This window comes from Triticum aestivum, chromosome 2D (genome assembly GCF_018294505.1).
Source record: "Triticum aestivum cultivar Chinese Spring chromosome 2D, IWGSC CS RefSeq v2.1, whole genome shotgun sequence".
NCBI lineage: Eukaryota > Viridiplantae > Streptophyta > Magnoliopsida > Poales > Poaceae > Triticum > Triticum aestivum.
The window spans coordinates 52,442,334-52,514,422 of NC_057799.1; the positions used below are offsets into that span (position 1 = coordinate 52,442,334).

Genomic DNA, 72,089 nt, shown 5'->3' on the forward strand with positions numbered 1-72,089 from the left:
CTCTATGTATCCACACATGTATCTGAGTTTCCTATCAATACAATTCTAGCATGGATAATAAACGATTATCGTGAACAAGGAAATATAATTATAAACCAATTCATTATTGCCCCTAGGGCATATTTCCAACATGATCTTCCACCAAATAAACCAACTAGCATCAACTACAAGGAGTAATCAACACTACTAGCAACCTACAGGTACCAATCGCAGACTTAGAGACAAGAATTGGATACAAGAGATGAACTAGGGTTTGAGAGGAGATGGTGCTGGTGAAGATGTTGATGGAGATTGCCCTCTCCCGATGAGAGGAGCGTTGGTGATGATGATGGCGATGATTTCCTCCTCCCGGAGGGAAGTGTCCCCGGCAGAACAGCTCTGTCGGAGCCCTAGATTGGTTCCGCCAAGGTTCCGCCTCGTGGCGGCGGAGTCTCGTCCCGAAAGCTTGCTTATGATTTTTCTTCGGACGAAATACTTCATATAGCAGAAGATGGGCACCGGAGGGCCAGCAGGGGGCCCGCGAGGCAGGGGCACGCCCAGGGGGGTAGGGCGCGCCCCCCACCCTCGTGGACAGGTGGAGGCCCCCCTGACGTATTTCTTCCGCTCAGTATTTTTTATTATTTCCAAAAATAACTTTCGTGGAGTTTCAGGACTTTTGGAGTTGTGCAGAATAGGTCTCTAATATTTGCTCCTTTTCCAGCCCAGAATTCCAGCTGCCGGCATTCTCCCTCCTTATGTAAACCTTGTAAAATAAGAGAGAATAGGCATAAGTATTGTGACATAATGTGTAATAACATCCCATAATGCAATAAATATCGATATAAAAGCATGATGCAAAATGGACGTATCAGGAATCATCCCCCCAAAGAAGTATCAAGATTTCAGTGGGAGGCAGCATGTTGAGGGAGAGAAACCAAGTAAGGGGCAGCAGCTGCGGCGAGGGTATTATGTACGCAAACCAAGGAGGGATGAAGGTACTTTCCGAAGGGATGAAGGTACTTACCAACAGTATATGCCAAAAGAGAAAAAGTGTTCCTCCAGACAGGTATGGGTGGCAAAAGGGGAAGGGACCAGGAGGGAAGGAGCAGATATGTTCTCTGGTGATAAACGACAGAAAGTGTCGTCAGTCTTTGAGCATATCGGTGATCATGGAGCTACATCGGCGGACCCCGGGAACTAGGGCCGCCGGGACCAATGAATTTCTTGGCCTGGAACTGTCGGGGACTGGGGTTGGACCCGACGGTGGGCGAGCTTAGAGACCTGATACGGTCTTACAACCCAGCGGTGGTATTTTTTGAGCGAGACAAAAAAGAAGGCGAGAGCGATGGAAAAAGTGAAATGGAGTTTCGGGTTTTGGAATGGCATAGCAGTAGACTGTGTGGGAAGAAGTGGCGGCTTAGCTTTATGGTGGAGAGACAACATCCAGGTTAAAATCAGACCGTGGTGCCAATACTACATTGATACAGAGATTTCAAATGAGGGTAAAACCTTTAGGTTCACTGGAATCTATGGGGAACCTCGTACAAAGCACCGGAATAAAACATGGGAAGCTTTACGTTATCTTAGAAGACAAGACAATTTACCTTGGCTTTGCACGGGAGATTTTAATGAAATCCTTTTCCAAACAGAGCAGCGAAGTGGAAACTTAAGAAGCTTCAACCAAATGGAGGGGTTCAGAGAATGCCTGGCTGACTGCGGCTTGGTGGATTTGGGGTTCACCGGGTACCCTTTTACGTGGGATAATAGGCAAGACGCTGAAGGAAATATACAAGTTCGACTTGATCGAGCCACATGTGATGATGAATTTCTTCAAGCTTTCCCGGAGACTACGGTGGAACATGTTATAACAGAGGAGTCGGACCATGCTGCACTATTGATTAGAGCGACAATGTCACTCGACACTTCTAGGAGAAGGGAGCCGAGGGGTTTTCGCTTTGAGGAAGCATGGACCCGTCATGAGGATTATGATGAGATGATTTCACGTGCATGGGAGGAAACCAATCAGCAGCTGGGGGAGACAGCGGACATGAGCATTAAGTTGGACGCGATGACCAAAGCCATGCAGAAGTGGAGCAGGGAGGTGTTTGGCTCATTCAGTTAGGTTCTGTAACTCTCTCACACTCTGTATTGATGGCCTCGATGGGCTTATATAGTGTTACAACAGCAGTACAGAGGGGGGAGAAGGAGAGTACAACGGCAGTCCTCCATGTGAGGACGTGCGAAGCGCACGAGGCGCATGACCTGCGCCAGGTTGTTGGAGACGTGCGGGAGTGGAGCTGCTGACCGTTAGCCACCAGAGGGGCGACCTGTAGATGGCGTCGAACACCCCCCCGCAGTCACAACGTGGGGTTCGCCGACGTTGAGACTGGTACGAAAGTCATCGAAGAGACGCGTCGGGAGCCCTTTGGTGAAGATGTCCGTGAACTGCGAGCTCGTGGGGACATGGAGGACGCGGATTTCGCCCAGAGCAACACGTTCGCGGACGAAGTGCAGGTCGATCTCGATATGTTTCGTCCGTTGATGCTGCACCGGGTTGCTCGACATGTAGACGACGCTGATGTTGTCGCGGTAGACCACCGTAGCTCGCGGGGGAGGGTGATGAAGCTCGACGAGGAGTTGGCGTAGCCAAACGGACTCGGCGACCGCATTGGCGACCGCAATACTCGGCTTCGGCGCTGGAGCGGGAGACGGTGTTCTGCCGCTTCGACGACTAGGTGAGGAGGTTGCCACCGAGGAAGACGCAATACCCCGAAGTGGACTTGCGTGTGTCGGGGCAGCCGGCCCAATCCGCGTCGGAGTACGCGACAAGATCAGTGGCGGTGTCGCGGTGGATCCGGAGCCCGAGATGCGTCGTGCCGCGGAGGTACCGGAGTATCCGGTTGACAAGCTGAAAGTGGCAATCCCGTGGAGCATGCATGAACAAGCAACACTGCTGCACCGCGTAGGAGAGATCGGGGCGTGTCAAGGTGAGGTACTGCAATGCCCCGACCAAGCTACGGTACAGCGATGGGTCGTGGAAGAGCGGGCCATTGTCGGTGGAGCGCTTGGCGAGGGTGTCGACGGGCGTAGAGGTCGGTTTGCAGTTCAACATGCCAGCCCGATCGAGAATCTCCAAGGCGTACTGCTCCTGAGAGAGGAAGAGACCGCGGGTGGTAGCGGTGACGTTGACCCCGAGGAAGTGATGAAGAGCGCCGAGGTCGGTCATCGCGAACTCGCGGTGGAGAGCCTGAATGATGGAGTGGAGCATGTCGGTGGAGCTGGCCGTGAGGATGATGTCGTCCACGTACAACAGGAGGTAGGCGAGGCGATCACCGCGGCGAAGAATGAACAGGGACAAATCCGCCCGCGACGCGACGAAGCCGAGAGTGCGCAGGTAGCTGGTGAAGCGAGAGAACCACGCGCACGGCGCCTGCTTGAGACCGTAAAGAGAACGGTTCAGCCGGCACACATGCGTGGGCGAGGCGGCGTCGACGAAGCCGGACGGTTGGGTGTTGTAGACCGTCTCGGCGAGGTGGCCGTGGAGGAAGGCGTTCTTGACGTCGAGTTGATGGATCGGCCAGCCCCTCCCGGCAGCCAAACTGAGGACAGTCCGGATGGTCGCCGGCTTGACGACTGGGCTAAACGTCTCGCCGTAGTCCACGCCGGCCTGCTGGGTGAAGCCGCGAAGCACCCAACGTGCCTTGTACCGAGCGAGAGAGCCGTCTGGATGGAATTTATGCCGAAAAATCCACTTCCCTGTGACAATATTAGCACCTGCAGGACGCGACACCAAACTCCAAGTGTTATTCTGCATCAGTGCGTTATATTCGTCGAGCATAGCGTTGTACCAGTTTTCATCTTGGAGAGCAACGTGGTAGGAGGAAGGGATGGGACTAATGGGAGAGGAGGGTGAGGTAGAGGTGGTGAGAGCTTTGGGCTGGGCAAACCCCGTTTTTGCCCGTGTACGCATGCGGTGGAAATTAGCGGGTGGCACTACTGGCACGGCGCGCGGCGGGAGCGTGGGTGCGACGGGCGTGCGTGCAGTGGGGGAGGCGGTAGTACGTGCATGGGAGGGGCTGTGGTGGCGTGCATGGGAGCCGGGCGAAGCAGGCGCATGCACTGGTGGTGCATGGGAGGGTGGGCCCGGGGTTGGTGCGGGAGGCGGCATGGGAGGGGGCGAAGCGGTCGCGGTGGGGCTCGCAGGGGCGGATCCCGATGGGGAGGGGCAGGCGGATCGGGAGGGGCAGGTGGATCGGGTGGAGTCCGGGGAAGGGGATCCTGAGGTGCGAGCGGGCGAGAGCTGATTGGGTGGAGCAACAGCACGCGTTTCGGGGAAGATCTGCGGCCCAAGATCGTGTGCGGCCGGGCGACGTGCGGGCTGTGGTGTGGCTGGAGTAGGAGAGTAGGGAAAAACGTTTTGATCAAACGTGACATGTCTGGAAATTATAACTTTGCGTGATTCTAAATCCAGGCACCGATACCCTTGTGTTCCAAGGGATACCCGAGGAGAACACAACGTGAGGAGCGAGGGGCAAGTTTGTGAGGGCTAGTGGCAATTGTGTTCGGAAAGCAAAGACACCCGAAGACGTGCATGTGGTCGTACGTAGGGTGATTACCGAGGAGACGAAAGTAAGGGGTGTTGGAGGCGATTGCAGTGGAGGGCCGGTGGTTGAGGATGTAGGTTGCGGTGTGAAGGGCCTCAACCCAGAAAGCGGGAGGTAGTGTGGCGTGTATGAGGAGGACTCGAAGGATGTCATTGGTTGTACGGAGGAGGCGTTCGGCTTTTCCATTTTGCGGTGATGTATGCGGGCAGGAGAGGCGAAGAGAGGCACCGTAGCGGGAGAGGAGGTCGCGGAGGGATGTGGCAAGAAATTCGCCGCCGTTATCGCATTGCATACACTGGATAGGGACATGAAATTGTGTGAGGACGTACGCGTGGAAGCGATGAATGATATCTACGGTATCGGACATGTGGCGTAAAGGAAAAGTCCAAGAGTAGTGGGAGTAATCATCTAGGATCACAAGGTAATATTGGAACCCCGAGAAGCTACAAACAGGAGAAGTCCATAAATCACAGTGTATGAGCTGAAACGGTGCTGTAGTAAATGAGTTGGAATGGGAAAAAGGCAGCCGTGGCTGCTTGCCTAATTGGCATGCCGTACATAAGGTAGTATGGGACACGCCTTTATTACATGTTGGAAGAAAAAAACGAGCCGCGTACAGCTGATGGTATTGTTCCCACGTCGGGCCGGCAGACGACGGCGCGTGCACCGCCGGGTAGGCCTGCTGGGGTGGCGGTGGACGAGGGCCCAAGACGCCCGCGGCGTTCGGCACGGCCCAGGGCGCGCGAGGCTGGGGCGGGCCATGAAGAAGAGCGCCGTATGGGGCGAAGTAACCGTGGAGCGGCGCGTTGGCGACGGGAGCGGGTGCAGGCACGCCGCGCCCGGACGGGGCACCGCCAGGGGAAGAAGAGCCGCGTCCACGCCCGCGGCCGCCGGTGTCGCGATCGGTGGCGGGAGGACTGGCGCCTTTGCCCCGGTCGGTGGAGGTGCTCGAGGATCCCGAGGACCCCGAGCTGGAGCCGATGGTGAGGGCGGTGGCGGTGGCCTCTGGGCGGCCGTCGAGGCGAGCGCGTTCGTTGGCGGAGATTTCCTCCATCAGCAGCCGGGAGCGCGCCTGCACGAACGTCGGGAAGGGCGTCTACATGGGAAGCAGAGTCACCATGATCCGGAACTTGCTGTTGAGGCCGCGGATGAGCTGAAGGGTCAGCGTGCGGTCGGTGATGCGCTCGCCGACGGCACCGAGGTCCGTGGCGAGGGACTTGAGACGCCGACAGTACTCGGCGATGAAGAGATCCCCTGGACGAGGTTGCGGAATTCCGCGCCGAGGATCACCGCGCGGCCGGCTTGATTGTCGCGGAAGAGAAGGTGTAGCTGCTGCCAGATGTCGAAGGCGGTGCTGTCCGGCGAGGCGACCACGTCTAGGAGCTCATCGGCGACGACGCCGTGGAACCAGAGGACGATGGACAGGTCATCGTTGCGCCACACGGCGCTTTGGAGGAGCGGCTCGGCGGGGACGTCGAGGTGGTGCTGCACTTGATATTTGCAACAAACGACGTAAAAGATCTAGCGCCATTTGGAGTAGTTACCCGATTCGAGCTCGAGCCGGTGCTGGAAGAAGTGGTTGATGGAGGGCGGCAGGCCGGTCGCAGCGGTGGAGGAGCCGACGTCGGGCACGTCGGGACGGAGAGCCAGGGCGCTGCCGGAGCCGCCGGGCGCGAGCGGTTGGACGGGGACGCTCCCCGTAGTGCGGAGAGCAGCCGCGGTGGTCGCCGCGGGTGGCGCGGCCGCCGGAGTCGGGGGAGGAGGGGCGGCCTCGGGTACGGCCTGTTTGCCGCGGAGGACGTCGGCGGCGAGGCGCGCCGCGCGGGGCGCGGCCGGTGGAGCAGGGGTCGCCAAGGGCGCAGGAGGAGGAGCTACGGCCAGAGGGAAGGGGGCGAAGGGGTTGTTCGCCGGCGAGTCGAGGTCGCCACCGGAGCGCGTGCGGCGAAGGAACCGATGCATGGCGGAAGCGAAGGGATAGGATCGGTTCCGTCTGATATCAAGTTAGGTTCTGTAACTCTCTCACACTATGTATTGATGGCATCGATGGGCTTATATAGTGTTACACCAGCAGTACAGAGGGGGGATAAGGAGAGTACAACGGCAGTCCTGCATGTGAGGACGTGTGAAGTGCACGAGGCGCATGACCTGCGCCAGGTTGTTGGAGACGTGCGGGAGTGGAGCTGCTGACCGTTAGCCACCAGAGGGGCGACCTATAGATGGCGTCTAACACATTCCGTAGACAGATTTCATAGCTTAAGGTGCAACTGAAGGAGGTTAAAGATATTGAAAGCCAGCTTCATGACCTGTATGAAAAGGAGGAAATATATTACCGGCAACGCTCCAGAATCAATTGGCTACAGTGGGGAGATCAAAATACAAAGTATTTCCAAAACAGAGCTTCTCATAGAAAGAGAAAGAATATGGTCAACGCACTATTGAGGGATGATGGGACCAGATGTGTGACGGATGAAGGGATGCGTGAGGTGGCTGCAAGCTACTACGCTAACCTCTTCAGCATTGAGGGATCCGAGGCAGCGGAGCTACTGCTGCAACACATCGACTCACTCGTCTCGGAGGAGATGAATGCAAAACTGACGGCAGTAATTTCAGATACAGAAATAGAGACCGCTCTGTTTCAGATGGGACCAACAAAAGCACCTGGGCCGGACGGTTCCCGGCAATGTTCTATCAACGACACTGGTCGTTGGTGAAGGACGACGTTTGCGTAGCAGTGAAGAACTTTCTATGTGGTGTTGCGGTGCCTGACAGCTTTAATGATACGGTTATTATGATGATCCCTAAGGTAAACGCACCAGAGTTAATGTCACAATTCCGACCGATTAGCCTGTGTAATGTGTTGTATAAGATAGCTACGAAGGTGCTCGCAAACAGATTAAAAGTTATCCTCCCCATGTGATCTCGGAGGAGCAAAGTGCATTTGTACCGGGAAGACTCATTACGGATAATATTTTGGTGGCGTATGAGTGTGTGCATGCTATCAGGAAGAGGAATAGGAAGAAGCCACTATGCGTGATCAAGTTGGATATGATGAAGGCGTACGATAGGGTGGAGTGGTCGTTTTTGGAGAGAATGATGGAAAAGTTTGGTTTTGCTGCTGCGTGGGTACAAATGATTATGAGATGTGTGACTTCAGCGAGGTTTTCAATGAAACTTAATGGGGGGATCTCACGCACTTTTCTGCCCTCGAGGGGGCTCCGACAAGGCGATCCACTGTCACTGTATTTGTTTTTGTTCTGTGTGGAGGGATTCTCAGCGGTACTAAAAAATGCACAGCGGATAGGTGATATTAAGGGGGCATCGTTTGGGAGCACTGGCCCCACGGTAACTCACCTGCTTTTTGCTGATGACAGCATTGTGTTTCTTGAGGGATCTGAAAGTAATCTGGAGGTTCTCAAAACCATCTTGCATGATTATGAGGTAGCCTCTGGACAGAAGGTTAATATGCAAAAGTCATCCATCTTCTTTGGCAAGGGAAGCACAGAAGAGAACAGGGAGCATCTCAAGGAGATCATTGGGATCCAATCAGAGGCTTTGAGCGAAAAATACTTGGGTTTACCAACTGTGGTGGGAAGTTCCAAAGAAGGGACTTTTAAATATGTCCGGGAAAGTGCTAAGGGAAAGGTTACTGGATGCAAAGGGCAGGGTATGTCTAAGAAGGCTCACGAGGTGCTGGTCAAGTCGGTCCTCCAATCTATCCCTACCTTCATCATGAGTTGCTTCCAACTTCCCAAGAAATTGTGCGGGAATCTGACATCTATCTCTTCAAACTTTTGGTGGGGTGAAGCAAATGGTGAAAAAAAGGTGCACTAGATAGCATGGAAGAAAATGTGCATGAGTAAACAGGATGGCGGAATGGGGTTCTGGGACATGGAGGCATTCAATCAAGCGTTGCTTGCAAAGCAAGCTCGGAGGATTTTGCAAGTCCCTTCTTCCCTCTGTGCTCGGGTTCTCAAGTCCAGGTACTTTACGGATGGATCAATACTTAATTCAGCATGCCTGAGTGGTGGGTCGTATACATTTCGAAGCATCTGTTTGGTAGGGACCTGTTGCTAGAAGGACTGATTTGGAGAGTGGGCGACGGTACGAGTATCCGGATCCATCATGACGACTGGATACCGCGCAAAGGAAGCCTGAGGCCACTGGGCCAGGTATACGTAAATGGAATGATGCGTGTGTGCGACCTGCTCAACGATACGGGTGACGCATGGGACAGGGACAAGCTTGAGGTCATGTTCACGCCGGATGATATACAGGACGTTCTCCAAATTTGTGTGGGTGGACAGGGATCGGAGGACTTCACTGCATGGAATTTTACCAAGAGTGGACAATTCCCAGTCAGATCGGCCTATCATTTATGCATGGAGAAGAAACGGGCAAGAGCAGGACAGCCGGGCTCTTCATCGTCAGTGGCGACTCATCAGGGTTGGCTTGCGCTGTGGGGAACCAATGCCCCTGGTAAAGAGTTGATTCACACTTGGAGATTGATCAAGAATGGTTTGGCAGTTGGTGTAGAGCTTCTCCGGCGACATATCAAGGAAGGAGTTTTTTGCCCAGCATGTGGCAGAGAAGAGACGCTGCATCATCGGTTTTGGTCTTGCTACCACTCGGCTTTGTTTTGGAAGGAGATGGGCTCGGTATTGGGGGCAAGGGTGGCGATCCCACCTATACCGATGAGCACCCAGAGCTCACTCGCGTCGTGGATGCCATAATGGTTGTCAGAGGCGGAGGAGGATGAAAAGGTTATGCTGATTCGGGGCCTCTATGCATTGTGGCTAGCCAGGAACGATGCACGCGACGGAAAAAAGATTGAGAACCCAGAGCAGAGAGCGAGGAGAGTGGCCACTCTAATGGAGGAATGGAAGTCTGTTCATGGCGTACAGGTTACAGCAGGGAGTAGTAACCAAAGAGAAAGATGGAAGCCTCCTCAGCAAGGGTGGATGAAGGCCAATGTCGACGGAGCTAAGGTTCGAACAGGACTCGGCGGCGGCGTGGGGGTGATATTTAGAGATGAAGTTGGTGCTTTCAGAGGGGCACCAGCGGATTTCTTTCCAAACATCTCTGAGCCGTTAGTTGCCGAGCTCCTAGCGTGTAGGTCAGGGTGGACGACACGAGCAGTCTTTCGGACCGGCTCGTGGCCCGCTCGGTCCTGGCCAGCTCGGGCCTAGCCCGCTCAAAAAATCAGTCGGTCCGAGCTCAAGAATCAGGCCCGACAAAGCTTCGGTCCGGTCCGGGCTTTAACCGAGCCGACCGAGCGGACCGAGAAAACGTAGTCACCGCCGCCGCAGTTCCTCATCGTCGCGGCCACTGGCAGCCCCCGGGTGAACCATTGTGTCCCCGAGCTTCCCCTATTCTTCCTTCCTTTCCTCCCCATGCGCCATAGCCTCTTGCTGCCACTCGCCATCACTGTCGTGCTTGCACCGCCGCCGATCTGGAGTTCTCGACCATGGCCATGGCTGTCGTTTGAGCTCAGCACGCACACTGGCCACCAGCTAGCCCAGGTAGGCGAACGCCTCACCGGCGCCACCAGGATGAACTGGACGGCCTCTTGCATGTGTGGGCGTTTCACCAGTGATGCACTACAGCTCCGAGGCCACTGTTTCAATTCGTGCACCAACGAATTCGGCGCACAAGCCCACGATTTCACCGTCGGCGAGCCAACGCTGCCGCCTTCAATTGCTACCGTTGTGGTCTTCGAGGACCCAGAGGGTGATGAGCGTGTCCACATACGTCGGCGGCTCGCTGTCAGTTTCGTCAAAATTCAGTTTCGTCAGTACGGTCAGTAGTTCAGTTAGCTAGTCTGTCAGTAGATTCAGTTAGATGGTTAGCTAGTTTCGCTCGCGGGACCTAAACAGCAGCTAGATGGTTAGCTAGATTCAGTTAGATGGTTAGCTAGATTCAGTAAATCGTCTCCCTCTCTCTCTCTCTCTTGTGCGATCCGCAGCTTTCTGCAACTACATAAACAGCAGCTAAATAGGACCTAAACGCAGCAAAAAACAGCCTGCCAGGCAACATTACTGGTCGGTCCATTCGGTCCTCTCGGGCTTGACCGAGCTGACCCCCAAATGGTCCGGTCCCAGAAAAGTAGCTCGTTGGACAGCTCGGTTCGGTCCGGACCGGACCGCTGGCGGCCGGTCCAAATGACGGCTCGGACCGGGACCGGACCGTGTCCACCCTGATCGTGTAGGAGAGCAGTCCTACTCGCAGTTCAGAGGGATATACACAGGCTGCACCTTGAAACGGACTGCCAGGCACTTGTCGGGATGCTGAATGATCGGGAGCGGAACTTATCATATGTAGGACAAGTGGTGGAGGAGGTGAAGTGTCTCATCAGTATGCTGCATGAGTTCAAGATTACCTGGGTCCGAAGGACAACAAATGGGGCTGTCCGTATGCTGGCGCGGGTAGGGGTGAGTAGTAGAGCTTCGGTGTTTTGGGATTCAGTCCCCCCTGATTGTATCCTTAGCATTGTATCTGACGAGATTGCTATTTTAGTTTAATAAAGTGGAGGTCTGAATTTCAAAAAAAAAGGTGCGCTCGCAGGAGGCGATGACCACCCGCAGGTGAAGGTGAAGCCACTACCTCATAGGCACGTATGATGCGCACACTAGCCTGGTTGCCCGTCGTATGTGAAGCTGGAGCTGGGACGCAAGACGCTTTGGAGGTTGCTGCATGTAGGGGAGGCGGTAGCGAGAACGGTGCAGCGCGCGCGGGTGCGCGCGTGGAGAGGGAGAGGCGCCTGCTACCGTGCGAGTTCATTGGATGAATCTCAATCTTGTGTGCGTCCACGCCCGCCCGGTAGGTGAAACCACGTGCGGCGGCGAGAATTAGCCTTAAGCTCACCGGCGTGGAAACAGATCTAATCCCTAAGAGTGGCGGACCCAGAAATAAAATAGAGGGTGTGTACATGTAAAAAAAATTGAGGCCCATTTCAATTGGCTCGGATGTGCCTTGAGAATCAGCTAATTATTGCATGGTAAAAAACATTTTCCAAATATCTGGGTGTGCCATGGCACACCCGCTAGGTACGCCACTGCGTGAGACAGAAAAGGGGTTGGGACCGATTAGTTTTCGGAACCACAACAAATCGTCCAACCGAAGAAAAAGAAAATAAGTATCATGATACTAAAATGACATCTAAAAAATAATAATAAAGTGAATATGCTAACACAACCTTTTTTAAAAAATAATGGCCCCCGGAGAGCATCTTAGACTAATATCAAGACAAAAGCAAGTAGGATGAACATACAACTGAATGCAGAATAACCGGCATAAAAAATAAAATTATATTGGAAATCATACTATCTTTTACCCCTCCGATTGTATGTCGTCCGTCAGAGATTAAAAATTGCATTGAACCAGCAAAAAAAGGAAAGTGACATTATTGTTGACAACCTTTCTATCGAAGGGTACTTTCAAGCTGCATGTCACTTCCACTAGCGGTTTTCCGAGAAACCCTCCCACCTTCGCAAGGGTTGTAGCTACATGACGTAGGTGTGATCTGCGATGCATGTGGACACCCCCTCCACCTTCCTCGGGGCCTTGCTGGTGCACAAAGGGTTTGGTATATGATTGGTGAGAGAAGAGCCGATAACGTCCACAAAGTTGTGTTGTCATGTCATTCTGAGGTATGTGACTTGGAAAGGATATACTATATAACCAAGACGGAATTTAGAAACTAGGGTTTCCCATGTCACATGCCGCCTACACTTCCCAGAAAGGTATAGATTTTATGATGGTGGCAATGGCCCTTCCACCGTCAGTGCAATTTCTGTTCACAAATAGTTCCTTGCCTTGTAGAGTGCTTTTTCATCACTATTGACCCACAAGAACGCCGTTTTTTCTCTAGATAGCATACTATATATAGCACGTGGTCAGAATAAACAATATATCATTGTGCTATACATCGAGCATAATCTTTTTGGTGAATAGTAAGTGTGAAAGAACATGCGGTGCCCCCATGTTTGGTTTTGGTAATTGATGACAATCTCTATGGACTAATGGTTGCCTTGAGTTATATTTGAAGGTTTTATCCATAGGCTTTTCTTGGAGTACATTTGTTGGTTTCAAGGAGAGTTTGTGTTGACCAAGGTGCTATTCAAGGAATTACCTAAAGATTGGTCGTGTGAGAGGTTGATCAAGACTAAGTCAAAGAGTGAATCAAGTTGATCAACACACAAAGCGTAGAAGATGTACCAAGAGGGATCAAGCGATCCCATGGTATGGTAAGCATTGTCAATCGCTTTGTATACTAACCCATGATCTTCGTGAGAGTTCTTTGTGGGGTTAGGTTGGGGTGTGCAAGGTCAAGTGAAGCATCACGAAGAGATCAAATGCTTGAAGCTTGCCGTCCATTGTGGTGACAATGGACTTGTGAAGATGTGCGGAAGAGTGGCTCACCCATAGTGGAGTATGGGGGAGCAATCAACTAGTCTTCATCGAGTCAACGCAATCAAGAAAGGTGGTCCATCTTGAGGGAGTCAAGATCGTCATCATCTAGCTCAAGTGGACCATGTGCAAGGCAAAGGTTTGCCCATGATAGGTTTTCTATTTTACCGGTCTCGTGATGGTAGTTGGGAGACCGGGTTATAGGATCGATTACCGTACTATCAAGGGGGGCTCTCGATGAGTAGCTTGATCGTATCATTAGTAGAGAGCTCAAACCATTGCATCCTTGCATCATATTTATTGGTTCTTGTTTGCTTCTCTTTGTGAGTTTTGGAGTTGGTCATCTTGTTGACAAGCTCGAGTTCATCGAAAACGGAGTTCACATGCATCTTCTATGATGTTTTCGATGTTGGAGGTTATGTCGGTTCTTCTCTGTTGGAGGTTCCACTCCTCTATTTGTTAGGCATACCTCCCCTGCCTCTTCTTACTATAACCAGCTTGAGTTTGCTCAATTCGAAGCTCATTTGCAGAAGTTATGGCAGTTCTGGTTTTATTGGTTCTGTCTGTTGCCGTTAGCTGCGTTTTGAAGGCATCCAAGTGCTAAAGCCTCTGTGGCGTGCGGTAGTACTGCTCAAAGGAGCAGTAGTACCACAGGGGCCAGCGGTAGTACCGCTCTTGTGAGCGATAGTACCGCTGCCTCTAGCCCAGATCGCTGGCGCACACGGAAGTTGGCGCAGAAGTAATTTTTTACTTTCGCGCCCCACGCGGTAGTACCGCTCCTGGTGGGCGGTAGTACTGCTGCCTCGTGTTCTGGCACTGTTGTGCGCGGTAGTAGGCGCAGATGTAATTTTTTACATCCACCCTTATGCGGTAGTACCGTTCCCTGTGAGCGGTAGTACCGTGTCGCCTTTTTCTCGTAGCTAGCTCCAGCGGTTGTAGGCGCGGCAGTTATTTTTTACTTCCGTGGTCGCGCAGTAGTTCCGCAAGGGCAGGCGGTAGTACCGCTCCTGCAGTAGTACCGCCCTATTGTCCGTGTGCAGTGTTGTTTCATTGGGCTTCTGCCGCCCTAGCGGTAGTACCGCTCGTAGGAGCGGTAGTACCGCTCTGTGCAGGCTGTGAGCATAACGGTTGGATTTTCCCCCTCCTATAAAAGGGGGTCTTCTTCCCCAATGAACCTTATCCTTTGAGCTCGTGTTCTTCCCCCATTGTTGACCTTCTTCGAGCTTGCTAACTCTCAATCCCTCCATGGATTCTTGCTAGTTTTTGAGGGAAAAGAGAGCGGAGATCTAGATCCACATTTCCACCAATCACTTTCTCCTCTATGTGAGGGGAACCCCTTGGATCTAGATCTTGGAGTTCTTGGTGTTCTCCTTCTTGTTCTTCCTCTCATTTTCCTCCCTAGCATTAGTTGCTTCGGTGGGATTTGAGAGAGAAGGACTTGGGCACTCCGTGTGCCCTTGCCATTGCATTTGGTGCATCGGTTTGAGTTCTCCATGGTGATACGTGGAAGTTACAAGTTGAGAAGCTTATTACTTTTGGGTGCTTGGTACCCTTGAGCTTGTTCATCTTGGGTGCTTGGGCGCCCTAGACGGTTGGTGGTGTTCGGAGCTCAATCATTGTGGTGTAAAGCTCCGGGCAAGCATCGCGGTCTCCAATTAGGTTGTGGAGATCGCCCCGAGCAATTTGACGGGTTTTAGTGACCGCCCCCAAGGGTTGCCAAAGTGTACAGGTTCGGTGACCGCCCCCAAGGGTTGCCATTTGTACAGGTTCAGTGACCACCCTCAAGGGTCCCTTAGTGGAATCACGGCATCTTGCATTGTGCGAGGGCGTGAGGAGATTACGGTGGCCCTAGTGGCTTCTTGGGGAGCATTGTGCCTCCACACCACTCCAAACGGAGATTAGCATCCGCAAGGGTGTGAACTTGGGGATACATCGTCGTCTCCGCGTGCCTCGATTATCTCTTACTCGAGCCCTTTACTTATGCACTTTACTTTGTGATAGCCATATTTTTTCTTGTCATATATTTTGCTATCACCTAGTAGTTTATCTTGCTTAGCATATGTTGTTGGTGCACATAGGTGAGCCTAGTTGTTGTAGGTTTTGTGCTTGATAAATTAACCGCTAGGTTTATTCCGCATTTGTTCAAGCCTAAACCGTAATTATTTTAAAGCGCCTATTCACCCACCCCCTCTAGGCGACATCCACGATCTTTCAAAGTGCTCATGCTGGATCAGCACAATGACTTTCAAGTTTGGATGATGATCTATTTTACCGATCAAATCCCCTACTAAAAACAATTCAAATCATACTTTCTGTTAATTACACTTTTTGCAAGGGCCGATCATATAAATATAGCCGAGTTTCTAAGAATATATAAGGGGAATATGGTTCAGTTTCAAGGAGGTAGACGACAATATGCAATCGTAAATGCCGCAGTCACATCCTTCTCTTCACAGGTCGGAGGAAGAGATTAACAACTGTCAGTATCACGTTTTGCTATCTGCATATGAGATCCATTTTACATTTTGATGATTTTTGGAAAAAAAGGAGGCGGGGCAAGGCCACGCAATGTAGCAGAGCACACATTTGCACTACTCATCGCCTCACTCTTGGAGGGGTAAAAGTCTGTATTTTCTTCAGTCTACGCAACTACAGAAAAAAATTCTTCAGAAAAAATCCCAAGGCTGAGGGGCAATTGCCCCCCGGCATCAACATAGCTCCGCCAATGCACGTAACTACCTACATACCATAGTACGTATGCACTTATGGTGCTACCAGATACACGTGGCACGTATCTGCCACGAAAGTATTATCTCTGTTTCTAAATGTAAGACATTTTGGCAATCTAGAGGGTAATTAGCAAGCAATTCGGCCAACACAACAAGGGCATCTCCAAGGGAGACCCACAAAACATCGGTATATGTCCTGGCGGACATATTTGTTCACTTTTGCAATGGATGGGGACCTGTATAGGTCTGCGAAGCGGTCCGGATGTCCGTTTTCCGGCAAAGTGGAGACAAAAGTATGGGAGATATACCGGAGTCCAGACATCCACTTGACCAACCAAAAGTCTTCGCATGGCCCTCCTCTCTTTTCTCTCTCTTCACATGCATGGTCCCCATCTCCTCTCTCTCGTCTTAAGTGGACACCACAACACAAATAGCCATCCACATGCATGGTCCCCACCTACTTTTTTCTCCTCCCAACCGGATACTTTGTGACTAGCATTGGATGTCTCACTCCGGCATCCTATCCACGGGCCACATCCAGACACAAAAACGGACATATATCGGAGGTATTTGCGGATCGGCGTTGGAGATGCCCTAACGTCGCCATTCTGTATGTGCTTTTTCAGATTGTTTGTTCGTTCGTACTACTCTCTGTGGGCACGGTTTAATTAGTAGGAAGCTTCCTGGCAGGTCCGCGCGCGGGAGGCGACGCCACCCGCAGGTGAAGGTGAAGCCACGGCCTCATGGGCACGTATGATGCACACACTAGCCTGGTTGCCCGTCGTATGTGAAGCTGGAGCTGGGACGCATGATGCTTTGGAGGTTGGTAAGTGCAGGGAAGCGGTGCGGCGTGCGTGGGTGTGCGCGTGGAGAGGGAGAGCCGCCCGCTGCCGTGCGAGTTCGTTGGAAGAATCTCAATTTTGTGTGTGTCCATGCCCGCTAGGTAGGTGAAACCACGTGCGGCGGTGAGAATTAGCCTTAAGCTCCCCGACGTGTAAATAGATCTAACTCCTAAGAGTGGCGGACCCAGAAATAAGATACAGGGTGTGTACAAGTAAAAAGAATTGAGGTCCATTTCAAACGACTCAGATGTGCCTTGAGAATTAACTAATTATTGCACGGTAAAAAACATTTTCCAAATATCTGCGTGTGCCATGGCACACCCGCTATGTACGGCATTGCGTGAGACAGAAGAGGGATTGGGACCGATTAGTTTTCGGAACCACAACAAATCTTCCAACCCAAGAAATGGGAAATAAGGATCATGATACTTGAAGGAAATATGCCGTAGAGGCAATAATAAAGTTGTTATTTATATTTCTTTATATCATGATAAATGTTTATTATTCATGCTAGAATTGTATTAACCGGAAACTTAGTACATGTGTGAATATATAGACAAACAAAGTGTCACTAGTATGCCTCTACTTGACTAGCTTGTTAATCAAAGATGGTTAAGTTTCCTAGCCATAGACATGAGTTGTCATTTGATTAATGGGATCACATCATTAGAGAATGATGTGATTGACTTGACCCATCCGTTAGCTTAGCACGATGATCGCTTAGTTTGTTGCTATTGCTTTCTTCATGACTTATACATGTTCCTATGACTATGAGATTATGCAACTCCCGAATACCGGGGTGACACTTAGTGTGCTATCAAACGTCACAACGTAACTGGGTGATTATAAAGATGCTCTACAGGTGTCTCCGATGGAGTTTGTTGAGTTGGCATAGACCAGATTAGGATTTGTCACTCCGATTGTCGAAGAGGTATCTCTGGGCCCTCTCGGTAATGCACAACACTACAAGCCTTGCAAGCAATGTAACTAGTGAGTTAGTTGCGGGATGATGCATTACGGAACGAGTAAAGAGACTTGCCGGTAGCGAGATTGAACTAGGTATTGAGATACCGACGATCGAATCTCGGGCAAGTAACATATCGATGACAAAGGGAACAACGTCTGTTGTTATGCGGTTTGACTGGTAAAGATCTTCGTAGAATATGTGGGAGCCAATATGAGCATCCAGGTTCCGCTATTGGTTATTGACCGGAGATGAGTCTCGGTCATGTCTACATAGTTCTCGAACCCGTAGGGTCCGCACGCTTGACGTTCGATGACGATCGGTATAATGAGTTTATGTGTTTTGATGTACTGAAGGTTGTTTGGAGTCCCAGATTTGATCACAGACATGACGAAGAGTCTCGAAATGGTCGAGACATAAAGAATGATATATTGTATGATGTTATTCGGACACCAGATGAGTTCCGGGGGTCACCGGATAAATCTCAGAATGCCGGGGGGTTATCGGAACCCCCGGGGGAACTAATGGGCAAACATGGGCCTTGTGAGAGAGACAGGAGGGGCCCGAAGGGCTGGCCGCCCCCCCCCCCTTGAGGAGTCCGAATTGGACTAGGAGGGGGCGGCGCCCCCCTCTTTCCCTCTCCCTCTCTCCCTCTCCTTCCTTCCCCCTCTCTTCCCTTGTTGGAAACCTACTAGGAATAGGATTCCTAGTAGGAATCCTACTTGGAGCGCGCCCCATGAGGGCCGGCCGGCCTCCCCTTGCTCCTTTATATACGGTGGGAGGGGCACCCTAGGACACACAAGTTAACAGTTGTTTTAGCCGTGTGCGGTGCCCCCCTCCACAGATTTCCACCTCGGTCATATCGTTGCAGTGCTTAGGCAAAGCCCTGCATTGGTAACTTCATCATCACCGTCACCACGACGTCATGCTGAAGAAACTCTCCCTCGGCCTCAGCTGGATCAAGAGTTCGAGGGACGTCACCGAGCTGAACGTGTCCAGATCACGGAGGTGCCGTGCGTTCGGTACTTGATCGGTTGGATCGCGAAGCCGTTCGACTACATCAACCGCGTTACTTAACGCTACCGCTTTCGGTCAACGAGGGTACCTGGACACACTCTCCCACTCATTGCTATGCATCACATAGATAGATCTTGCGTGATCGTAGGTAAATTTTTTGAAATACTGCGTTCCCCAACAGTGGCATCCGAGCCAGGTCTATGCGTAGATGTTATATGCATGAGTAGAACACAAAGAGTTGTGGGTGATAATAGTCATACTGCTTACCAGCATGTCATACTTTGATTCGGCGGTATTGTTAGATGAAGCGGCTCAGACCGACATTACGCGTACACTTACGCGAGACTGGTTCTACCGACGTGCTTCGCACACAGGTGGCTACTGGGTGTTTGTTTCTCCAACTTTAGTTGAATCGAGTGTGACTACGCCTGGTCCTTGTTGAAGGTTAAAACAGCACACTTGACAAAAAATCGTTGTGGTTTTTGATGCGTAGGTAAGAACGGTTCTTGCTAAACCCGTAGCAGCCACATAAAATTTGCAACAACAAGTAGAGGATGTCTAACTTGTTTTTGCAGGGTATGTTGTGATGTGATATGGTCAAGACGTGGTGATATATAAATTGTTGTATGAGATGATCATGTTTTGTAACAGTTATCGGCAACTGGCAGGAGCCTTATGGTTGTCGGTTTATTGTATGAAATGCAATCGCCATGCAATTGCTTTACTTTATCACTAAGCGGTAGCGATAGTCGTGATAGCAATAGTTGGCGATATGACAACGATGCTTTGATGGAGATCAAGGTGTCAAGCCGGTGACGATGGTGATCACGACGGTGCCTTGGAGATGGAGATCAAAGGCACAAGATGATGATGGCCATATTATATCACTTATATTGATTGCATGTGATGTTTATCCTTTATGCATCTTATTTTGCTTAGTTCGGCGGTAGCATTATAAGATGATCTCTCACTAAATTTCAAGGTATAAGTGTTCTCCCTGAGTATGCACCATTGTGACAGTTCATCGTGCCGAGACACCATGTGATGATCGGGTGTGATAAGCTCTACGTTCACATACAACGGGTGCAAGCCAGTTTTGCACACGCAGAATACTCGGGTTAAACTTGACGAGCCTAGCATATGCAATATGGCCTCGGAACACTGAGACCGAAAGGTCGAGCGTGAATCATATAGTAGATATGATCAACATAGTGATGTTCACCATTGAAAACTACTCCATCTCACGTGATGATCGGACATGGTTTAGTTGATTTGGATCACGTGATCACTTAGATGATTAGAGGGATGTCTATCTAAGTGGGAGTTCTTAAGTAATATGATTAATTGAACTTTAATTTATCATGAACTTAGTACCTGATAGTATTTTGCATGTCTATGTTGTGTAGATCAATGGCCCGTGCTACTGTTCCTTTGAATTTTAATGCATTCCTAAAGAAAGCTAAGTTGAAAGATGATGGTAGCAACTACACGGACTGGGTCCGTAACTTGAGGATTATCCTCATTGCTGCACAGAAGAATTACGTCCTGGAAGCACCGCTAGGTGCAAGACCCGCTGCAGGAGCAACGTCGGACGTTGTGAACGCCTAGCAGAGCAAAGCTGATGACTACTCGATAGTTCAGTGTGCCATGCTTTACGGCTTAGCACCGGGACTTCAATGATGTTTTGAACGTCATGGAGCATATGAGATGTTCCAGGAGTTGAAGTTAATATTTAAAGCAAATGCCCGGATTGAGAGATATGAAGTCTCCAATAAGTTCTACAGCTGTAAAATGGAGGAGAATAGTTCTGTCAGTGAACATATACTCAAAATATCTAGGTATCATAATCACTTGACTCAGCTGGGAGTCAATCTTCCGGTTGATAGTGTCATTGACAGAGTTTTTCAATCACTGCCACCAAGCTACAACAGCTTCGTGATGAACTATAACATGCAAGGGATGGATAAGACAATTCTCGAGCTAATGGGGGGTTATCGGAACCCCCAGGGGAACTAATGGGCCAACATGGTCCTTGTGAGAGAGAGAGGAGGGGCCCCTAGGGCTGGCCCCCCCTCCCCTTGAGGAGTCCGAATTGGACTAGGAGGGGGCGGCGCCCCCCTCTTTACCTCTCCCTCTCTCCCTCTCCTTCCTTCCCCCTCTCTTCCCTTGTTGGAAACCTACTAGGAATCCTAGTAGGAATCCTACTTGGGGCGCGCCCCATGAGGGCCGGCCGGCCTCCCCCTTGCTCCCCTATATACGGTGGGAGGGGGCACCCTACGACACACAAGTCAACAGTTGTTTTAGCCGTGTGCGGTGCCCCCCTCCACAGATTTCCACCTCGGTCATATCGTTGCAGTGCTTAGGTGAAGCCCTGCATCGGTAACTTCATCATCACCATCACCACGACGTCATGCTGAAGAAACTCTCCCTCGGCCTCAGCTGGATCAAGAGTTCGAAGGACGTCACCGAGCTGAACGTGTGCAGATCGCGGAGGTGCCGTGCGTTCGGTACTTGATCGGTTGGATCGCGAAGACGTTCGACTACATCAACTGCGTTACTTAACGCTACCGCTTTCGGTCTACGAGGGTACCTGGACACACTCTCCCACTCGTTGCTATGCATCACATCGATATATCTTGCGTGATCGTAGGTAAATTTTTTGAAATACTGCGTTCCCCAACAGTGGCATCCGAGTCAGGTCTATGCGTAGATGTTATATGCACGAGTAGAACACAAAGAGTTGTGGGCGATAATAGTCATACTGCTTACCAGCATGTCATAATTTTATTCGGCGGTATTGTTGGATGAAGCGGCTCAGACCGACATTGCGCGTACGCTTACGCGAGACTGGTTCTACCGACGTGTTTCGCACACAGGTGGCTACTGGGTGTTTGTTTCTCCAACTTTAGTGTAATCGAGTGTGACTACGCCCGGTCCTTGTTGAAGGTTAAAACAACACACTTGATGAAAAATCGTTGTGGTTTTTGATGCGTAGGTAAGAACGGTTCTTGTTAAACCCGTAGCAGCCACGTAAAATTTGCAACAACAAGTAGAGGACGTCTAACTTGTTTTTGCAGGGCATGTTGTGATGTGATATGGTCAAGACGTGGTGATATATAAATTGTTGTATGAGATGATCATGTTTTATAATAGTTATCGGCAACTGGCAAGTGCCTTATGGTTTTCGGTTTATTGTATGAAATGCAATCGCCATATAATTGCTTTACTTTATCACTAAGCGGTAGCGATAGTCGTGATAGCAATAGTTGGCGAGACGACAACGATGCTTCGATGGAGATCAAGGTGTCAAGCCGGTGACGATGGTGATCACGACGGTGCCTTGAAGATGGGGATCAAAGGCACAAGATGATGATGGCCATATCATATCACTTATATTGATTGCATGTGATGTTTATCCTTTATGCATCTTATTTTGCTTAGTTCGGCGGTAGCATCATAAGATGATCTCTCACTAAATTTCAAGGTATAAGTGTTCTCCCTGAGTATGCACCACTACGACAGTTCGTCGTGCCGAGACACCATGTGATGATCGGGTGTGATAAGCTCTACGTTCACATACAACGGGTGCAAGCCAGTTTTGCACACGGAGAATACTCGGGTTAAACTTGACGAGCCTAGCATATGGCCTCGGAACACTGAGACCGAAAGGTCGAGCGTGAATCATATAGTAGATATGATCATCATAGTGATGTTCACAATTGAAAACTACTCCATCTCACGTGATGATCGGACATGGTTTAGTTGATTTGGATCACGTGATCACTTAGATGATTAGAGGGATGTCTATCTAAGTGGGAGTTCTTAAGTAATATGATTAATTGAACTTTAATTTATCATGAACTTAGTACCTGATAGTATTTTGCATGTCTATGTTGTGTAGATCAATGGCCCGTGCTACTGTTCCTTTGAATTTTAATGCGTTCCTAAAGAAAGCTAAGTTGAAAGATGATGGTAGCAACTACACGGACTGGGTCCGTAACTTGAGGATTATCCATATTGCTGCACAGAAGAATTACGTCCTGGAAGCACCGCTAGGTGCAAGACCCGCTGCAGGAGCAACGCCGGACGTTGTGAACGCTTGGCAGAGCAAAGCTGATGACTACTCGATAGTTCAGTGTGCCATGCTTTACGGCTTAGCACCGGGACTTCAATGATGTTTTGAACGTCATGGAGCATATGAGATGTTTCAGGAGTTGAAGTTAATATTTAAAGCAAATGCCCGGATTGAGAGATATGAAGTCTCCAATAAGTTCTACAGCTGTAAAATGGAGGAGAATAGTTCTGTCAGTGAACATATACTCAAAATGTCTGGGTATCATAATCACTTGACTCGGCTGGGAGTCAATCTTCCGATTGATAGTGTCATTGACAGAGTTTTTCAATCACTGCCACCAAGCTACAAAAGCTTTGTGATGAACTATAATATGCAAGGGATGGATAAGACAATTCTCGAGCTAATGGGGGGTTATCGGAACCCCCAGGGGAACTAATGGGCCAACATGGGCCTTGTGAGAGAGAGAGGAGGGGCCCCTAGGGCTGGCCGCCCTCCCCCCCCCCCCTTGAGGAGTCCGAATGGGACTAGGAGGGGGCGGCGCCCCCCTCTTTCCCTCTCCCTCTCTCCCTCTCCTTCCTTCCCCCTCTCTTCCCTTGTTGGAAACCTAATAGGAATAGGATTCCTAGTAGAAATCCTACTTGGGGTACGCCCCATGAGGGCCGGCCGGCCTCCCCCTTGCTCCTTTATATACGGTGGGAGGGGGCACCCTAGGACACACAAGTCAACAGTTATTTTAGCCGTGTGCGGTGCCTCCCTCCACAGATTTCCACCTCGGTCATATCATTCAGTGCTTAGGTGAAGCCCTGCATCAGTAACTTCATGATCACCGTCACCACGACGTCATGCTGAAGAAACTCTCCCTCGGCCTCAGCTGGATCAAGAGTTCGAGGGACGTCACCGAGCTGAACGTGTGCAGATCGCGGAGGTGTCGTGCGTTCGGTACTTGATCGGTTGGATCGCGAAGACGTTCGACTACATCAACCGCGTTACTTAACGCTACCGCTTTCGGTCTACAAGGGTACCTGGACACACTCTCCCACTCGTTGCTATGCATCACATAGATAGATCTTGCATGATCGTAGGTAAATTTTTTGAAATACTGCGTTCCCCAACAATACTAAAATGACATCTAAATAATAATAATAAAGCGAATATGCTAGCACAACCTTTTAAAAAAGGCCCCCGAAGAGCATCTTAGATTAATATCAAGTAAAACAAAAGCAAGTACAATGAATAGACAACTGAATGTAGAATAACCAGCATAAAAAATAATATTATACTGAAAATAATACTATCTCCCCCCCCCCCCCCCCCCCCCTCCGATTGTATGTCGTCCGTTGAAGATTAAAAATTACATTGAACCAACGAACAAAAACAGGAACGTGACACTATTGTTGACAACCTTTCTATCGATGGGATACTTTCAAGCTGCATGTCACTTCCACTAGCGGTTTTCTGAGAAACCCTCCCACCTTCGTAAGGGTTGCAACTACATGACATAGGTGTGATCTGTGATCCATGTGGAACCCGCCCTTCCCTCGGGGCCTTGCTGGTGCACAAAGGGTGCGGTATATGATTGATGAGAGAAGATCCGATAACGTCCATAAAGTTGTGTTGTCATGCCATTCTAAGGTATGTGACTTGGAAAGGATATACTATATAATGTGACTTGGAAAGGATATACTATATAACCTACATTTCCCAGAAAGGTATAGATTTAATGATGGTGGCAATGGCCCTTACACCGTCAGTGGCGTTTCTGTTCGCAAATAGGTCCTTGCCTTGTAGAGTGTTTTTTCATCACTATTGACCCACAAGAACGCCGTTTTTTTCTAGATAGCTTACTACATATAGCACATGCCCAGAATAAACAATATATCATAGTGCTATACATTGAGCATCTTTTTGGTGAATAGTAAGTGCTCATGCTGGAACAGCACAACGACTTTTAGGTTTTGATGATGATCTATGTTACCGATCGAATCCCCTACTAAAAACAATTCAAATCATACCTTCTGTTAATTACTCTTTTTGCGATATAAATATAGCTGTGTTTCTAAGTTTCTATAAATATATAAGGGGTATATGGTTCAGTTTTAAGAGAGAGGGGGTGGGGGTGGGGGAGGGGGGGTTACGTCTAGGCTCGATCACGCTGTGTTGTGGTTTTCGGTTACCAGCTGCGGCGACCCCGTTTATTCAATTGTTTTTTCTGAACTATACTATGACGATCGTGATTAGCATGTACAGAGACTTTAAAAAACCTACCAAAGCATTGACATTCTTTGGCGATTGGCGCGTTGGATCGATCCAATCGCCATCCGGTTATTCTTTAACTATTGTTTATCTCTCTCTCGCTCGGCTAGCAGTTGGCCAGAACAGATCGATTTGGTAGTGCAGCCGTACAGCTCTGTATCCAGGGCATGTTTTATTCGAGGCTAGCTCTGCGTGTGAATATCCAAGGCATTGTTCAGCGTAGAGACGCTTACGTTGCAAAATATTGTAGTCCACTCCGCTTAATATTCAATTTCGGAGGACGCTAGTGGGAAAGCGTTGGAAAGCCTGGCTCAATCTTGTGAGAAGATTGATGGATATTCAGCTGTCTCAACAGCCCGATCAGTTGTGCTGGAAACTAACTAAGAATGGAGAGTTCTCGGTAAAATCCATGTATTTGGATGTTATTAACTCTAGCTTGATTCCCAGAACGAAACATGTTTGAAAAGTTAAAGTACCTTGGAAAATCAAAGTGTTCATGTGGTTTGTGCATAAACAAGTTATTTAACTAAGATAATTTGGCAAAACGCAATTGGACATGATCTACAAGATGTAGCTTCTGTGACCAACATGAATCAATCAAACACCTCTTTCTTGATTGTCCTCTGGCAAAAATTATGTGGCGGTCGGTTCACATAGCTTTTAACATTAGTCCTCCGAATTCTATCAGCGCGCTATTTGGGACGTGGCTTGATGGGATAGATTCCGATACAGCAAGACATATTCGTGTAGGAGTATGTGCTTTATTATGGGCAGTCTGGAACCGCAGAAATGATTTGGTCTTTAACAGAACATCAAATATTCATTTTTTGCATGTTATCTTCAGAGCCACTGCGTTGATCCGTATGTGGTCGCTACTCACTTCGACGGAGGCCAGGGAGCGTTTGGTTACTGGGTCTACCCGATGCGAGATGGTAGCACGGGATATTTTCAACCGGTTTGGATGACAGTCATGTAATAGGATAGGCATTTAGTGTTCCTACCTTTTTATGCCAGCCGGTTGTGGCTTTTATACTTCTGTTTATCTCTTCGTGAGCTTTTTTTGTTCTTTGTTTGAGACATGGAGACTTATGTTGAACCTTTAGCTTTTTAATAATATTGATTGTATACATCGTTCTGATGCAGAGGTTGGGCCGAACCCCCCTTTTCGAAGAAAAAAAGCTCTGCGTGTGAATGAACTATATAGTGAAGAATACTTGAAAAGTATCGAAATGCATTTTCTGTGTGTTGGGTGATGTACTACTTATTGACTGTCACCTATAGGGTTTGATTAGGACTTAGAAATCAGATCAAATATATGTGTGCTCTGCGTGCAACATGCTGGGCAATATATATACTCGTGGCAAAATAAAAAGGGAGAAGCTACTTCATCCGTCTCATAATATAAAAGCATTTTTTACCATGTAGACATGCTTGGCAGAAGGAAGCAGACATCTTATCTTGGGGTGAAATTTTTTGTGGTCACATTCTCAACGCACATGCGTACATACTGATTACCGCGCCGTAGGCACCATCTGCAAACCGCACATGCAGTGGTACCTGGGGTGAACAGGTAGGGGGTGTTTGGTTCAGAAGTCCTAGGACTTTTTCTAGTCCCAGGGACTAATCAAAAAAGAGTCTCTAGTAAAGTCTTTTTCTAGTCCCTGTAGAAAAAGTCTCTCCCGTTTGGTTCCTAGGGACTTTTTAGAGACTTTTTCTAGTCTTTGGGACTAAAAAGTCCCTGAACCAAACACCCCCGTAGTACATACAGTAGATATTTGTTCTGTTTGTCTCGGCTACTGATTACTCCGTCCCAAAGACCCAACCAACCTTATCTGACCGGCCCACCTCTCCCCTCTAAACGAACATATAAAATTCTTGTCACCAATTGACCCCTCTTCTCTCTACAAAGAAAAGACAATCGTTAAGCAGAGACTCGTCGGTCAAGAAACTTACTCCCTTCGTTCGGAAATACTTGTCCTAAAATTTTGGACGAAGGGAGTACTTGCCGGGCAGTTGCATAGCACGTAACTACCTACGCATATGTTGGTACAATAAAAAACAGTTGGTCCACCAAGGCAAGAAACTGCAGATAACATTAATCCATGCTACACGTACGATGAAAATAGTACAATCCTTGTAAGACACATGACATGAGCTGTTGGTTTCCTTCTTGTGTTTCACTCTGAATGGTCCATGTTAGTTAGTGTAGTACAAGTATCATATGGAAAACTATCGTACGCGCATCGTTTTCGCTTCTTCTTTTGGCGAAAGTACTAACAGTTTGTTTAACTTTAACCCACCCACCAGTACTGCCACCCACCCACGCAAACATTGGGTTCTCGACCACGCATTAGTTCCGCCAGATATGTAATGTAAGTATCTAGCCACGAAAAGCCATGCAACAAGTAACGTCACCATCCCATATGTATTCTTGCGTTGTTTTGTTTGTATATATACTCTCTATCTACGGAGGCGGAAAAAGTCCATTTCAAACCCTGAATTTGTAGAGGTTTGGCGAAATGAACCTGCAAATCAAAATTCTAGTCGATTGCACCTTGAACTATGCAATCCCGGTCTAAATCGAACCCTGGCAAAATTCAACCGGGATCCATCTAACTAGTGGGCCAAGGAGCGGCAGTATTCACCACAGAGCGCCCCCGTCCTCCGCGCTGGGCCGGCCCATTTGACTTTTTTTCGGTTACACTTATATTTCGGTGTTTGTGACATTTCAAAAATATTCAAGCGTTACAAAAAAAGTACGTGGCATTTCAATATATATTTTAATATTATTTTAATATATATATATATGTGATTTAAAAATGTACGTTGCATTTGAAAAATGACCACGCATTTTAAAATAATGTTCGTGACATTTTGAAAAATATATACAATGTACAAAAATGTTACGTAGTTTTAAACAATGTTTCATACCATCCCAAAAATGGTTAACACGTTTTTGCAAAAAGTTTCGTGGTGCTGGTGTAGAACGACTTTAGGAAGCTTCGTGGCAGGTGCGGTACTGGTAGGCGACGACCGGAGATGATGGAGCCATGGGCACGTAGTGCTACGCACGCGCGTATGATAAGCACTAGCTTAGCTTAAAAATGATGAAATCATTAATTAAGGAGTACTCGTTGCAAAGAACACTCTATCTTCCCAGGTCACGACAAGTGGCGCACGTGCAGCACGCCACTTGTCGCAACCTGGGAGTTTTCCCTTTTTTCGTAGATTCGTTTATTCAAAACGTTTTATCTCTTAAACCGTGCGTCCAAATCTCAAACCGTTTTCACCATTGCATTTCTCGTGTCGAGATCTTCAAAACTAGATCCCATGTTGATAGGTTTTGACAAACTTTTTTTTACGAAAAAAACCGGACGAAAAAACCAAACCGGGAGCCACGCCCTTGCCTCTCGCGAAATCACAACCGTGCCTCTCGTGGAAGCAAAACCGTGACTCTCGTGGAAAGAAAAAAAACAGAAAACGCGTTTTTTCCCTTTCCGAAAGAGGCACGTCCGTGACTCTCGCGAAACCACAACCGTGCCTCTGGCAAAAGCAAAATCGTGACTCTCGTGAAAAAAAAAACAGAAAACGCGTATTTTTTTCCCTTTCCGAGAGGCACGGCCGTGACCCTCGCAAAAGCACAACCGTGCCTCTCGCGGAAGCAAAACCGTGACTCTCACGAAAGAAAAAAAAACAGAAAACGTGTTTTGTTTTTCCCTTTCCGAGAGGCACGGCCGTGACTCTCACGAAAGCACAACCATGCCTATCGCGGAAGTAAAACCGTGACTCTCGCGAAAGAAAAAAAAACAGAAAACGCGTTTTTTTTCGTTTCCGAAAGGCACGGCCGTGACTTTCGCTAAAGCACAACCGGGCCTCTCGCGTAAAAAAAACGTGACTTCTCACGAAAGAAAAAAAAGTAAACGCGTATTTTCGCGCAAAAAAAAAATTTCAAATTTTTTTTTGTCGAAACGCTAAGGAAGACCGGGGAAAAACCAAAACGTCGAAAAAAACCGAGAAAAAACCGTTTAAAAAGCCGAAAACGCGTGCGAAAAAATAAAAATAAATCTGAAGGGAGCGTCCAGAACGCGACACGTGGCGAATGGCTGAGAGCGCGTCAAGTGGCGCTGATCGTTGCGAGGCTCCCGAAAGAGCGCTCGTTAACTAGAGTCTCCCTTAAAATGGCGTGCATGGAGCTGGGACGCAGGACGTTTTGGAGCTTGTTGCGCGCATGCAGGCCGGAGCGGGAGCGGGGGCGGTGCGGCCCGGCCCGGGCGGGTGCGCGCGCCGCCGTGCGAGTTCGTTGGAGGAATCGTGTTGTGGGCGCGCTCCGGGTCGGTGAAACCACGTGCGGGCGGGGGCGAAAACTGACTGGGATGAAAACGGATGTCCCCTGAGAAAAGCGAGGGGTGGAAACAAGGTGGACGGTTAAAAAGAGGAGGAATGAACAAGTCGTGCAAGGGATCTGATGAGCGTTGTCCGTCCGCAGGAAACAGCCAACCAATGTTGAGAAGAAACTTTTTTTTGACACGTTGAGATGAAGCTACATGAAAAAAAAATAAAAGGAAATATGTTGGTCTTGGCATGTCAGGGACTCGTGGCGGTGAGCAGAGAAGAATCGGGCTGACCCGGCTAGTGTGGATTACGGTCTAGGGACGGTGAGTATTTGACAAGAAAAACTACTTCCTCCGTTCCTAAATATAAGTTTTTGTACAGATTCTACTATGGACTAGATACGAAGCAAAATAAGTGAAACTACACTCTAAGACGTATCTATATACATTCGTATGTGGTATGTAGTGGCATCTGTATAAAAACTTATATTTAAAAATGGAGAGAGTATCTTTTTTAATATTTTGACCCAAAAACTATCACTTTATTCGTAATTCGCCTCAAAAACTGCCTAAAACGATTGATGACCGTTGTAGATGATTTAAAGGCGTTCATGACAGGCAGGACCACGCGCCTCATCCTGGCGCACGGCACGGGCCACAGCGGGTGGTGCTGGTACAAGGTGGCCACCCTGCTCCGCGTCGCAGGGCACTGCGTGGATGCGTCGGACCTCGCAGCCTGCGGCGCCAACGCGCGCCGGCTGCGCAACACGCCCACCTTCGAGGACTACACCCGCCCATTGTTGGACGCGCTCCGCGACTTCCCGGACGGCGAGAGGGCGGTGGAAGTGGACCACAACTTCGGCGGGATGAGCATCATGCTCGCATCCGAGGAGTTCCCTGACAAGGTCGCGGCCGCCGTGTTCGTCACCGCCTTCATGCCGGACTGCGCCAGCCCACGCAGCCGGCGCCGCAAAAGTCGGGACGCTCGATTTGCTACTGGCACCCACTGGTCGCCATGTGCATGAGAAAGGTGCGGTGGTGTTGTGGTGCTGCCCGACTGAAGGTGCAGCTCATGAAGCACCTCGTGTTTCTGGCCACGCCACCATGAGCATGTGAAGGTACGGCACGGGAGGAGCGCCGGGATCGTGACTTCGTGAGTCATCTGCGTGCACACGAGGTGCTTGTTGAAATGCATGAGAGAGAGGAGGAAGAAAAGAGATGATGTCGGCGTGTGGGGCCCACATGTCATAACGGTCAACGTAACATCACACACATGTGGATCTATAATGTGGGCCATATCTATTAGTTTTGTGTTTAAATCCTCTAAAATGGTCATCAAACATTTTCGGTAGTTTTTAGGAACGAATTACAAAAAAAAGATAGATTTTGTCCAAAATTTTCGAAGTGGTAGTTCAGTGGAACGCCAACCCCAATTATGGTGATTTTTTGCCAAATACTCAAGGACAGGCAATGGAGAGAACTACCGAACATGGGGATGCCGGTGAATCCAAGAGAGCGGCTGAGGCCGTTCAACAGGAGCAATTAAGTTTCTCTCCTGGAACTTACTAGGTTTGGGGAGTCGGTGTGCTTGACAAGGTCCATCACCCCAATGGCATATTTCTATCGAATATGCAGTAAGACTACAAAACAGAAACAATAAAACTGAGCTACCTACGAGCAACCAAGACAATTTGAAGCCCTTCACCGTTGGATCGTGCTATTGGAAGTCAATGAAAAAGGGAGAGGGGGAGGAGATTCTATAGTTTGGAAGATGTGTCCATCGTCTTAGTTCAAGGCAAGGGCGATGATTTCGTGGTGTTTTGTGATGAAATGTTGAAGCCGAGTTAAATAAATCACAAGACCATTTTGTTAGTGTGTGTTTGCCCAAACATAGAAAGAAAAATAGAGATGCACTCTTATGCATGGTGGGCCTCGTACACATCTTAGACCGAGGTTTTACTAAGAATGAACAGGCTGCTCCTTTCAGTCTGTGGTTGATGGTTTTTGTGAAGCTATCCAAAGCTTTCGATACGGTGCAATGGTCTTTTCAGATGGAGATGTTGAGGAAAATGGGCTTGGATACACGCTAGTTGGGATGGATGTGGGGACTTCTTTCCACGTCTTCGATCCACATTCTCCTCAATGGCAAGGCCAGTGATGTGCTGCCAAACCGGCATAGCATCTCTGTATCTTGTATCCTCGATGCGAAGGCATGGGGGTAATATAGTCGACTAGCGGGAGGCTGAGGCGGCTGGTACGGGCGCTCATGCTCGTACAAGACACCGTCTTCTTCTCCGACTCCTCTTGTGCGTCTGATTTGCTCCATGTTTGATCATGGCCTCTTATGGTAGGTTCCTATCACGCAAATTAACGTGATTGTACCCCTATATCCTTGGGATTTCATCCTAAAGCCTCAAAACTCCTCGTGTGTGGGATCCTGGAAGAAACAAACAAAAAGGCGTGCCCGAATACAATAAGACCGAAAAAAACTAAAGCTACACGGCAAAACACAAGGTAAAAAGTGATACGAAATTGGACTCGCCTGGGGGTGAAGATCGGAGAAGACTAGAAATGATCTCGGTGAAATTATTCTCTCCCGAATCTCTTCCCTCTTCTTTGGATGGTGGTTGTTCTTCTCCCTGGACTCTCTCCCTCTCCCTCTCTCTTTCTCTCTCTCTCTCTCTCCGCGTGTGTGTGTGTGTTTTCTTCTTGCCATCTGTCCCTTCTCGAAAGTTGTTTGTATAGATTCAGGAGGTCGTGGCGGAAGATGGCAGGAGCGTCCACGCTCGTACCAAACACCATCTTCTTCTCTGGTGTACCTGATGAAGGTATGCTCAAAGGGAAAGTTGCTAAAAACTACTTCAATGGCCAGGGTTTTGATTGTTTTCCTTCCAAATGTGTTAAAACCTGCACATCTTGTAGGAAAACAAGATTTCTTCATTCTTGAAAGATTGTCATTAGTAAAACAGGCAAACCGGAAAAACCCTTCGGAAAACCAAACAAATACCCATGTGAAAGCGCAAAATATTGAGCCACACCTGGGGTAGACATGATTGGACATCGACAACTGGGACGTGTTGGTGGATTAGTGTAGTGATAATCCCAAAGTGCAGGGAATCATCGTAGCAATTCCCAATGGTGGAAGTGATAAGTATGGAGTGTCGATCCCACAAGGAGCTAAAGGTAAGATCAATATTCTCTCAAGTCCTATCTGCCACTGATACGACTCTACATACACCGAACGTTTGCTTCCAACTAGAAACGAGAAATAAAACTACGTTGTGGGTATGAAGAGGATAACTTTGCATGATATCGGAGAGCTAAAACATAAAAGTAGGTGCTGTTATCATAAAGTTAGAATATATTACTAAATATTATAAATAACGAGTGTGGAATAATGATGGGTCGGTGTGCGGAATTATCCTAGGCAATCGTTAACAAGACCGGTAATCACTATTGCAATTTCATATGAGGGAGAGGCATAAGCTAACATATTTTGTCTTCTTGGATCATATGCACTTATGATTGGAACTCTAGCAAGCATCCGCAACTACTAAAGATCATTAAGGTAAAACCCAACCATAGCATTAAAGCATCAAGTCCCCTTATGCAACAACCCCCTTACTCGGGTTTATGCTTCTGTCACTCAAGCAACCCACTATAAGCGAATCATAAACATATTGCAACACCCTACAGCGGGAATCCCTCACGCTTGCGCGACACGGAGGGCACAATAGGACAGCACCAAAATAAAACATACAATCATAGGATGGCAACACATCATTGGATCATAATATGTGGCATAAAGCACCATGTTCAAGCATTGTTAAGGAAATCGTTAATTGGTAGCTGCTCGGTTGGCTTGTGAGTAGGGGATTAATAGGCTAACCGGCAAGTTAATCGTCCATTTAATCAATTAATCGGACGATTTATTGGTTTATCGGCTACTCGGTGACCCTACGAGTATGGGTTAATCAGCAAGCTAATTGGTTAATCGGGCGAATTCTTGAACAGGGTGTTCAAGTAGGGATTACAACGGGGTGCGGGAGAGTGGACCGCGTAAAAGAGATGAGGATGGTGATGATGGTGGTGATGTTGATGAAGACGATCACCGCGGCGATGATTCCTCTCCCGATGGCACTCCGGCGCCACCAAGAGAGAGGAGGAGAGGTTCTCCCCCTTGTGCTTCCTCCTCCATGGCCTCCCCCCTAGATGGGGAGAGGTTCTCCCTCTGGTCCTTGGCCTTCATGGCGATGATGGCCCCTCCGGGATCCTCCTCCATGGCCTCCGGTGATGATGGCCCCCTCCGGCAGGGTGCCAGAGAGGGCCTAGATTGATTTCTCGTGGCTACAGAGGCTTGCGGCGGCGGAACTTCTGATTTAGGTTATTTTCTGGAGGTTTCTGTATTTATAGGAATTTTTGGCGTAGGTCTGATGTCAGAGGGGTCTCCGAGTCGTCCACGAGATAGGGTCCCACGCCCGGGGGGTGGGCGCGCCCCCCACCCTCATGGACAGCCAGAGACTCTTCTGACCCAACTCTTTTACTCCCGGGGCTTCTTTTGGTCCATAAAAAATCATCAAAAATTGGCACGTCAATTGGACTCCGTTTGGTATTCCTTTTCCGCGATACTTAAAAACAAGGAAAAAACAGAAATTGGCACTGGGCTCTAGGTTAATAGGTTAGTTGCAAAAATCATATAAAATATCATATAAATGCATATAAAACATCTAAGATGGATAATATAATAGCATGAATACTTCATAAATTATAGATACGTTGGAGACGTATCATGCAGCAACAAGATGTCGGGTTGTTGACGACAGAATGGTCTTTGGTCCATTATTATACTCAAATAAACTGTGATGGTTTACGATTAAAGTTAAAATGGAAAGCGTTAAAATTGAAATTTGAATTGTGCCATTTTGAATGGTCCTCATATGATATCTTGTTATTGTGAGCCAGCAAGTAAGATGGCGGTGCAAATATTCCCTATCAAATAAACTCCAATTGTTGATGGTTAAGGTTGAAACTCAAAGTGTTAAAAATGAAACTATAATAGTAGTCACTTGAAAATGGAAATTGTATGACATCTTGAGAGTGGTGAGGAAAAAATTGAAGTTCCATCGCCATTCAAAAGTAAACTCCAATTGTTGACGGTTAGAGTTGAAACTCAAAAGGTTAAAATTGAAATTCAAATAGTGCCATTCAAAAATGGAACTCGGATGATATCATGTTATCGTGAGGCACCTAGTAAGATGTTGGTTCAAACATTCTGAATTGAAAGAACTCCAATTGTCGATGGTTAAAGTTGAAACTCAAAGTGTTAAAATGAAACTATAATAGTAGTCATTCGAAAATGGAAGTCGTATGATATCTTGAGAGTGGCGAGGTAAAAAATATGTTCCATCTCCATCGAAAAAACTCCAATTATTGATGGTTAGAGTTGGAACTCAAGGAGTTAAAACTAAAATTCGAATATTGCCATTTGAAAATAGAACTCAAATGATATCCTGTTATTGTGGGCGAGCTAGTTAGATGTTCGTGCAAATATTCTGCTCGAATAATCTCCAATTGTTGATGATCAATGTTGAAACTCCAAGTGTTCAAATTGAAACGGGAATAGTAGCCATTTGAAATTGGTACTCGTATGATATCTTGAGAATGGCGAGCCAAACAAAAGTTGAATGTTAGTGCAAATATTCTGACTCAAATAAACTCGAATTTGTTGATGGTTAGAGTTGAAACTCAAAGTGTTAGAATTGAAACAAGAATAGTGGCCATTTAAAAATGGAACTCGTGTGATATCTTAAGAGTGGCGAGGCCATTTTTAAAATAAAAAATAAAAAATCCATCGTCATTTCAAAACCCAAAGTGTCAAAATTGAAATTTGAATAGTGACATATACAAATGAAACTCAGATAATATGTTGCTATTGTGGGCCAGCTAGTTCGATGTTCGTGCAAATATTTCAAATAAACTCCAATTGTTGATGGTAAAGTCCTAAAACTGGAACTGGAAAATTAGACGTTTGAAAATGGAACTAGTGTGATATCTTGGAGGTAGCTAGGCGAAAAAAAGTTGGATGCTGGCACAAATATTCTGACTCGGAAAAACTCCGACTGCTGATGGTTAAAGTTCGAACTCAGTGTGTTAAATTGGAAACTGGAATACTAACCGTTTGAATGAAAATGGCGAGACAAAAAAATATATATTCCGTCGCCGGGACTTGAACCCGGGTCTCTCGGGTGAGAGCCGAGTATCCTAACCACCTAGACTACGACGGATGCTGATGAACATATGGAAATTTTGCTTGTAATGCAGGGCACAACGTTTGCTAATAAGCTTCAGATACGGCTATGTAATGTTTCTTTAGACTTATCATCATTAGAATCCAGGCACACAAGAACAATACAATCTACAATACACGTGGTAATGCTCTATGATTTCTCGAGCTAGTTTCTTCTTCATATTGCCGAGTGCTTGCTGGGCTCCAGCAGGAGATCGAACGATGTGAGGGAGTAAGGGCTCACTGACACGCCCATCTGCTGCTTGGCGTCGGCCACCGGGCTCAACACCGGCGCCACCTGCAGAATTCCAGCAGCACGGTTGCAGAGTCAGCAAACACCAGAGGAAACAGCTACAGGGAGCAATTTACCACCATGATCAGCTCAGCCAGTGTGGTGGTGTGGTGCTGACCTTTTCTGGCTGTTCGAAGGAGTTCTCGTCGAGTGGCGCGCCGGATGTTAGCACCGTCTTCTTCGAGCCGGAGCTCTTGATGCCGCTCTCCAGACCCGTCACCGTTATGTTGAGATCCACGGCTTTGCTGCCGAAGTTCACGACCTGCGGAAAGATTGTTGTGTTTGGTCATTTTTGTCTTGTAATAAGGTTGGTCAGCAGAGTTTTCTGACTGAAATTTGGAAGAACAAAATGGGAGCACCTTTATTTTCAGGTAAGTGCTCTTGTCTTTAGGACTCTGCCACGTAATGGCAGATGCAACCATCTGATCGTAGTTGGAGACTTGCATGGTTGTGGGGTGAAAGGTGGCGCCGCTCGAGTCCTTGAAGAAGTGTAGCATCCAGTAGTTTGGGCATCCGTAGTGCTGCCATGAGTTGAACACAATGGCATCTGGGCTCCACCTGTGAAGCACATTTTCGTGTGTATGTGTTGGTTATCCAAATACATGACGATCGAGACTTGCAAACCATACCAAAATCTGAAACAATGCTAAGATGTTGAATCTTTACTTGCGATCGTTGTCATTTACAAACAGCGGTGCGCAGCTTGCCATCTCGACCACATCACTGCAGTAAAACAATGCGCAAAACATCAAAGTTCGCAATCAACCAGTAATGCAGACGCCAGAAAGCCCAGACTGATGCTGGAAAGGCTAGGCATTTGCCACTATCATTCATTTGATGTCAAAAGCTCTGCTTCTCAGTGCAGTCTTAACTTTTAAATTAGTAAGAGTGAGACAGAAAACATGTCAATGATGGAAAAAAGAAACTGATAAGAGCATATAATAACCTGTTCTTCTCTAATCCAACGAGAAATGCAGCTTCTGCAAGTGCTGCTACCAGTGTTCCTTTGCCAGCGTCGTTTCCAGTCACGGCGTACTCGCTAACAATGGCCTACAGATTGACAGTGCTTCCCCAAGTCATTTCCAGCTAAGGCACAGAAAATTGCAGATGTAGTGATAGCATTTGAAGTTTGAAAAAAATACTACGTACCTTCGGTCCGCTGCGTGGTGTGTTGTCAAACATACTGGTTCTGGAAAACATATTAGCAGAAGATGCATAGACCTGCAGCAGAGATGAAGTTTTATCAACCATTAAAGATTAATTTGTTATAATGAACATAACACAGAGACCTTACATGAACATCATACAGATCGGCAGGGTTGGATGCCGAAATAGTTGACTTATCACAGCTTGATATAATGTTGATGTCAGGGTATGCAGCTTTAATCGCAGAATAGAACTTTTGGTAATTCCCTAGTAAGCAAAGTAAAAAGGTAGTATGAGCTTTCCTGCTTTATCCATAACAGAAGAAAAAGGAATATGCAAAATCTTTGTGCATCCCTTCACTAAGTAGAGAAGCAAGGTTGCGGATCATGCCTAAACATTCTGAATCATGACATACATAGAAAGCTCTTATCCACAAACATTCTGAATCATGTACAGATTTGTGAACCTAGGAAAGAAGGATATAAAACTGTACTACAAACCTCTGTAGTAGAGCATCCAGCATTCTTGATTCCCTATTGAAACATAATCAAGCTTAAAAGGTTGTTGATGTCCCATTGCCGCACGAACTGAACCCCATGTAGTGTTGACCCCTCCCCTTGCGAACTCGATGCCATCAACAACATCCTGGAATACTACAAGCATGAAAATGCAGGGAAGGCCAAGAAGGTGGTAGCAATACTGGTACAGAAATTTATAAATTTTATTAATGTGGAAAAAGTGTTGAATTAAGACCAATAAAAGAAACTACATGCTGCCTCAGAACGTTTAGCAACTAAAATTCTTTTTCTTGGCATCAACATGAAGATGGGTTTCATAATTGAGAACAATGTGTGTCGTAATATATTTTATGGTAGCAACCGAACCAAGGATGCTTCTGACAAGTTTAATCGCAATATAAATCATTTGGTTTGCACACACACCTGCTACAAAAATTAGGTTTATTTATTCTTAAAATCTTCAGCCTATTTTGTAAACCGGTTCTGTTTTGTACTTTTTATGTCTTGTAGTCACATTTCCTCGTAGAACAAGTTCATGTTGCCAACTGTTTGCGAGGTTGGACATCACATGTTGTTTTCAAATAACAGAGGAGATCACGTATGCCATGAAACTAAACCAGAGATTTCATTTTGCGCATTAGGTTGTCCAGTCAGATTTCTCTCCTTTTATCAACTGATTGACAATATAATCTTGAAGAACATACCTTCACCAGAGATGCAATTATTGCAGTAGGAACTTCTTCGTTAATGCTTGCTCCTGCAGTACCGACAAGCATTTCGTAAGACAGATCAAGTGTTTGCTAGAAGCCGTACATACGTAGACTGAACATACCATCATTCACCACCCAAACAGGGGAAGCACCAAGGTCTTCAGCTAACTGCAGTAAATAAATATCAATATCAACTTATGAAATATACACATTGGAGAAATTTTAGTGTTTTAAAGTCAAAGAGTGTGTCTGTGTTCCATTTACCTGAAGGAACTCAAAGAATCCGAGTCCGTCGTCAGTCCAGTATCCCCAGGCATCATTGACATGGCCAGGTCTTTCCTCCCATGGACCCACAGTTTCGCCCCAATGAAACGCATTTCTTAGATATTGTCCCATGGCATAGTTACCGCCTAAACAACATTTTATTTATATCATCAAAATCATGTAATGATATAACTTAACCTTGGATGTAACAACTGTAAATACGATAGACCTGGAAACTTGAGAAACTGGGGCTTTAAATTGGCCAACATGGAAGCAAGATCCTTCCGAAAACCATGTCCCTATGAAGAAAACATATAATAAATAAAAGCTCAAATACGGTACAGGTAAAAACATACATTCATTGCTTTCTTCAACAGAAAGAAAATCAGAAGAAAAAGAAAAAGGAAATCTCATCAAAAGGAAGAGAAACAAGCACAAAGAAGGCTTACCATGTAAGTGTCCGATGGCATAACCGACACTTGATCGAGCCAGACCACTCCAGTTTTAGTGGTTGTAATTTGAAGCCTTGAATTAGTGTTGTTTTGGCTGGAATACAAACGAAACTGTATCTTTGTCCAGTTGGTGAATTGTTTCTTGCCGCCCCTGAAAGCACCAGGGGAATCCAGGTTATAAATATGCAAACAATAATGCAGCATTTCTGATAAACTGATGACAGCATAACATTACGTGATGGTGCGAGAAGCGAGTTTGTGCAGACCGTCAGAGCTTGTCAAAGAAATGGTCAAGGAAACTGCATCTGAAGACCTAATGTGCAGGCTCACCTTATAACCCTTCCTTCTTTCAATGTTCTGGAAAGAGGAAAGCAATATGAGGCAAACTTGTAAAGAGTTCCATTTCATTTAAAAGGATAATAATGCATTTCAAACCAAACTGAAACTGCCACACACGTTCCGTGATACTATTGACTGAATATGTTGTATTTCTTTCGAAAACATTTCAACATATTATATGTGCAGACATATGAACAAAAGAAATACCATACCATGCCCCAGTAACCAGGATTGTAGACCCCAACGCCTCCGGATGGACAGACATTAGTTCCTTTAGAACCACAAAGAACTTCCATTCGGAGTGCGACCGGGTTACGTTCGAAACAAGATGTCCGATCGGTTCCCACGATGATGCTTGATTCATTTCCAATTATGAACCATGGTTCGATGTTTGATGGTGTATTAGGCCCACCGGCCTCAAAACCTGGAAGTAATTTTGTAAGAGTATACACAACACTGAGCAAGAAAAAAATGAAAGTGCAGAATTGACCCTTGACTCATCAACACATATCCTGACCTTCTGCACACCATCCTCTGGTAGAAGTGTGCATCTACAATAGCCTATATTGTACCTGATAACTATGATATGTATTTCCTTACCTCTGTTGCTCACAAGCTCTGCCCACAACCCACCAGCACCAGCATGGTTGATCTCCTGCAGATAAAACCAAAATATGATTTGAGTTATTAATTGTTGCTGAGGTTATCATCTTTGCAGCAAAATCAAAACCAAAATTTCAAGATCCAATTTTTTCTTGAACTGAGACAAACTGCGACAGAGCTGCACTCTGTCATCCTATGAGATTCAGCTAACCAATATAGCTGCATATATAGTTTAAACTGTAACCAAACAAAATGGCCTTACTGAATGAGAGAAAATTTTATGCAAAGTTTTACCAGGTGGCTGGTACAAACTCGAACAAATAGCGCAAAAGTTTTCAGCAATCGCAGTTTGACAAGCAATTTAATTTACCAAGAGACTCTTATTCTCACCTCAAAAAAGATGCCGAACATCTTGTCAGGCATCTTCCTCGCAGTCTGCGGCGAGGCGTCCACGCTCAGCTGCCCGGCCTGACCCGCCACGAACCTAACAGAGGACGATGCCCAGCACAAGGCACACACCACTGCCAGCACACAACGCAACCGGTGACCGGCATGCGCCCTCGGCACAGCCATTGTGCTCATCTGAACTGAACCCGCAGCTCAAATCAAAGAACAGAGTACTGAATCCACAGTCTACCCATATATATATAGCACGGGCTATGGCTAGAAGCGTACTGCGTCAAGTAACCAGCAATTTGAGCAAAAGTAGTCCCACGAGTGGAAGCAAAGCTAGCCGAGAAGGCATCCAATGGACGAGGGACGAAGATGGGCGCGGATGGGGACGTACGTCAGTATTCTGTTTGAAGCTTTACTCCTCCGTTTCTGCACATCACATCGCGGGGAAGCAAGAAGCAACCAAGTACGTGCTCTCATTTCCGTTGATGAATCAGTGGCAGCTACTCTTGCTCATGAAGATTATTATCCGCAAGTGCTCACACTGGAGGCGAAGTCTGCAGAAATAGAAATGGTGGCGGAAAATAAACAGAGACAGTGGCTCGGTGCGTTCTTGAGTACAGTTGAAGCCAAAGCAAAGAATATAAACTTGGAATAGTGGCCTCGGCTAATTGGGGAGATTTTTTGTCCAAAAGGACCCTCTGGCCAATAGAATTGCCAAAAAAGACTACCCGTGGATATATTTGACAAAAAGGACCCCCTGCGCCGTGGCGGCAGGCGCGGCAGGCGACACGTGCCACCTGCCGCCACGCCAGGAGGCGGCGGGCCCTGCCGCCACAGCAGGAGGCGGCCTCTCGTGGTATAACGGATTAGGTATAGTGGCAGTAGTCGGGATGTAACGGGCCAGGTTTGTGGGCCACGCCGCCACCGGGTGAGGCGGCCTCTGCTGCCCATGTCGCCCGCAGGCAGACAAAAACAGCTGCACGGAAGGCGAGGCGCAGGCCCGGCCGCCACCGCAGCTGGCGGCAGCGGTAGTGATGGCGCTCATTCCCATGCTTTCGGAAATTGCTGCTGCAGCTGAGGTGACAGCACCCAAGAGCGTGATTTCCGCATTGTTTTGCTTTCTGCAGCAGAGGTGACACTGATGCTTTGTAATTTGGAATCAGATTCCCGCCTGCGTGATTTCCGCTTCCTGCCGCACACCCGAGAGCGTTGTAGTTGCTGCGTGCGATGAGACACTGCGATGCTGGAATCCGAGGCTACGGTAGGTGAGTTCTAGCTCGTTCTGCCGACAATACAGTGCTCCTCTTCTTTATATATGCACAACCGTGGCTGCGCATACACTCTCTCGAATATCTCTGGTTGCCTTTACTGCCTCTCTGCTCTCTCTAAGTCTACAAGAATACACAGAAGAAAATACTTGGTAGCCACTTTCACTCGTGATTTTGGCCGATTTAGAGTTAGTTTTCGAAGATGGTGAAGTTGAAGAAAAGATAGATTAAGGTAAGATCTATCCATTTTTGTTGGTTTTGTTCGCATGCGTGATGTTTTTGTTCTGTTTGATTAGTTCTTAAGTGTGTATTCTATGTTGTTTTAGGCATTATTTCAGCACTTGGAGGAGTCATTTGGAGTTTTTGGAGTAGGATTTGCCGTGCTAAGTGAAGTACGAAGGGGGAGATCAAGGTATGAGCTTCGCAATACATGGTTTTTTTGTGCATGCACAGTGGTAATTAGTTAGTCATTTAGCTCGTCATTAGCTATGTGATGCTAGTGCTTAGAGGTTAGGAAAAAATTCAGACGATAGATACAACATTTAAACTTCTTTTTTGATAAGAGTAGGTTGAAGATATTGTATCAATGTTAGCTGCGTCCATTTGTATTGACATGTGAGAAGCTCTTAATACGGCAATTAAGAAAAAATTGCACTGTAATTGTTCATTGCATGTGGTATGTTCTTTCATGTGGTATGTTTATTAATAAGTCTATGGTTAGGAAACCGTAGGTCTACGTTGTTATGTCGCAATAATCTAAATTTTATATGTTAAGATTAGGTGCTAATGTACTTAATGATGTATGTAATTAGGTAAAATAATTCATCTTAGTAGCAAACAAGGAGGAGATGACGTGATTGAAGAAATTGTGTTACCATCTTCGCTGTCCCTTTTGAGGTGATGACCATATACATGCAAGTGCTATTTTCATACTTTTGATAGCAGAAAGAAAAATCCGTGTGTAATATTGATGTTCATGTGATAATAGGTTGACTCCATTCATATGTTACTGGTGACGGATATTTATTCGAACTATTTGGACGCTTAATTGCATTCGCAAGCACATCCATATTGGAGCTAAGGTATAAAATGACGCCGTAATTTTGTTAATATTTTTTATATTGATGTACTATTGTTAAAAATGTGCATGCCGCTGCAAATATTATTATTTGTAAATAAATGAATTTTATCGTATGATATGAAAAACATTATATAAAGCCGGAAGAAATTAAATATTTTACTCATATGATATTAAAATGTTATTATCGTAATATTATGTTTAGTGGTTATTTCGATAGCGAGTACTTACCCTCAGTTTTGTCATAACCTGTTGTAAGAAAATTATGTAGAAAACCATTTTTTACTAATAGTCGTTTTTCCAAAAGCTAAGTTTTTGCATGTTACGAGAACCATTTTAGGATATTTTTGGGGTAGTTAGAGAAAAGCAAACAGAGTTTTAGTTTGTTACGCTCGTAGACGAGTTTGAGAAAAAATAGATCTTTAAATACCCGTTAACCAAACAACCCCTTAAAGTCTAAGCAAATGATTCTAAAAACAAACCGAATATTTATAACGAAAATACAGTTATTATTTTAGTCGTAAGATATGTAAATGTTGTCATCGTTACTATATGTTCAGTTACTAATTATTTGAAATGTAAACATGTATGTTGGTTAGGTACTATGGAAAATTTAGTAGTGTACTATGGAAACGTCTTACGCAACGGTCCTTTCGGGGTGGATGTGTCCTTGTGCGAGTCAACTACAGTTGTAGTGAGAGACATGGTCAACGTGGGTTACGCAGCTGTTAGAAGGTGCATCCAAGCGGTGTTTGGCCCAGGGATGCAGGGAAAAAAATGACAATGGAGGCCTTTGTCGTTGATGGAGGAAATGATGGGACAGTTGCCCGTTGGGGTTTGCGGCCTGTCACAGGTGATCGTGTTGGGGAATGTAGCAGAAATTCAAAATTTTCTACGCATCACCAAGATCAATCTATGGAGTAATCTAACACCGAGGGGAAGGGGAGTGCATCTTCATACCCTTGAAGATCGCGATGCGGAAGCGTTGCAAGAACGCGGATGAAGGAGTCGTACTCGTAGCGATTCAGATCGCGGTTGATTCCGATCTAAGCGCTGAACCACGGCGCCTCCGCGTTCAACACACGTGCAGCCCGGTGACGTCTCCCACGCCTTGATCCAACAAGGAGAGAGGGAGAGGTTGGGGAAGACTCCGTCCAGCAGCAGCACAACGGCATGGTGGTGATGGAGGAGCGTGGCACTCCAGCAGGGCTTCGCCAAGCACTGCGAGAGACGAGGAGGGAGAGGGGTAGGGCTGCGCCAAGAGAGAGATGTTCTCGTGTGTATGGCAGCCCCAAAACCCCCACTATATATAGGGGAGGGGGAGGGGCTGCGCCCCCATCTAGGGTTCCCCCCCAAGGGGTGCGGCCAGCCCTAGATGGGAGTTGGAGGGCCGGCCAAGGGGGGACACAGGGGGGCGCACCACTAGGTGGGCCTTAGGCCCATCTGAGCCTAGGGTTTCCCCCTTCCCCCTTCCCTGCGCCTTGGGCCCCTTGTGGGAGGCGCACCAGCCCACCTAGGGGCTGGTCCCTTCCCACACTTGGCCCACGCAGCCCTCTGGGGCCGGTGGCCCCACCTGGTGGACCCCCGGGACCCTCCCGGTGGTCCCGGTACGTTACCGATAGCACCCGAAACTTTTCCGGTGACCAAACCAGGACTTCCCATATATAAATCTTTACCTCCGGACCATTCCGGAACTCCTCGTGACGTCCGGGATCTCATCCAGGACTCCGAACAACATTCGGTAACCACGTATATCTATTCCCTATAACCCTAGCGTCATCGAACCTTAAGTGTGTAGACCCTACGGGTTCGGGAACCATGCAGACATGACCGAGACGTTCTCCGGCCAATAACCAACAGCGGGATCTGGATACCCATGTTGGCTCCCACATGTTCCACGATGATCTCATCGGATGAACCACGATGTCGGGGATTCAATCAATCCCGTATACAATTCCCTTTGTCAATCGGTATGTTACTTGCCCGAGATTCGATCGTCGGTATCCCGATACCTTGTTCAATCTCGTTACCGGCAAGTCTCTTTACTCGTTCCGTAACACAACATCCGGTGATCAACTCCTTGGTCACATTGTGCACATAATGATGATGTCCTACCGAGTGGGCCCAGAGATACCTCTCCGTTTACACGGAGTGACAAATCCCAGTCTCGATTCGTGCCAACCCAACAGACACTTTCGGAGATACCTGTAGTGCACCTTTATGGCCACCCAGTTACGTTGTGACGTTTGGTACACCCAAAGCATTCCTACGGTATCCGGGGGTTGCACAATCTCATGGTCTAAGGAAATGATACTTGACATTAGAAAAGCTCTTAGCAAACGAACTACACGATCTTGTGCTAGGCTTAGGATTGGGTCTTGTCCATCACATCATTCTCCTAATGATGTGATCCCGTTATCAACGACATCCAATGTCCATGGTCAGGAAACCGTAACCATCTATTGATCAACGAGCTAGTCAACTAGAGGCTTGCTAGGGACATGGTGTTGTCTATGTATCCACACATGTATTTGAGTTTCCTATCAATACAATTTTAGCATGGATAATAAACGATTATCATGAACAAGGAAATATAATAATAACCAATTTATTATTGCCTCTAGGGCATATTTCCAACAGTCTCCCACTTGCACTAGAGTCAATAATTTAGTTCACATCACCATGTGATTAACACTCACAGGTCACATCACCATGTGACTAACATCCAAAGAGTTTACTAGAGTCAACAATCTAGTTCACATCACTATGTGATTAACACTCAATGAGTTCTGGTTTGATCATGTTATGCTTGTGAGAGAGGTTGTAGTCAACGGGTCTGAACCTTTCAGATCCGTGTGTGCTTTACGAATATCTATGTCATCTTGTGGATGCAGCTACCACGCGCTACTTGGAGCCATTTCAAATAACTGCTCTACTATACGAATCCGGTTTACTACTCAGAGTCATCCGGATTAGTGTCAAAGTTTGCATCGACGTAACCCTTTACGACGAACTCCTTTTCACCTCCATAATCGAGAAAATTTCCTTAGTCCACTAGATACTAAGGATAAGTTCGACCACTGTTATGTGATCCATTCCAGGATCATTATAGTACCCCTTGACTAACTCATAGCAAGGCACACTTCATGTGCGGTACACATCATAGCATACTGTAGAGCCTACGTCTTAAGCATAGGGGACGACCTTCGTCCTTTCTCTCTCTTCTGCCGTGGTCAAGCTTTGAGTCTTACTCAATACTCACACCTTGTAACACAGCCAAGAACTCCTTCTTCGCTGGTCTATTTTGAACTCCTTCAAAATCTTGTCACGGTATGTTTTCATTTGAAAGTACTATTAAGCGGTTCTTGATCTATCCTTATAGATCTTGATGCTCAATGTTCAAGTAGCTTAATCCAGGTTTTCCATTGAAAAACACTTTTCAAATAACCCTGTATGCTTTCCAGAAATTCTACATCATCTCTGATCAACAATATGTCAACAACATATACTCATCAGAAATTCTATACTGCTCCCACTCACTTCTTTGGAACTACAAGTTTCTCATAAACTTTGTATAAACCCAAAATCTTTGATCATCTCATCAAAGCGTTCATTCCAACTCCGAGATGCTTACTCCAGTCCTTAGAAGGATTGCTGGAGCTTTGCATACTTTTTAGCATCTTTTAGGATTGACAAAACCATCTGGTTGTATCACATACAACCTTTCCTCAAAAAGTCGTCGAGGAAACAATGTTTTGTCTTCCTATCTGCAAGATTTCATAAACAATGCAGTAAGTGCTAATACAATTCCAACAGACTCTTAGCATCGCTACGAGTGAGAAAGTCTCATCGTAGTCAACTCCTTGAACTTGTCAGAAAACATCTTAACGACAAGCCGAGCTTTCTTAATGGTGACACTTACCATCATTGTCTGTCTTCCTTTTAAAATCCATCTGCACCCAACAGCCTTACGACCATCAAGTATTTCTTCCAAAGTCTATACTTTGCTTTTATACATGGATCCTCTCTCGGATTTCATGGCCTCGAGCCATTCGTCGGAATCCGGGCCCACCATCGCTTCTCCACAGCTCATAGGTTCATCGTTGTCCAACAACATGACTTCCAAGACAGGATTACGTACCGCTCTGAAGTAGTGCGCATCCTTGTCGTCCTATGAGGTTTGGTAGTGACTTGATCCGAAGTTTCATGATCACTATCATAAGCTTCCACTTCAATTGGTATAGCTGCCACAGGAACAGCTTCCTGTGCCCTGCTACACACTAGTTGAAGTGACGGTTCAATAACCTCATCAAGTCTCCACCATCCTCCCACTCAATTCTTTCGAGAGAAACTTTTCTCGAGAAAGGACCTGTTTCTAGAAGCAATCACTTTTGCTTCCAGATCTGAAATAGGAGGTATACCCAACTGTTTTGGGTATTCTATGAAGATGCATTTATCCGCTTTGGGTTTGAGCTTATCAGCCTGAAACTTTTTCACATAAGCATCGCAGCCCCAAACTTTTAAGAAACGACAACTTAGGTTTCTCTAAACGGTGTCGTCTCAACGGAATTGCGTGGTGCCCCTTTTAAAGTGAATGCAGTTGTCTCTAATGCCTAACCCATAAACGATAGTGGTAATTCGATAAGAGACATCATGGTATGCACCATATCCAATAGGGTGCAGTTATGATGTTCGGACACACCATCACACTATGGTGTTCCAGGCGGTATTAATTGTGAAACACTTTCCACAATGTCTTAATTGTGTGCCAAACTCGTAACTCAGATATCTCTATGATCATATCATAGACATTTTATCCTCTTGTCACGACGATTTTCAACTTCACTCTGAAATTACTTGAACCTTTCAATAATTCAGACTTGTGTTTCATCAAGTAAATATTCTCAGCATCTACTCAAATCATCTGTGAAGTAAGAACATGTCGATATCCACTGCGTGCCTCAGCACACATTGGACTGCACATCAAATGTATTACTTCCAACAAGTTGCTCTCTTGTTCCATCTTACTGAAAACGAGGCCTTTCAGTCATCTTGCCCATGTGGTATGATTTGCATGTCTCAAGTGATTCAAAATCAAGTGAGTCCAAACGATCCATCTGCATGGAGTTTCTTCATGCATATATACCAATAGACATGGTTTGCATGTCTCAATCTTCTCAAAAACGAGTGAGTCCAAAGATCCATCTACATGGAGCTTCTTCATGCGTTCTATACCAATATGACTCAAATGGCAGTGCCACAAGTATGTGGTACTATCATTACTATTTTATATCTTTTGGCACGAACATGTGTATCACTGCGATCGAGATTCATTTTAGGTGCAAGACCATTGAAGGTATTATTCAAATAAACAGAGTAACCATTATTCTCCTTAAATGAATAACCGTATTGCGATAAACATAATCCAATCATGTTTATGCTCAACGCAAACACCAAATAACAATTATTTAGGTTTAACACCAATCTCGATGGTAGAGGGAGCATGCGATGCTTGATCACATCAACCTTGGAAACACTTCCAACACATATCGTCATCTCACCTTTAGCTAGTCTCCGTTTATTCCGCAGCTTTTATTTCGAGTTACTAACACTTAGCAACCGAACCGGTATCTAATACCCTGGTGCTGCTAGGAGTACTAGTAAAGTACACATTCATATAATGTATATCCAATATACTTCTGTCGACCTTGCCTGCCTTCTCATCTACCAAGTATCTTAGGTAGTTCTGCTTCAGTGACCGTTCCCCTCGTTACAGAAGCACTTAGTCTCGGGTTTGGGTTCAACCTTGGGATTCTTCACTAGAGCAGCAAATGATTTGCTGTTTCATGAAGTATCCCTTTTGCCCTTGCCCTTCTAGAAACTAGTGGTTTTACTAACCATCAACAATTGATGCTCCTTCTTGATTTCTATTTTCGCGGTGTCAAACATCGCGAGTTGCTCAAGGATCATCATGTCTATCCCTGATATGTTATAGTTCATCGCGAAGCTCTAATAGCTTGGTGGCAGTGACTATGGAGAACCATCACTATCTCATCTGGAAGATTAACTCCCACTCGATCAAGTGATTGTAGTACTCAGACAATCTGAGCACATGCTCAACGATTGAGCTTTTCTCCCTTAGTTTGCAGGCTTAAGAAACTTGTCAGAGGTCTCATACCTCTTGACGTGGGCACTAGTCTGAAATCCCAATTTCAGTCTTCGGAACATCTCATATGTTCTGCGACGTTTCAAAACCGTCTTATCGCCACAATTTTAAACTGTTAGCATCACACACTGAACTATCACGTAGTCATCAAAACGTGTACGTCAGATGTTTCGTAACATCTACAGACGACGCTGAGGTTCAGCACACCGAGCGGTGCATTAAGGACATAAGCCTTCTGTGCAGCAATGAGGACAATCCTTAGTTTACGGACCCAGTCCGCATAATTGCTACTATCAACTTTCAACTAAATTTTCTCTAGGAACATATCTTAAACAGTAGAACTAAAGCGTAAGCTATGACATAATTCGCAAAGACCTTTTGACTATGTTCATGATAATTAAGTTCATCTGATTATTTAATGAACTCCCACTCAGATAGACATCCCTCTAGTCATCTAAGTGATACATGATCTGAGTCAAACTAGGCCGTGTCCGATCATCACGTGAGACGGACTAGTCATCATCGGTGAACATCTCCATGTTGATCGCATCTACTATACGACTCATGTTCGACCTTTCGATCTCTTGTGTTCCGAGGCCATGTCTGTACATGCTAGGCTCGTCAAGTCAACCTAAGTGTTTCGCATGTGTTTCGAGGCCATGTCTGTACATGCTAGGCTCGTCAACACCCGTTGTATTCGAACGTTAGAATCTATCACACCCGATCATCACGTGGTGCTTCGAAACAACGAACCTTTGCAACGGTGCACAGTTAGGGGGAACACGTCTCTTGAAATTTTAGTGAGGGATCATCTTATTTATGCTACCGTCGTTCTAAGCAAATAAGATGTAAACATGACAAACATCACATGCAAATCATAAAGTGACATGATATGGACAATATCATCTTGCGCCTTTTGATCTCCATCTTCGAGGCACGGCATGATCACCTTCGTCACCGGCATGACACCATGATCTCCATCATCATGATCTCCATCATTGTGTCTTCATGAAGTTGTCTCGCCAACTATTACTTCTACTACTATGGCTAACGGTTAGCAATAAAGTAAAGTAATTACATGGCATTTTCATTGACACGCAGGTCATACAATAAATTAGGACAACTCCTATGGCTCCTGCCGGTTGTCATACTCATCGACATGCAAGTCGTGATTCCTATTAAAAGAACATGATCAATCTCATACATCACATATATCATTCATCACATCCTTTTGGCCATATCACATCACATAGCATACCCTGCAAAAACAAGTTAGACGTCCTCTAATTGTTGTTGCATGTTTTACGTGGCTGCTATGGGATTCTAGCAAGAACGTTTCTTACTACGCAAAAGCCACAACGTGATATGCCAATTTCTATTTACCCTTCATAAGGACCATTTTCATCGAATCCGATCCGACTAAAGTGGGAGAGACAGACACCCGCTAGCCACCTTATGCAACTAGTGCATGTCAGTCGGTGGAACCTGTCTCACGTAAGTGTACGTGTAAGGTCGGTCCGGGCCGCTTCATCCCACGATGCCGCCAAATCAAGATAAGACTAGTAACGGCAAGTAAATTGACAAAATCGACGCCCACAACTACTTTGTGTTCTACTCGTGCATAGAAACTACGCATAGACCTAGCTCATGATGCCACTGTTGGGGAACGTAGCAGAAATTCAAAATTTTCTACGCATCACCAAGATCAATCTATGGAGTAATCTAGCACCGAGGGGAAGGGGAGTGCATCTTCATACCCTTGAAGATCGCGATGCGGAAGCGTTGCAAGAATGCGGATGAAGGAGTCGTACTCGTAGCGATTCAGATCGCGGTTGATTCCGATCTAAGCGCCGAACCACGGCGCCTCCGCGTTCAACACACGTGCAGCCCGGTGACGTCTCCCACGCCTTGATCCAGCAAGGAGAGAGGGAGAGGTTGGGGAAGACTCCATCCAGCAGAAGCACAACGACATGGTGGTGATGGAGGAGCGTGGCACTCCAGCAGGGCTTCGCCAAGCACTGCGAGAGACGAGGAGGGAGAGGGGTAGGGCTATGCCAAGAGAGAGATGTTCTCGTGTGTATGGCAGCCCCAAAACCCCCACTATATATAGGGGAGGGGGAGGGGCTGCGCCCCCATCTAGGGTTCCCCCCAAGGGGTGCGGCCAGCCCTAGATGGGAGTTGGAGGGGCGGCCAAGGGGGGAGAGAGGGGGGCGCACCACTAGGTGGGCCTTAGGCCCATCTGAGCCTAGGGTTTCCCCCTTCCCCCTTCCCTGCGCCTTGGGCCCCTTGTGGGAGGCGCACTAGCCCACCTAGGGGCTGGTCCCTTCCCACACTTGGCCCACGCAGCCCTCTGGGGCCGGTGGCCCCACCTGGTGGACCCCCGGGACCCTCCCGGTGGTCCCGGTACGTTACCGATAGCACCCGAAACTTTTCCGGTGACCAAAACAGGACTTCCCATATATAAATCTTTACCTCCGGACCATTCCGGAGCTCCTCGTGACGTCCGGGATCTCATCCGGGACTCCGAACAACATTCGGTAACCACGTATATCTATTCCCTATAACCCTAGCGTCATCGAACCTTAAGTGTGTAGACCCTACGGGTTCGGGAACCATGCAGACATGACCGAGACGTTCTCCGGCCAATAACCAACAGCGGGATCTGGATACCCATGTTGGCTCCCACATGTTCCACGATGATCTCATTGGGTGAACCACGATGTCGGGGATTCAATCAATCCCGTATACAATTCCCTTTGTCAATCGGTATGTTACTTGCCCGAGATTCGATCGTCGGTATCCCGATACCTTGTTCAATCTCGTTACCGGCAAGTCTCTTTACTCGTTCCGTAACACAACATCCCGTGATCAACTCCTTGGTCACATTGTGCACATAATGATGATGTCCTACCGAGTGGGCCCAGAGATACCTCTCCGTTTACACGGAGTGACAAATCCCAGTCTCGATTCGTGCCAACCCAACAGACACTTTCGGAGGTACCTGTAGTGCACCTTTATAGCCACCCAGTTACGTTGTGACGTTTGGTACACCCAAAGCATTCCTACGGTATCCGGGAGTTGCACAATCTCATGGTCTAAGGAAATGATACTTGACATTAGAAAAGCTCTTAGCAAACGAACTACACGATCTTGTGCTAGGCTTAGGATTGGGTCTTGTCCATCACATCATTCTCCTAATGATGTGATCCCGTTATCAACGACATCCAATGTCCATGGTCAGGAAACCGTAACCATCTATTGATCAACGAGCTAGTCAACTAGAGGCTTACTAGGGACATGGTGTTGTCTATGTATCCACACATGTATTCGAGTTTCCTATTAATACAATTTTAGCATGGATAATAAACGATTATCATGAACAAGGAAATATAATAATAACCAATTTATTATTGCCTCTAGGGCATATTTCCAACAGATCGGTCGTGGGGCGTACATGAGGTTTGCAAGCAATCCCAATAACTCAATGTATGGTCAGCCGATGGTGTATGTGGAGTTCATTTCAGTCACTGATGTTGCCGGATGCAGTAGCAGGGGTGGTGAGGTCGAGTTAGGCCGAAATGATTTTTTTAAATTTTGGCTGATGAATACTGTGCAACCATTGCCCATCTTAGACACTGAATTTTTTTCTTTTCGCGCAACCCTTTTCCCTCAATATTTTCCCGCCAACGCTTTCCCTTCATATGTTCCCGCCACCCGTTTCCCGCCAACCCCTTCCCGCCATATCTTCCTGCCACCCGTTTCCCGCCAACCCTTTCCCGCCATACTGCAGTCGTTCTTTCCCGCCATTTTCTCCTCTCTACCTATAAAACCCCCTTCGGACGGAGGTGGATAAGCATTCGAGTGTAGTGTAGTCGAGATGTCCCATTATCCTTTCGATCGTAGTTTTCACCCTGGGATGAGCAGGACTCTTCTGAGGCTAACTACCGATTTCAGGATGGACAATAGGATAGTTCCATGGGACGAACTCACCGGTAGTGACACCATAATGAATGAGTTGGCTCACCAATTACGTAGGTCTGGGTGGCCTGAAAGGACCTATGAGGAGGTACGTAAAGAACTTCTTAGGTTGCATGCAAGATGGAAGAAGGTAGTGGAGCCGAAGAGTGAAACTTTCAGAAGGACTGCAGAAAAGCATCCATTTTTATGGACTGAGGAGAGCGAGGACGAAGATGATATCTTCATGCCGCCGCTTCCGGGTTCTGCATCGTCAAAGGGCAAGAGTTCTGCATCATCTAAGGGCAAGAGTACTGCATCCTCGAAGGGCAAGAGTTCTGCTTCGTCCAAGGGTAAGAGTTCTGCATCCTCGAAGGGCAAGAGTTCTGCATCGACGGAGGATGACGATGATGCCTTCATGTAGTTTTTTAGCTGTATTCCAGTTCTATCATTTAATTCAGATGTACTTGCATTATTAGTTTGTACTCTCTTATTGTAGGGCATTATGTTCTATCTTAATTTCATTCTGTAGTTGTTGCACGATGTTCGATATTAGTGGAGGGAAAGAAAATGCCACTACTTTATTCTAAAACTATATTTTTTTCCATTACGACACGGTTCAACTGAAAATAAGATACATCGTAGAATTGAAATAAAGCTACATTTAACTATTGAAATAAAGCTACATTAAACTGCAGAAATAAAGATACAAATGATTGCGAAATTTAAAATACTACCACAGGAATCTACTGAGTCCAGCGTGGATATTTTCCTTTTCCATCGCCAGCTTCTTCTGCTGCCTTGGCCTCACGAGCCCTTTCTTTTTTTCTCGGCCTCTCCGCCTCACGAGCCTCCTTTCGCTGTCGTTCCTGCTCCTCCATGCGACGAGCCTCTTCCCAGTTTTTCTTTCCTAAATCCTGAAAAAAACGGTGTTGCTCCGCATAATATTCTTTTAACTCTCTCTCTTGCTCTGCTTTCTCCTCAGCTTCTGCCTTCTCGCGTCGCTCTTCCGCATAGAAACTATTCCACGCACGGTGACTTCTTTCACGAATCTCAGTCACTGCCCAAGCCGGCATCTCCGTGTCAATCCAACGATAGTACAAGCACAGAGGCGGAGGAGACTACAACAAGAAACAAGAATGTTATTAAAGAATCTATCAAAATACCAACAATATCTATTTGTGATGGTTAAAGCATACCGGAGGCTTGTCATACTCTGAAATAGCTATGGGTGGATCTTCCTCATAATTGGCGCACATGGAAAACTTCATGCCCAACCAATCTGAAAAATCTGTAACCTCCTTCACCTTGCAAAGATCGCCACACCAACACCGCAGGACTGCCACCCCCGGAGGCAAACTTGCATTCTTCATTTTCCTCGGCCTAATGCTTTGATCCGAGCAAGGCAAATTCATACCGATTGAAAAAATGTGTTACACACTTTGCGCAGTGGCGATTTCGAGGATGGCTGGACGAGAGCATCGGTGTCTCCTTTTATAAGCTCAGACGATAAATGATGGCGAGAAAATTAAGCGAGAAATTTTAGGATCCCTGTAGTGTCGGCACAACAGCTTCCCGCAGCATCGGATTCCCGCAGTGCCGTTGCATCAAGCAATAGCCAGAGCAATTCTCACAGTGCCGTCCCATCCGCTGAGGCAAAAAAAGCTAAAGCAGGACTGATTCCCGGGCGAAAGAAGCTAAAGCAGGGCATCAGCGTGCATTTTCCCGCGCGTGGGAATCACCGTCGTCAGCGTCGCTGTCGCACACGGGAATCAGCCCCGTCAATGTCCCCTTGTCGCTTTTGGCAGAGAGGCCGCCTCACCCGGTGGCGGCATGGCCCGCAGTCACGTCGCGCGTGCAGCAGGGCCTGTCGGCCTGCGAGCGGCAGGAGCACGAGGGGCCGCCTCACCCGGTGGCGGCAGTGCCCACCAGGCTCGCCCTGTTCTGTCCTGGCTCGTGGAACTGCACGAAGGCCGTTATACACCGCGCCGCCGCCTCCTAGCATGGCGGCAGGTGCCACGTGTCGCCTGCCGCCACTGCCCAGGGGGTCTTGTCAATTTCGTCGGGAGGGGGTCTTTTCTGGCAATTCCAATGGATAGGTGGTCTGTTTGACAAAAAATCAATTGGGGAATCCAACAGCTCGATGCAGAAGAGATCTGGCCGAGTGCGAGGCTCTCTAGGGTTGCGGCGACTCACCGGCGTCGGGTCCACGGAGGGTCGGCGAAGCGCTATGCGGGGGGAGCGGCCGGCTCTTCGAGGGGGCATGTGGCGCAGGCGGAAGAGGCGGCGGCCGTCGCCGCCGCATCGCCGTCGTCGGGGAGGCGAGCGTCGGGCGGCTTCGCCACTCGGTTGGGTGTTGCCGTGTCGGGCGTTAAGCTTGGCAGAAACTTGAAAGATTTCATTACCTGATATCTTTTTGCGGGAAAGCTTTGGATTTTTTTCTTTTGAGAATATAAACTTGGAGCTTAAAACTTAAAACTCATCCCAGAGAGGAAAAGCCTACGTAGGATAATGTTTACTATTGCTATCTTCATTCTATCGAGTCAAAAAAATCAAATTAAATTTCTTCAAGTTGAAACTTCTAAAATGCATATCATGAGGGTTTGAGTGAATAGCATAAAACTACCACAATTCGCGTTAGGGTTCCAGAAAACTACCATAAATTTGTTTATGACTGATAATTACCAAAATCGGCGTCGTCTGTCTCAAAAAACCCAAAACACCCATGGCTAAGAAATTAAACCGGTTTATGACAGGTCGGGCCCGCACCTAAACGAACCGTCTATTTGACCGTTCGTTTGACCGTTAACTGACATGTGAGGCCCACATGTCAGTTATCTCTTCCTCCTCCTCCTTCTTCTTCTCTCCCTTATCTCTCTCTCTCTGCCAGCCGGCAAGGAGCAGCAACAACGGCGACCGGCAAAGAATAGCAGCAGGGAGCAGCAGGCACGACCGGCAAGGAGCAGCGTCGTAGCCGGCAAGGAGCAGCCGGCGCGGCCGGCAAGGACTCCACGTGGACCAAGCCCGTCGCCCACCTGGAGGAGCCCCGCCTCCGCGCCGAGGCCGGCGCCGCCACCTCGAGCGGGTGTCGCCATGGAAAACCACCTCGAGCCGGCGCCGACGTCGACTACACCGCCGCCGTGAAGGAGGGCACGGGCCTGACGAGCCCCGTCTCCCCGCCGAGGCCGGCCACACCGCCACCACCTCGAGTTGGCACCACCGTCGATCGGCCCGTCGAGCTTCTCCACCGCCGACCACGCTGCTGCCCACGACCTGGCCGTCGACGCGTCGAGCTGCTCCACCGCGGGCCACGCTGCTTCTCGCGACCTGCCACTGCCGAGTCGCCGGCGCCTCGAGCTGCTCCACCGCCAGCTACGCTGCTGCCGGCGACCTGGACGCTGCAGAGCCGCCGGCGCCATTCCTCATGGCGAATGCGGCTTCTCCCAGGGGCCCGATTGTTTTTTTCAAACTTATAGGGACCCGATTGCTTTTTAAAAAACTTACAGGGACTATCCTGTAAAACAATTAGGCCACATATTTTGAGATATTTTTATTAGAGTGTAAGAGACACTGACATGTGGGCCCCACATGTCAGTTAACGGTCAAACAAACGGTCAAACAGACGGTTTGTTTAGGTGTGGGCCCGACCTGTCATAATCGCGATCAAGTGCAAACCACTCGGTGATTTGGGTTTTTTGTAACAGCCAACACCGATTCTGGTAGTTATCAGTCACAAACAAATTTGTGGTAGTTTTTTGGAACCCTAACACGAATTGGTCGTTTTATGCTATTCACTCTAAGGGTTTAGAACTCTGGTTTTCTATCTTTCATGCAACTAAGAAAATGATTATTCAAAATAATTTGTAATGTTTTTTTATGGAACCTCGTCAGAGTGCTCCTGTGATTTCATTACAAAAAGAGTTAGTCCATGTATACGAAAAACTAGGCAAAAACTATTGAACTACATAATTAATTAGAGGACAACCATGCCAAAACACAAACGACCAATACAAACAACCCCTAACTAAAACCAGGCACCACCACTAAACGCAAACCAACAATCGAGAGCCAAAAAAGACCCAGGGTAGAAATGAAGATGCGCTTCTGCAACATCTGCAAGAAGAAAATGACACCCATTGGCGTCAAACGTCACTGATACCGATCCTCTTCGGGGCAAAGCTTTTGCCCAGAGCGCTGCACACCACCACCCCATTGAACCCCGTGGGAAGGGATCCGGCCACCTCAACAGTTGTCTGTACCTAGAACCAAACAACAAAAGTCTGGTGTCGGGGTGAACTCTTCGATGACGCCTCCAAAGAGGAAAAAGACGACCATGGACGCCTTCGCCACTGGTACCAACCTCCGTCGGCCAAAACTTTCACCTAACCCATAATCCCTCCAGCTTGATGAGACTCTTGGGAGGAGTCTCAGCCACCCAAAACACCAAACTAGCCAAGATACAAAGCCTGGGGTGTTATTGGCATACCACGCAAAACTGAAACAGATAGCCAACTGCCACTCAATGCCTCACCACAACACCACACATGCCACAACACCAAGAGCCAGGCCTTCCTAGAGACCACTGCATCGCCACATACAGAACACACCGACGACGACACAAACCAAACACAGGCACACACCGACCGTCGGAGCACCCACGCCGAGCCCAACCACCATGGCCCCAAAACCCGCGTCTTGGCAAGCCAAAGCAGTCTAGGGCGGATCTTGTAGGGACTCAGTTCCACGACAGTGAATCAACCTCCAGCTGCCACACCGCCGGAGGAAGCTCACCCGCCGCCGCCACAGCCAGGCGCCATCCCGGCCGCTGCACATTGACCCGACCATACTCCGGGCGCCGGTGCTGCCACCTCCGCCTCAGGCCACTGCCTGCGGAGGCCGCACCGAGTCTAACCAACATGTGGCCACCAGCAGCACCGTACCATGCCAGCTTGGGACCGGAACCAGCCGGATCTGGCCCGTGCGGTGACCGGTTGCTTGCTTTGATCCGTCGACCAGTGCAGCGCGGTAGCCAATTTTTTTAACTTTTTTTTCAGTCACAGATGGTCATACATATGAACATCCACTCACCCACTCACCCGTATGAAAACACACACGCACACCCTACCTCTATAAGCACCTCTAAGAGACCAAGTCGACACAATTTAGAAAAATGCGAGCACGAGTGTCGAGTATAGGACTTGAATTCTATTGAGCTGGTTCCACCCCAAATAACCTAACCATCTGAGACAGGCTCAACTCACGGCGGTCGCATCGTGCATGCCACCTCTAGGCATGCCGGCATGGCCCACAGGCCAGTACTGTTGCTGCCTCTTGATGTGGCGGCAGGGGGTGAATCCTATTTAGCGCCGGTTACTACAATTTGTGCAAACCGGCGCCTGCAGACGCGTTAACTGGGCTCGGCCCATTATCTTTCGTTCGCAACCAGGGTTTTCTTCTTCGCTGCAAAAAAACCTAAGCTGACAGCACGGGACCGAACTCGCCATCTCCACCTTCAAGAACATGCGCGACAACCACCAGGCCATTAACCCGCTTGTGCATTGTTACCTCGTTTGTTTCTTTTATTTGTTCGTCAGTTCGTTTTGTTCCTTTTCTTTTTTCTTTTTTTATTTACTTCTTTTCATTTTTATTTTTTATTAAATGTGCGTTTTTTATTATGTGAACTTATTTTCAAAACCGATGAACTTTTTTAAATACAATAAACTTTTTCAAATTGGATATTTTTTTCAAAATCAATGAATTTTTCTTCAAAATTGATGAACTATTTTCATATTCTATGAACTATTTTGAAATTCGATGAACTTTTTTAAAAATTTTGATGATTTTTTTTTCAAATTTGATGAACTTTTTTTCAATTTCGAAGAACCTTTTCAAATTAATGAACTTTTTTCTAAGTCGACCAACTTTTTTCAAAATCAGTGAACTATTGTTTTCAAGTTTGATGAACTTTTTATTAAAAATCGGTGAAAGTTTTTCAAAATCGATGAGGTTTTTCAAAGTTGTGAAGTTTTTTCGATATCGATGAACTTTTTTTTTGAAAATCAGCGATTTTTTTCAGTTTTGTGAACTTTTCTTCCAAAATGAAGAACTTTTTTTTTTCTAAATATCGAATTTTTTCCCAAATAATTCAAAAAAATTAAGTGGTACAATTGATGAATGGTTATGTGCAATAAAATAGAGCTGCGACATTGTTATTAAGGAGTGGCCGCTGTTACTTGCAGCAAACGCCGAGTAGTTCGAGTGGCTGGTTGCACTTGTACGAGACCTCGATGTCGCGAGTTCGAAACCTCTAGGGAGCAGTATTTTGCTTTTTGCGATCGCTGCTCTGCTCGCTTCGTGGGCCAGCCCACTCGCGTCGTCTTCGGGCGTCACGACGCGAATGGGCGCCTGCAGTACAGGAGCTCCCGCGGCAGGGCGCACCGCCGATCCTGGGTCGGGCTCTCCTGCTGGGTTCCCAGCACGCACTATCGTGCAGGGCCAACCAGCGCCCAGCACGTGTCCCCGATGGACCCACCACTTAATAAAACCAGCGTATCTCTCGCGAGTTCGAAACCTCTAGGGAGCAGTATTTTGCTTTTTGCGATCGCTGCTCTGCTCGCTTCGTGGGCCAGCCCACTCGCGTCGTCTTCGGGCGTCACGACGCGAACGGGCGCCTGCAGTACAGGAGCTCCCGCGGCAGGGCGCACCGCCGATCCTGGGTCGGGCTCTCCTGCTGGGTTCCCAGCACGCACTATCGTGCAGGGCCAACCAGCGCCCAGCACGTGTCCCCGATGGACCCACCACTTAATAAAACCAGCGTATCTCTCTAATATCAGTTAGGTTCCAGAAAATCAGGAAAACAACGTGTTTCTCTCTCGCGTTACAACAGATTGCCGCCAAAATCTCTTGCGTGGCTTCATCCTTTCTCCTACCGATCTATTCCATTGTTCATTGTTGCCCCTGGATCACAGGAGAATAGATCAAGATTGATAGAAATTTATTCCTCTGCGTGGATCAACATCTACAGTGTTCTTCAGCATGGACGGAGCTCTTCACAGTTCATTGTCCGGAGGTAATGTTCTTGCACCTGCAATGTACAGATTATCAACACTCTTGATCATACAAAGGTGATAAGATTAAAAGAAACAAACAAAGAGTTGATCTATGACATGCAAATTACTCCTTCAGAAATAGCTCCCCGTACTTCATGGTCCGTAGCCCCGTTTCTTTCAAACACATGCAAATTAATCCTTCGGAATTGCATTATAATTATGTTAGTGCTGATCACTCCTGCGATGTTGCGCACATTATGCATCAGAGTACCACCTAAGTTTATTATAAACTTTACTGCATGAGATTTCTCCTTTGACATATTCTCCTTTTTGCTAACTCTAATGATAGAGAATGTTCTAGCAAAGAAAAGGATCAATATTTTGCTAATGCTCATTGTGTGAATATCGTGTGATTTTCAGGTTTCACTAAAACCAGGGCTCTGAATATCGTGTGATTTTTACTCTGTGTGTCATCCATGAACTAATTAGTATATGATAATTTTTATGTTGTGTAGATCATGAGACCACAAATGTGGGAGAGGCAGGTGGAAATACAAATGATTACTACATCAAAAGGTTAAAACCAGAGATAGGAATGGAATTTGAGAATGATGATATAGCATATGAGTTTTACAATACATATGCAGGACATGTAGGTTTCAGTGTCAGGAAATCTTGGCATGATAAATCCTCGACGACTAATGTTATTCGAACAAAGAAATTTGTATGCTCAAAGGCAGGTTACAAGGACAAGAGCAAGGAACAATGTCAGAGAAAGAGAGCAGATACAAGAGTTGGTTGTCTGGCAGAGATGACCATCAAAATAAGTGCTAACGGAAAATATGTTGTAAGCAGCTTTGAGGATGCTCATAATCATGAACTCGTAACTCCAAGCAAAGCCCATCTACTGCGATCCCAGAGAAAAATTACAGAAGGTCAAAAGGCCCAAATTGACATATTGAATGATTCAGGAATTAGACCAAAATCTGGTCATGAAGTGATGAGTAGACAAGCAGGGGGTCGACAGTGTCTTAGCTTCGGTCAAAAAGATTATAAAAATTATCTCCGATCAAAGCGTATGCAATCCATCCAAGAAGGAGACACGGGTGCCATTCTTCAATACCTTCAGGACAAGCAGATGGAAAATCCTTCCTTCTTTTATGCAATACAAGTAGATGAAGATGAGATGATAACCAATATATTCTGGGCAGATGCAAGATCAATACTAGATTATCACTACTTTGGTGATGTGGTATGCTTTGACACAACCTTTAAGACAAATAGTTATGGCAGACCATTTGCCCCTTTTGTTGGTGTCAACCATCATAAACAAACAGTGGTTTTTGGAGCTACATTATTGTATGATGAAACATCTGAGACGTTTGAATGGTTGTTTGAAACATTCAAAAGGGCCATGTCAGGAAAAGAACCAAAGACAATATTGACCGATCAATGTGCTGCCATTATTAGTGCCATTGGCAAGGTTTTTACTAATTCAATACATCGTCTATGTGTGTGGCACATGTATCAGAATGCTGCAAAACATTTGAGTCATGTTTTCCAAGGTTCAAAGACATTTAAGAAAGATTTTGGCAAGTGTGTTTATGATTTTGAAGAAGTTGATGAATTCTTAGCAGGTTGGAATGATATGCTAGTGAAATATAATTTGGAAGATAATGAATGGCTACATAGATTATTCCAGAACAAGGAGAAGTGGGCTTTGGTTTATGGTCGACAAACCTTCTGTGCAGATATGAAATCCACACAAAGAAGCGAGAGTATGAATGCACTATTGAAACGATACCTGCATGTACGCCTTGATTTATTAGATTTCTTCAAGCACTATGAGAGGGCCGTGGATGATAGAAGGTATGCTGAAGTGGAAAGTGATTTCTATGCGAGTCAAACATCACCGAAGGTGCCATATGTGCAGATGCTGATACAAACTTTGAAAGTATATACACCTGCTATGTTTGAGATATTTAAAGGAGAATTTGACATGGTAATGGGATATTGTGTGTACGAGAGTGGTCGTACTGGCTCTATTTCTGAATTCAAGGTTACCCATTCAGCTAGCCAAAATCGTCATACTGTGAAATTTGATCCCAATGGATCAAAAGTTTCATGCTCATGCAAAAAGTTTGAATTTGTTGGGGTATTGTGTCGTCATGCATTGAAGGTGTTGGACCACAACAATATCAAGGAGTTGGCACCAGAATATATCTTGAAAAGATGGACAAGGCGAGCAAAATCAGGGCCATCAGAAGCAATTCAAAAGTGCTCTGATGATGAAGATGCAAGAGTTGTGCTAGCTAGACAGTATGGATCACTATGCCGCACTTACAATAACATTTTGAGCAAAGCAGCAGCAAACAAAGAGGCATATGCACTATTGCAAAGTATGTCAATTGAACTAATGGAAAAGGTGGACCAAATTTTACATGGAAATCAATCAAAAGATGAATCACTAAATCATGAACAAGCAGAGAAGCAACCAGTTGAATGCAACATTGAGAATGTAGTCCAAGCACAGGGAATAAAGAGAAAAGAACCAGGAAGTAGCAACAAGAGGATTAAATCTGGACTGGAATTGAACAATAAGAATAAACGTAATACGAAAGGTATGGTATTGCACAAGAAATAGCTACATAAATATCTGGTCATGTTATTGAGATAGATCTAACAAAATCTTTTGCAAATAGGTCAAGGAGCAACATGCAAGAACAAGAGTGGTGATTGTGCTTCTGCATCATCTGAAGCAAATCCTAGCTTCAACGTACCAAATAAGAATAAACGTAATACGAAAGGTATGGTATTGCACAAGAAGTAGCAACATAAATATTTGTTCATGTTATTGAAATAGACCTAACAAATTCTTTTGCGAATAGGTCAAGGAGCAACATGCAAGAATAAGAGTGGTGATTGTGCTTCTGCATCATCTGCAGCAAATCCTAGCTTCAACATATCAAATGAGAACTATAATTTGCAAGTAATGCAGCATGCTATGCATCCACTACCAAATGTTGCTAATCACAATTTGCAAGTATTGCAACATGCTATGCCTCCAGTACCAAATGTTGCGAATTACAATCTACAAGTATTGCCGCGTGCTATGCCTCCGTTACCACAAGTTGTTTCCCCATTACCACGTGGACATAATTACAATTTGCATGTACTGCCGGGTAATGTGACATCGGTACCACAACCTGAGAACTACAATTTGCAAGTTTTACGGCATGGCTTGCCTCCGCTATCGCAGGCAGACACTACTAGTTTTCAACAGTTGCTTGGTTTGCGACCACAAGAACCATATTTCTATCATAGCACTCAACCGAGCCAGGTATAATTGTTTAGTTAATTGTTAAAATTAAGACGAGCATGCGTGTGTCATTTACTTTTTGATTAACACTATGTAGACTTCTCTGGTGTCATCATACTCGGGATGGCCAACGTCTCAAAATCACCAGCCACCAACTAGCACTCAACCAAGTCAGGTATAATTTTATTAGTTACTCGCTAGAAATTAAAATGAACATGCACATGTCATTCACTTGTATTGACTTTTGGATCAACATTGTATCTAGAGTTCCCAAATGTTCTCGGACTCGGGATGGCCAACATCTAAAAAATGACCAGCTGCCAATTAAGGTATTGTTCACTCACATGTCATATTCAACCAATTCAAGTTTATATCTAACAAGAAATCATTTCTTTGTTCTTCCAGGTCTTGGGTAGCCAATCAAGTCACATACAAGATAAACACTTCTAAATAGCTCTATATAAAGTGTGTATCTCAGGATTGCTCTACAAAACAGTTACCCTGCAATGTAATAATTTATCGTACCATTCCTTTTGATGTTAGATGCGCAATGGTTTTATGCTCAAATAAATTTATATACATGAATATGGATTAGTTGCTGGTTATTCCTTTTGATATGTTAGCTGTGTAATTGTGCTTTTGTTTTCCAATTAAATGTGGTCTTGGGCACTACATTTACTCAAAAGGCGCTTTCACCAATTTGTGATTTCCACTGTACTGTGCTATTGAAAAGCAGAGAAGCAGAGAAAAATGGATAGCTCTCATACTTCCAAGTTCAGTATGATAGCTAGTTACCTACTACTCCAGTACAGAGCTAGATGACTTAATGAATCTTGACGCACCTTTGCCTGTTGAGTCTGCATCGAGCTCGCACCCTCTAGTACGACTGCGCGCATCTCGGCCACCGGCTGACCGCGCAGCAGTTCCACCATGGCACCATCTCCCAGGGAGCAGGCCGGCCAGAACATTGGCCTGGCCTTTGGTGCGCCGGAGACGGTCAGCGCTAGCCTCGACGACTCCCATCTTGCCGCCGGCCAAGGACACGAACAGGTGTGCCGCAGCGTGCCTGAGGCGAGCAGAGCTAGCCACGACGGATCCCATCTCGCCTCCACCCAAGACCACGGCCCCAGGCAGCGCAGCGTGCCGGAGGCGAGCGGCACTAGCTAGTGGCGACGACTCCCGCCTCACCGCCTTCCAACCCCACGACTCCAGGCGGCGAAGCGCGCTAGCCGCGACAGCTCCAGTTCACTAAGCGTGTCAGAGACGGGCGGCGCTAGCAGCGACATCTCCGGCCTTGCCGCCGGCCACGGCCCGGACGGTGGATTTCACCTTGTCATAATCCTCTCTCGCAGTGGATTCAGTGGCTGTGGAACAGGGAGTGGCAGCAGTGGTGTGTTCGGATAAGGCAAAGAAAAATAACTATTTTCAATCAGTTAGGAAAAAGAAAACGTTTAATTAACTGATGGGTCTATCGGGGACACGTGCTGGGCGCTGGTTGACCCTGCACGATAGTGCGTGCTGGGAACCCAGCACGAGAGCCCGACCCGATCCTGATTGTTCTCTTCCGCGATCTCAGTACAGTAACAACCTGGGACTAACCGTGACACGAAGAGGTTCTCTGCTCTGCTGCCCCATCACGTACCAGGCCATGGCTTTCATCGTGTCCAAGCTCTCGCGGGCAGGGGCAGCCCTCGCATCCCGCCCCGTCGGAGATAGCAAAATCTCCCCGTGTCTCCCCAGGACCGCCGGCACCATCCGTCGCATGTCCGCAGCTGCAGGTAATCAATCCATCCCTGTTTTGCTAGCTCTTCCGGAGTTTGGATCCGAACCCTGAATACCCAAAGGGAATTCTCCTTACATTGATCTGAATTTAACAGCCAAAATTCCAACACTACTTCTTCCCAATTATCAGATCTGCTTGAATATTCATCCGGACATCTAACAAGCATACGGTGTGCGTGGTAGTAACACAAGACCGGGTTAAGATGGTTCATGACGTAGTAATAGCTCTAGCTTCAATCAAATTAATTCCGCTGAGAGCAAATATTACAAATAAATGATGTTTTTTTTAGAATCACCGGGGGAGGGAGAGGAGATGATGGTATTTTTTGAAATCAAATTGTAACTCCCTGCTACTGAACCGCAGGCGGTTACGAGCCAGAAGAAGATCACAAAAACTTTCCCCTTGTTGATACGAATTTCATCGAGTGGATGGAATCATGCCGCTACGAGTCAGGAAATGATCCAAACTTTCCCCTTGTCGATGAGAATTTCATCAAGTCGAAGGACTCCCTGTGGGCCTTGTATGAGAGCTGGTGCAACTATTATGAAGTGTCCCGTGACCGTACAGAGATGGTCCGCCGGTTCAGGTCATTTAAGGCCAGCGCGATACGGGTGTACAAAATGAACAATTCTGGTTCTTCGCAAGTGTCTCAGCTGTCCCAGTTTGCAGATCTGACCAAGGCGGAGGCGGATTACGAGTATAGCAGGTTACGCTGCCGTAGGCCAAAGTTCTCGCAATACCGTGCTAGATGAAATCAAATCATCTGGTTTTAATAAAGTATATATTTTATGTGTCTGCAATGTATGTCTTCCGTTTTGTGCAAATCGTGCATGCTTTTACGTGTAGTCAACTTTATATTCAGTTTTGGTTTTTTAGGGTTCTTTCGGCACCATTAACCGTTATGTAGATCGTGTAGCAACAATTTTGAAAATGGGATTCTTCTTAACAGCCATTCTGTGCACAACTAGAATTCCGCTATGAAAGTTTAGGGTATAAAAGTCATTCCCCAATGCTATTCGATTGAGCATGGCCAACAGATTATGATCAAGTCTGCTCAAATCATGAGAAACCATGCGAAAAGACACCAATCTTTATCCTTGCTTCTACTATCACTCAATATACTTCCTGAGAAAGCCCTTCACATATGACTCAAAATTTTAAACATGCTCTAACTGCAAAGAAGACTCACAAGCTTGCCGGACCAATTTTCGGATTACTAAACCGAGTTTATTTCTCCATTTAAAAAGGGTCGCCGTCCACCCTGAGATGGCACAGCTTCGTTGTACCACCAATCTATGCAATCGCCTACACCCCGCTCACAAATTTGGGCAAAACCAGGATGATTAGCATGTCACATGAGATTTGGATACTTATTGGTTCAACATCCCAAACAAGGCTGTAAAGAGCTTACTTGATTCCACCTCCCAAACGGAGTGAATTGCAAAGATCCATCACATTTGTGGTATCATTTGCAGAAAAGGCAGGTTTCCATTTTTTTTACAGAAAGCATCGCACACAAAGTCTTTTTTTGTTGCAAATTGCAGTGGTCAACTGTTTCACTCTGTTAACCCCCGATCCGACAGGTCGGGCCTGCTTGTAGGCGGTGATGTCCCAAAAGAGGCGACAATGACCAAGTGACGGCCGTTAACGACGCGTCGACTATAAGTTGCGACAGATGATCGTTCTCACTGTCACTCTCTCTCACTCACGCCTCTGCCACACCTCCCTCATCCCCATTGCCTATGCCATGCTCCGGCGCTGCCGCCGACAACACCGCTTTCTGCCGCCGCATTCCGCCATGTCAAGCAAAGCTGTAAAGTGCAAACAGGTACTGTGTTCACCCGCAAAAAAAAAGTACTGTAACTGTCGATTTGAAGAGAAGAAATGAGCTCAGAACTGCATACAAGTTTATAAGATTTATATTCCGAAATTTGGTCTGGCACATGTTCACAATTTTCTACAACCGATACACACCTGCCAGTCAAAATGATGGACGGCTCATATAAGCCGTTACCATTCCTCCATAACACTAGTAATGTCTATCTTGAAAAGGAATCCATTACATTGGGGTTTGTACATTCTATGTGCATCATTTTTGGGTCTGGTCGTCTGGATGTTCAGCAAGTTTGCTAAACACAGGGGAATGGATTTCGAATGGTATATCATCAGTGGCCAAGCGAGGCTGGTAAAGCACTCCTTAGTTGTCCCCCATATAGGTTATGTATAAAGAGGCGAGAAATGGAGGTTGACACAATTTACCCAGTCGGTTGAAGGCTTGAAGCACACCTTTCTTATGTGCAAAATGGTGAAGCAAATTTGCAGGTAGTTGTGTCACGAGGACATTAGGCGCAAAATGCAAACTGTGTGAATCGGTGCCAAAATGCTCGTGACATGGTGTATGAAATACCATGGCTTGCCTGAGGACATGAAAATGTTCTGAAAAATGTGATTATGGAGTTGCATGGTGGAGAGTGAGAAATGAGGCTAGGTACGTAGGAGTCACTATAAAAGGCACCCCCAATGGGTTATTTTCAGCTCATCGCTTGTTCAAGCAGGAGAGGCTGCCCTTGGCCGGATCTAATTAAGCTTCTGATTAGTAGTGGGCAGTGAAACCAATCATGGTAGTAGCGTACTTTTACTTCAAGGCTTCGACGGACGGCTGGGATAGGATGTACCCACATTTGGGAGTAGAAAGTCACCTCTTGGCACCAGTACTTTTCTTAAAAATGGCACTATTACTTCAGATCGTGTCACTTTCACATCCCACCAACGAGGTTGGGTGCTCAGCTTCCTGTGTCCACTCCGTTTTCCCACCAACGAGGTTGCCGTGCCTTGCATCGCCTGCACCGTAGGAAGGAGTAGCCAATGGCACTATTACTTCTATCCACATCCAAATCATGAGTATGAAAGATAGTGTCGCGGTCGTGGTCGTGGCGCGTACCCCGTTGCCTCATGGTCAACACCGTCATCGAGGCCATCACCTCCAGCATGTAGTTGTGCCGCCAGACGGCGATCAAGCACGCCGGCATGTCCGTCACGAGCCGGTGGTGCATAAAGCAGTGGAGCAGCCGGAGCAGTCTGTGGTGGTGCAGAATTCGTTGCCGGCATATTGATGATGTCTGCCAAACCATTGAACCGAGTGATCAGGACATCTATCCTTTTGCCGAGCGCATCATGACATTGCTTGATGTAGTTGCATGTGTGGTCAAAACCATCCCGAATATTTTGCGGAATATCATCCGCATACACTGGACGTACTATTTCCTCAGAATCAGTAGCAACCTCATCACCCTTGTTGACCGAGGTTGACATCTTGATCAACACAGTACCGTGAACAACCTTAGCTCTGAATACCACTTGACGAAGCACAAACTAGTGAGACGCTAATTCGTGCGTGTAGTCGGTCCGATCTTTCACGATACTCGACGAAAACAGCAGTAGATGTAGAAAAGATGTAGACACCCAAAGACCAAGCAAGATGCAGGAACTAGGGTTGAGGACTCGCGTAAGAGACGATGCAGATCAACTCTTTCGCACGGCAACGCGCTATCACAGATCAGAGTAGGAACAGAAAACTTTGGTGCCCCTCGACATGAGGCTTTTCTGGTATTTTATTCAATGCAAAACTAACTCCCTCACAACGGCTGCAGCCAGCCCTTTTTATAGGCAACACAAAGACTTGAGACACGCGCTAGCTAAACGTAGCAGACTAGGACTCTCCTAACGTAATTAATCAAGGATTTAACTAATTAATTATTTGGCACCGTTGATTACCTTGGACTCTATCTAGACTTGAATTCCTCACGTAAGTAGTACTTCACCAATAAAAAAAACGCCATGCATTGTCTACTCTTATCACGATGCAATGTCACGTAGCAGCTCTGAGCCCTGAACTTGCTCGTTTCTTCCCGGTCGATCGGATCAAAATATTTTCTGGCGGAGTTCTAAAATTTGGTCTGACTTCTTCCAGCTGTGGAGGAACCTGGAATATCAGAGAACCAATCTGTATAGCACATGGAAAAGCGCCTAAAATACCAGCTTCTTTCCCCTTTGGTACTGTCACAGTCAACTTCTCATGCACAGGTGCAACTTGAATATTTTTTAGACAAGTAACTGTAGTTTTGGCACAGATGGTCACATCAAGGAGATGAAATTCCTGAATCATTATGTAAAGCCAATAAAAAGGTAAGCACTGTATGTTGTTGCCATAGTTAAGAATAAGATGACAGTAATGTTGTGGGTGCAAGGCAAAGATTTTCCTCCTCGGATGATTTGTAGATTTACGCGTGTTCTGAAGCTGCCTTGGTGCTTGGGGCAAATTTGACAATTTTGACCTCGAATCGAAAGCAAATCACAGAATGAACTGGTTCCGAAACTATTTCACACCCCTGACCCTTTTGTGTAGCGCCCGCCACGCCGGCGCCACACCCTACGGTGCAGCGCCTAGCTCCGGGGCATTGCACCACTGTCCACCGTGGCAGCCCACGGGCCCGCACCCAGCCGTGCAACGCCTCCGAGCTACGCGCTACATCTGTAATGTGCAGCGCCTAGCCGCTAGGCGTTGCACGTGTAATGTGCAGCGCCTAGCGGCTAGGCGCTGCACTGTGACTTATCCAGCCACTTGGCTGGGCCCCCCTCCCCCCTCCCCCACCACACACTCTCTCACTCTCTCCCCCCTCCCCCGAGCTTTGCCCCCTCTCCCACTCTCCCCCCCTCTCAAATCTTCTTCCAAATCTTGCAAATTTGAAGAATTTGTCCGTGGATTTCGAAGTCAAACCCTCCCTCAAGGTAATAATCTCCGATCCCCTTGTTTTGATCGAAGTAAAGTTCTCCCATTGCTCATTTGTTGGTAGTTTGGGGAAACCCTAGTTTAGTTTGGATCTAGAGATTTGCATGGAGATGTGAGATGTTTGTTTGCCAATTTCTATGATTAGGTTTTGTTAGTATGCTAGGGTTATTCTTATGGGTGTTCTTATGTTGGTGCTAGGTTTAGGTTTAGGGCTAGGGTTATGGTTAGGGTTAGGTTTAGGGTTAGGGTTATGGTTAGGGTTAGGGTTGTTGTTTCATATATATATTAGGGTTTGTATTCGGTGTTAATCCATGGATTAGTACTCATGGAAGCAATGTTACCTTGTGTTCATTGCTTATAGGGATGGGAAGAACATGTGTGTTTGTTCATCATGGGGACAAAGACGCCTTTTTGAAAGGCAATAAAGAACCGGACCCGGATGAGCTTGACATTGTGTTTGATAGTAGTCCTAGCTATGCGGAGCTCTTGCAACAAGTTAGGAAAGATTTGAATTGGACTGACCCTAGTGATATCATTGAGTTGGAGGGAAGGCATAATGTTGGTTTTGGAATGCACATCCGTTGGAAGACAATGCGTGTAAACTCGGAGCAACATTGGGTTACATACAAGGAGACGGTGGCCGAATCACTAGACAAGGCTCTTGAGTTATTTGCAACGAAGAAGGTTGAGTCAAGTTTGCATTTGGACTTGAACCGGAACCGGGTGTTGCCATTGGCATTTGCTTTGGTTGAGGTGGAAAACAATGACAACTGGGAGTGGTTTCTGCATCTTTTGAGGACGAAGGTGTTACCCGCTCAAAGGGAAATTTGTGTCATATCGGATCGGAATCAAGGAATTCTTAACGCCGTGGAGATTGACATTCCCGGGCATGCTCCGTTGCACCATCGATGGTGCATGAGGCACTTTTGTTCGAACTTCTATAGGGCATGTGGCCTTAAGGAGTTGGCCGATGATCTTCAAGATTGTTGTCTCGCTTTCTAGAGGGATCATCCGTCGTCTCATTTAACACATCCCACTTGTAAGCCCAAGTCGTCTCATTTAACACATCCCACTTGTAAGCCCAAGTCGGGAGCCGTAGTGGGTCGTCTTTATCGTCCCAATCCTCGTACTTCACGGTCTTAGGTCGTCCAACCGGCAAACGCTCCCAGCTCCATATGGAAAGTGCGAGCAGACAACCACCAATACCTCCAGTGTGCCTACAACTGGCATCGTCCAACTGCACATAAAAAAGAACATGGTCAAATTTGCCGCAAGAGCGCATTGATAATGTATCAATGAAGTGAAAAGGAAACAACTTCATACCTGTCGATACAAGTAAGCTAGTGTCGCCGAACCCCAACTCCATTTGCTATCGAAGATGGTCAACGCCTTCAGCCACATCCATGGAGCATTCTTGCCGGTGCCATCAGCAAACATTGTCCTCGATACCACGTACCACATGTAGACATGAGCATAAGTCTTCACCATGTCCTCATTAGCATCATCGGGGAAATGAACGAAGTGCGATGATATCCACGTGAAAGTAGCGCCCGCTGCGACTCTTTCCTTCTTCTTATCTTCCCTTTCTGGCTCCCGAGGCTCCGGAGGAACCATACCGATAAGGGCTTGCATCTGCGCGCGCCACCCTTCAGAATCGGTGTTCATACATAAAGGATTGCCATCGATAGGAAGACCGGTGATCATAGCGATATCCTGCAGCGTCACGGTCATCTCCCCGGTCCGAAGATGGAAAGTGTGTGTCTCCGGCCTCCAATGATCAATAAGCGCGGTGAGTGCTGCAGCATTGTTGGGTGGCGTCGACCGGCGGACCAACTCAATGAAAGGGAGAAGTCCTGCCTCCCTAACATAAGGTGTGTACCGCTCATCATAGCTCATCCCTCCAAGGCTGATCCCGTGAGACCGAAGCTTCAGAGGTGCAAGCTCCTACAAACAAACAAATCATAACATTACATATGGGGCATTTGTGTTTGAACAAACACACGAAATTCATAACACCGGCCACTTTCAGTATTACCCGCTGCTGCACCGCCATAGCGTACGACCGGTGTTGATTGTCCCAGTGATCATCGAGAAGCCAAACCATCCTAACAATTTCAACAAAGCATTCATGTCAACACGATTATCTTTTCAATTCAAAAAAACTAAAGTAGGCCTACTACATGCAAGATCCAAAGCATATGGTGCTTCCCCCTACTTGGGCCTACTTCATACAAATAACATGTCAATCTATGTATCCAAACTATAACATGTCAATCTACTTCTCCATACAAATAACATGTCAATCTACTTCTCCATACATAAAACATGCCAATCTATGTATCCAAACTATATAAATAACATGTCAATCTATCTATCCAAACCACATTCTAATCTAACAAGGGTTCCCCACATCTAATATATGCAAGATTCAAACAAAAGTTGCCCAAATCTAATACATGCAAGATTCAAACAAGGGT

The 72,089-nt window shown here is 46.8% G+C and overlaps 1 protein-coding gene and 1 non-coding gene across 2 annotated transcripts; both read right to left on the reverse strand.

The window, feature by feature from the left end:
* Positions 1-35,411: 35,411 nt before the first annotated feature.
* On the reverse strand, positions 35,412-35,484 carry TRNAE-CUC (transfer RNA glutamic acid (anticodon CUC)). The gene has a single exon. It is a non-coding gene; the product is annotated as a tRNA-Glu (tRNA).
* A 32-nt stretch (positions 35,485-35,516) lies between these two features.
* Positions 35,517-40,468, reverse strand: LOC123048656 (alpha-L-arabinofuranosidase 1). The gene is made up of 17 exons (XM_044471707.1): positions 40,201-40,468; positions 39,808-39,862; positions 39,420-39,631; positions 39,104-39,225; positions 38,866-39,019; positions 38,646-38,715; positions 38,417-38,562; positions 38,275-38,320; positions 38,147-38,199; positions 37,425-37,569; positions 37,073-37,191; positions 36,928-36,999; positions 36,725-36,828; positions 36,445-36,501; positions 36,138-36,336; positions 35,897-36,040; positions 35,517-35,784 (listed from the first exon to the last, which is right to left on the reverse strand). Exons 1-17 carry the CDS (start codon positions 40,390-40,392, stop codon positions 35,665-35,667), a joined length of 2,010 nt encoding a protein of 669 aa, XP_044327642.1. The 5' UTR covers positions 40,393-40,468; the 3' UTR covers positions 35,517-35,664.
* Between the last annotated feature and the right edge of the window lie 31,621 nt (positions 40,469-72,089).

Bases quoted from the DNA above. Each gene is read 5' to 3' on its own strand.
- LOC123048656 (XM_044471707.1), bottom strand. From the start codon at position 40,392: ATGAGCACAATGGCTGTGCCGAGGGCGCATGCCGGTCACCGGTTGCGT. The intron at 37,000-37,072 runs GTAAGGTCTCTG...TCTCTGCTGCAG, and splicing joins CCGATCTGTATGATGTTCAT to GTCTATGCATCTTCTGCTAA. The intron at 35,785-35,896 runs GTCAGCACCACA...GGAATTCTGCAG, and splicing joins CCTTCGAACAGCCAGAAAAG to GTGGCGCCGGTGTTGAGCCC.